The sequence below is a fragment of the Carassius carassius genome, chromosome 34 (assembly GCF_963082965.1).
Source record: "Carassius carassius chromosome 34, fCarCar2.1, whole genome shotgun sequence".
Lineage (NCBI taxonomy): Eukaryota > Metazoa > Chordata > Actinopteri > Cypriniformes > Cyprinidae > Carassius > Carassius carassius.
In genome coordinates this window covers 19,208,869-19,280,957 of record NC_081788.1, presented here as the reverse complement: position 1 = coordinate 19,280,957, position 72,089 = coordinate 19,208,869, and the positions used below count along the sequence as shown (strand labels likewise).

Sequence of the window (72,089 nt, the reverse complement as noted above, 5' to 3'; positions counted from 1 at the left end):
TGGGTGAACTAATACTTTAAAAACAAGTGACTGATGAACAGAAAGCCAGGAAAGAGACAGAAAATCAGAGAAGGATAAAGCGAAAGAGATAAGCATGGAAAGTGAGCCTGTCTGCATTTTATCTAAACACATCAGCTACAGAAATATCTTATTTCTGTTTCACACTCTTGTGCTTTTTTTCCCTCTCACTCTCCTTCTTGTCTGCTCTCTGTGCTGTCACTGATTTTGCTTCCTGTGCCCAAAATATGAATATTTTAGAGCTAAGAAGCTTAAAGGGAACAATGAAATGGCCTGAAGTTAAATCATACCCCATTTCCAGCTTTCCAGAGCAAAGAGAGTGACTGAGTGAGAGAGACTGAAGGAGAAGGAAAGAGAGGGAGGAGAATCTTTTCTGTGTATCTCACAGTAATGACAAAGCTTATCCTCTCTCATTGGCTTCTGTTTCTCATCTGTGAAATTTCTGGAGGCTGCGGGTCACGCATCATCTAGCCCAGAGGCCGTGACAACAAGACCTTTAACAGACAAGGCCGGCGACATGGATGGAGGATATTACTTTGACTTGAACAAAATGCACAAAAGATGAGAGGCTTATATGGAACATGCAAAAGTTTATTCTAAGACTCAATGTCAAAGAAAAGAAAAACATTATTTTGCATCTATTTATGTGGTTGTTGCACACTAAGGCATTTCAGTTTGGAAGATCAACTAGACATGCAAAAAAGAGAGCTGGTTAAGTCCCCTCTCTCCCGGAGTTCTGTATTTATTTCATTTTGGATTTTAGTTTGCAGGGAATAGACGTGTTCCCATTGGCATCACAAGCAGCAAATTCAGCCTCAAACTAAAATGCTTTTGATGTTTTTGATGGTGGAATCCGAACAGAGGACTTAAAAATAGAAACATTTGAATGCATTTGAATCTTCATGAAAGACTTCAATGCTTTCTAAAGAATATCACTTATTTAACTCATGGATGTGTGGGTTGGATCACAATTTCATGGTGAAAATGACAACCAATCTTCTTTGATTTCACCTCGGTTTTGATGCTGTAATTTTTTTAAGGTCACTACAAAGGCCTCTCAAATGCAAAAACATGTAGGACTCTCAGAAGTAGTACATTCACTTTCACAATACTCACGATCAACTGTCACCAATATGAACAAAAGCACTAACAATTCCACTAACAAGAGGTATAGAAGACGAAATGCGGGCCAGCAAATTGATTTTACAGAAACTGCTGTGTGTTGAATAGTCTGGTTCAGACGAGTGATTGGGAAGGTCATTTAAACCAAAAACAGGAATAATAGCAGCAAGAAGAGACAAGCTCTGGAGGGGTGAGGGTCATCTTCCCATTCAGACTCAAGAATTGAAGAGGGTTTTTTTCCCTGAAAAATAAATTGGTTTCAGGAGGTTATTTCTTTGTAGTGAGCAGATGAAATGAATACAGAGTGTGTCATTTCAGAGGTGAAATTAGCATTTATTTAACACCAGCGGGCTGATTATCACGGGAAGCATCATCATTGTTTTGTCCATTGATGAGTGACCTATTTAAATCATGCAAATTTATAAAATAATTACAATTAAAAAAAAACATGTGGACATCAAGATTTATTAACATGTCAGAACCCTTCAAAGTGCCGCAGGCATTAGTTTCTCTAATCAATAATCAATTATATTACTGTGGCAGCAAACTATACTTACAGAGTTGCAGGGGAGCATGAACAATTTACATGAAAGAGTTCTTTGTTCAGCGAGTCCTCTGTTCTTTGAAAATTATAAAACGGTCTGACTAAGCTATTGACTGCAAGATGGCAATGTGGTTGAAAGAACTCAGAGTCAAGGGTAAGTCAGAGAACAAAGACGGGCTTCCTTATATTAATTTGAATCTGCACTGTGGCTCCACCCACATAATAGACATTTAATGGCTTTCATAAAATGTACAATTAATTTTATTGGGATTTATTGACAAATGACTTGCCAAAGAGCTGGGAGTAAATAGAAAAGTATCCAGGGTGTAATCAGTGGCATAACTAAAATGATGTGTGAATGCCTAATAAACCAAGAGACAATTACTATTAACCCTTAAAGGTGCGAAGTAATGATCTCCACTAAATGTTTTACACTGAAAGAAGCTAATAGTTTAAAATGTTGCATACTCACGAAGACCTGAATACTGTGGCCATGCATAACTTGCTAAACTTGCAGGTGGCTGCCATAGCATTGCTATACCATTGCTAAAATGTGTTTAGCACATTGCTTTGTGGGTTGCTAGGTTGGAGGTGAAATTTTTTATATTCATATATCAAAACATTCTAATGTCTAAGATTTCAGATGATTATCTCTGGTACTTTTTGTTTTAGGCTTGACATGAAAACGTACTTAAATCATGAATGCAAATTTGAAAACTTCTTCCCCAATTTTTTATGAAGCTTGTCACAGGATTAAAATGTGCATTTATGCCACACAGAATGCTTGAAATCAGTATCAGGGTGTTAATAAGTCACATATCACATATAACACATTATCCCACTAAGCTCTCCATCATACACCCTGGGAAAACTGTAAGAGAGTGTTAGAAACACAGCACGACACAGAATGAATGACGTTGAAATCCATGAAATCCAGCAAATCAAAACATTGAGATGAACATTGCTTACGGCAGAGAATGAATGGCACCTATGAAAGTACCAGGAGGGAGTGAGTTAAACACTTCATCCAGTACACTCAGTAATCTGGTATATCTGTGTGGACTGTATTTTCTCAAGGACCAGGTAGTGTTCATTTTAAATACACTACACAGTGTATATGACAGAGGTAAACTGGATATAGTACAGCATAGTTTGAAATCAAGGATTTAAACTTGCTCACTTGTGAGGTCTACTGACACTGTCCACATCAAATTCACATTGTTTTACAGGCACTGGCTGTCAAAATAAAAGTCAGACTCACAACAACTTACTAGCCAACCTGAAAACCTTATCAGCCGATGCAAGTAATTAAAAATAATAATCGCACTTAGCAATGTATCAGTTGACCACTAGCATTAACAGTTACTCATTTTAAGATTTCCTAAAGATTACATATAACAGTGTTTTCAAATTATCATGAATTTTGATGAGCATTTAGTATAGTTTACACCACAACTAAGTGCTCAGAACAGATTTCACTGCACATCTTAAAAGTTTAGTAGCATTTCAGAAGGAACATACAGTCTGTGATGAAGCCGTTTATGGTGCTAATGAGCATCCCAGCATGCCTCCAGAAAGAACAGAATGAATGCAGTTATATATCAAATCTCAGGCTTTAAAAGAGATTGTGAGTGTGTGTGTGTGTGTGTGTGTGTGTGTGTGTGTGTGTGTGCCCACACTGAGAGAGTGTGCTGGATCACACTGCGATGAGTCATGCAGGAAGTGTAACAGCAGTATCATTAGCATGTTATCCACATCCACCCACTCAGCCTCTCTCGCACACACACGCACACGCAGATTTCAATTGTTGCAGATGACAAACACCTCTCATTGATGATGCTAATCACTGCCCTCTGCTAAAAAGAACATCAACAAAACACACAAATGCACAGATGGACACAAAATATACAAACGCAGGTGCCAAATACAAAAATGTTTTGCAACGTGACAAAATAGCTCAAACGTTTGAGAAAGTGTTTAGGTGGGGCAGCAGTGTATAAAGTAGTGTAAACTAAAAATTCATAAATGGTAAAGCACTATGGCAAGAGGTCTTTTCACATTTTATTATCTGAACACTGAACAGAAATCAAACATCAGCGGTAATGCAATGATAAAATCTAAGACCACCATAGCCATTTACTGAGTACTGTGCTTTGTTTACAATCTCTTTTCAGACAGTTAGATTCAATTTAGGCTTATTGTTTTCTTTTAGACCATCTTTGCATGCCATCATACCTTCTTTAAAAAAAATGGAGACATTCCATAGATAGACACACACAATACGTCTCAGGTTACGAATGTAACCATGGTTCCCTGAGAGGGAACGAGACACTGCATCCTCTGAGGGGACACTATGGGGAACACCTCGTCGTGACCTGTGTCTGAAGCATATTTGAAAAACGCCCACATGTTTGGCCGGCGAAAGCCTCTGACGTCACTACCAGCGCGACTATAAATACGCGCCCGTAGGACCCGTCACTTATCTTCTTCGTGAAGCTTGCGTCCGAAGCATGGCAGGGAGCTAGAGGACGCAGTGTCTCATTCCCTCTCAAGGAACCATGGTTACATTCATAACCTGAGACGTTCCCTGTACGGCTAAGAACCTAGCACCTTCTTCTACCAAGTCTTGCCTGTCACACAGGGTCTACTGCTAGCTTTCGCAAAAACTTGCCGAAAGAGCTGTCCCAACAGTACTCTAGTAGCGGCGCCCTGTTCTAGATAGGTATCAGAGGATACCTGGGTGGAGTGGTGCCCAAGATGAGGAAGGGCACGAAGCAGCCGCGCGAAGCCCTTACCATATAGGATTTTAGAAAGAATGCAGAGTACTAGCGTGCGAACTTACCACAGTGTGGATTTTAGAAAGTGTGCAAAGACTTCACGTGCACACTTACCATAACATGGATTTACAAATACTGTTCTAAGGAGGGGCTCTCGTGGAACTCTGATAGAGCAGCTCATAGATGGAATGGCCCGGGAGCAGAGCAATTGGAGGACGGAACGTACAGATGAAGCCTCGGCCAGACCTGTACCATGGCGTCCAGCCCCCAATGGAGCTGGATGAGTCAGAGGAAGCCAGAGGGGATAGTGCGATGCTCTCTCGAGCTGCAAAACCGATCCACCCAAGTCTGGCCAACCTCTCCAACTCTGCTTCAACACCTTGGTGTGAAGGCGCCATTCCCCGAGCCTCAGCCCCTGCCTCAGCAGTATGTCTGCTCTCACAGTGCGTCTCAAAACAGTATGTAGTACTGGAGCGCTCTGAAAGAACAGAGAATCAGTCTCCCATGAGAGGAGGACTCCGAGCTCCGAGCAGCATGCTCATAAGCGACCCTTTCAGAAAAGGGGAGCGCTGCTAAACTACCGCGAGAATTGCCCACACAGCCCCCCATGTTGAGGGGCGATGCTTGAGGTGTATAACAAATACACACCGGTTGGATGAAGCCCAAGGAACCCCGGAGCTAATCATCTCAAGAAGGGGAACGAAGCGGAGCGCGTAACCCTTACCGTACAGGATTTCAGAAAGTGCGCAGAATCTTGTGTGCACACTTACCACTTTACGTGGATTTCAGAAAGTGCGCAGAGTCTTGCGTGCACACTTACCACTTACGTGGATTTCAGACAGTGCGCAAATCGTTAACATGCACACTGACCACCATGTGGTTTTGAGAAAGTACACAGGCTTAGCGTGTGTACTGAAAGGTAACTGACAACCACAGTATGTGGGAGCTCACATTCAGAGACCTGTGAAGCCTGCTACCTGATAACCACAATATGTGGGAGTTCACCTACAGAGAGGCCTAGAGCGGCCTACTACCTGTTACCAGATAACCACCTCAAGTGGAAACTGAAAGTAATATGGAACTCGACTCCAGGGAGGCCTGGTGAGGCCTACTACCTGACAACCACCAACCGTGGGAGCTCGCTTTTTAGTGGAAACGCACAGTATGTGGGAGCTAAATCTCCAGGGAGGTCTGGTGAGGCCTACTACCTGGCAACCACAGTATGTGGGAGCTCGCCTTCAGAGAGACCTGGTGAAGCCTACTATCTGAAAACTACAATATGCTATTTAGTGAAAACGCACAGTATGTGGGAGCTGAATCTCCAGGGAGGCCTGGTGAGGCCTACTACCTGACAACCACAGAATGTGGGAGCTCACCATCAGAGAGGCCTGATGAAGCCTACTACCTGATAACCACAATATGTGGGAGTCCACCAAGCCCCTCATGTTGAGGGAAGCGATGCTTGAGGTGTATAACAAATACACACTGGTTGAATGAAGTGTTCACATGCACACTGACCACCATGTGGTTTTGAGAAAGTACACAGGCTTAGCGTGTGTACAAAAAGGTTCCTAAGCATCGCAGAGGCGCTGGATCGCACGGGAGAGGCGAGCTCCAACCCTCAAGCGAGGGGAGCATCACCTGAGGCAGTACATACAGAAGAATTCCGTAACTACCACCTCCCCGGATGCGCCAAGCGGCCAGGCGGCCTCTCAGGGTGACCTGGCCGGACATCCATGAAATTCCCCACAGTGCTGTGCCAGTTCTGATGATCAGCCAGGCTCCTCGGGAGGGGGTGTGGGATGGACAACCGCAGAGCGCTTGCCCCCCACACGAGGGTCCGACTCCGCGGTGGGTGACGCGCCCCGGGGGGGGCGGAACCCACGCGGTGCGGCCGCCTGACGAAAGCCTGTGATCTTGGCCACCTAATACCTAGAGCACTGTAAAGGAAACTCACAGAGATTGTTAGTAGACATATAACCACCAGCAACATAACACCCATAAGCAGGTAAAGCAAGGGTTACGTACTCACCCATACTCCTGTACTGGAGTCCCACTTGCGGGGCGCCCCCTTCTGGTCAGGACCGTCAGTAAGGCGGTTACTATGAACATAGAACCAACCAAAGAATCATAGGTCCAGGACAGGAGACTGTTATGTGAGAAACTTTCCACCTAATCTCGATCAGGTGGAGAGCTGGTGGCTACAGGGGAATTAGGCAGGGGAGGATAAAAACAGAAGTTAAAACAGAGGTTAAAAACATCCGGAGATACTAGGTATTGCTCTGATCTGGGCGAGGACGCTGCTTGTCTGAATCACATCCCTCAGACCCTGCTTACCTCTCCTTGACCCGCGATTCCTCTTGCCCCTGCCCTTAGGTGGGGGAGGAGCGCGAGCCGTGACACTAGCCTTCTGTGCCCGTCTCTGATCCTCCGATCGAGATGGGCCAGGACCCCTTTGTTGTTCGGACTCGGACCTGGACCTGGACCTTCGCCTGTATCCAGGTCCTTCACCAGGCCAGCCTGGTAAGCCTGAAGCACTACCATCGTGTGCAACGAAGCCACAGTCTGACCTGCTGCCGCGTATGATTTGCCATTTAAGCGGGATGTATCCTGGAGGGGCTTAGATGGCAAAGAGGGAGATTTAAGAGAGGACGTTTCCCCCACAGAGAGATAGCTAGCCAGCATCTCTTCTACAGGGGGTATTCTCTCATAGCCATTTTCATGCATGCCTTCGATATCAGCATAACTCGTATGCTGAAACCGATGGATGCGAGAGGAAAATGGCCTTTTCCATTCCTTTTCGACTTCTGCATGTAAGTCAGGCAAGAATGGAAGGCTCACCTGGGCTGGAGGGCTATGGTCAGACAAATAACGCTCATCGAGGTGACCTCGCGGCGTTACTTTTCTGGCATGCTTCCATGGCAAGACTAATTTTGCCGTGACGAGATCCATAACCTCTAACAGCTCCCCCATATGCAGGGCAGGAGGATTGAGAAGGCTCAGCCTCAGCTTCTTCGCCACTCTCAGACATCTCCTGCTCTTCCTGGGTAAAACCCAGCAGAGCACTAACTTCAGTGCCAGAATGGGTTAATGACAACGCATCTTCCTCCAGAAGTTCACTCTCGTTTGCCGCCGGAGAGTGTGAAAGGAAAAGTCCCTCTCTACACTCCTCAGCGAGATCCACCTGTGATCCCCACGAGCTCATTCTCCTCCGTGCCTCAGCAACGGTGGGTCCTGAGCCGCGGGATCCAGATGGCTGTCCCTCTTTCCTCGAAAAGAGAGACAAACGAGAGCGGAGCTTTTTCACAGAAAAACGCTCACAATGCACGCAGATTGCCCCCTCGAGGACATCACGCGCGTGCTCTTCTCCCAAACAAGAGATGCAAAGAGTGTGTGTGTCATCAGGTGTCAAATAACACTGATAAGGATGCACACACTGTTTAAACGCCTTGCTAGTGGATGCCATGACAATAATAATAGATCGCTCTTACGGTTTTGGTCGTTTCTCAGATGCACGCTTCAAACAAAACAGTCAATGAAGACGAATAAGATAAGTGACGGGTCCTACGGGCGCGTATTTATAGTCGCGCTGGTAGTGACGTCAGAGGCTGTCGCCGGCCAACACGTTGGCGTTTTTCAAAGTATGCTTCAGACACGGGTCATGAAGAGGAGTTCCCCATAGTTCGAAGTTCCCTTGACAGGGAACTAATTTTTTTACTCATTTAAATCAAATTGTAATTTAATTATTTTAATATCATATTATTTTAATAATACAATAATATCTCCTATTGCACCTTTAAGTCTGCAAAAGTATAAAATTTCATGTACATAACCAAAAAATATAAACTTACAGCGCTGGCATAAAAAGACAAGTGACAGTTCCACCGTCCTGAAACTCTCTCACTCTGACCCTGGAGAAGAAAATCATCTTTGTATTTGAATTAGGGTACCTGACTATGCCGAAGGCAAAAGCGGTACAGACCGACTCAAATGCTGAGACGGTCACAATGGCGTCCCTCGCCCTCTTGCTTGAGTCTCATCGAACCGCCATCTCCGAGGACTTCAAACAAACTTTCTCATCTCTTGAGACCAAGTTGAACGGTGTCATAACTACCGTGACAGAACACACTGAGAAACTCGAAATCCTTGAGAGTGAAGGTGACGCACGAGAGCTATGCCTGAAGGCTGCCAAGGAAGCTATCACCAAACTCCAGACAGACCACGCTAAATTAGCAACTAAAATCATCGACCTTGAATCACAGAGCCGGCGTAACAACATCAGGGTGATTGGTGTACCTGAATCCATGGAGGGGCCACAACCGACAGTTTTCTTCACTAAGATGCTTGAGGAGGTCTTTGGAGGGGTGCTAGATTCACCTGTGGAGTGTGAACGGGCTCACAGAGCCCTGGCACTCAAACCTCCACCAAACCAGCGGCCAAGACCGATCTTCATACGTCTCCTCAGGTTCCAGGTGAAGGATAAGATCATCCGCCACGCACGGACCATGATTGGTAAACTGAAATTCCGGGGCCATTCCATCCTTGTATTTGAGGACTATCCACCAGAGGTTGTGGAGCAGCGGAAAGAGTTTAAAACGGTCATGTCAGAGTTGTACGAGCGTGGATTCAAGCCGGCCTTGCTCTACCCGGCCAGGCTTTACATCAAGATGGAGTCGGGAGGTAGGAAACATCTTCCCACGGTAGCTGAGGCTGAAGCTTTCATCGTCTCCTTACCCTCGAGGAATACCTAGATCATTGTTGCCCAAATCCATGCGACGAGGGCGAAGAGACCTGCAGGACACGGCTTACTGTCGCTTAAGCTCCTATTTTTTTTCCGTTTTCCACTGACAGCGTACAGTGGTGATCTGGTTGCCTCTACTCTTGCGGATCTTGGACGACAGTCTCTCTATTATGACTTAATGTGTCTAATAAGTTAGCCTATACTCCTCTACGGGACACTTGATTCGTATTTTCTACCGGAGAGGTGAGAGACATTTTGCTTTCTATTTCTATGAGTCTATTTTTACTTTTTCTTTCTTTCTTTGCGAGATGGCGCGGATGACTGCAGCGTGGTACAAATAGTTTACTCAATGGTACTAGAATATTGTTGTGTGCGTGTGTGTTGTGTATGTGTGTGTGTTTGGTTGCTCCGAGCGTATTCGCGACTATCGCCATGGCAATGTCTTAATGTAATCCCAGAAAATTCCATGATCAATTTGTACTGTAAATACTATGGGTTCTGATGATTTCAATATTATTGGAGATTCTCAGCACTGTATTGATATGGATGGCAATACTACGTGTAATGTTTTTGACCTTGATAACTTAAAACAATTAAATGACATATATAATTATTCACTGTTACATTTAAACATCAGAAGCCTAAACAAACATCACTCTGATTTAGTTTCTCTACTATCTAACTCAAGTTGTCATTTTGATGTTATTGGATGTAGTGAAACCTGGCTCAATGATTTTTCAAATACCGATTTGCTTGACCTTGATGGATATAGTCTACACATTAAGAACAGACCAAATAGATCAGGTGGAGGGGTCTGCCTTTATGTTAAAAGTAGCTTCCAAATGAATATCTGTGATTTTTATTTGGAGGATGATCTCTGTGAGTCCTTATTCATTCAGAGATTAAAAATTATAATAAAACATTTATCGTCTGTATAATTTATCGCCCACCAGACTCTGCCCTTGACACCTTTTATTGTAAACTGGAAGATCTATTACATAAACTGAATAACCAAAAAAAGACTGTATACTTCTTGGTGACTACAACATTGATATTTCTAAGGAAGATGGGGCAAAATATGACTTCATGAACACATTGCATTCCTCCTCTTTTTTCCCCACCATTGATAGATTTACCAGAGTAACACCTACTTTAAAGTATTATTGACAATATCATTACTAATATTCAAAACATCAAGCTGGAGACAGGAGTCGTACAGGTTGACATCACAGATCATTTTCCAATTGCAATATTTTTTGGCTCTGGCAAATCAGTCTCTCCTCGACTCTCTAAAATTAAATCTAAAATCCTTAATCAGAAAACCTTACAGCATCTAACTGTTAACTTACATGCCAAGTCGTGGGCTTCTGTCTATGATAGTGCGACTCCTAATGCTGCATATGACAATCTGCTAAAGATCATTCAAGACTCTATCAAGGATACAATTCCTGAGAAGACTGTCAAATGCAGCACTACTCTCCAGAACCCTTGGATTACAAAGGGAATTTTGAAATCTATTAAATATAAGAGTAGGCTTTACAAAATCTACATGAAAAATCCTTCTAGTTTAAATAAAGAGAAATATATTTCATATAAAAATAAATTAACGCAGCTCATTAGAAAGAGTAAAAGAAATCATTACACAGAACTTCTAAAAGCTTCACAAGGGGACTGTAGGAGGTCATGGAATGTCTTAAATGAAGTTCTCAATAGGAGACATAAACCGACTGCTCTACCTGATCTTGGTGATAGTAAAGCTGACCTTGCACAGAGTTTCAATAATCATTTCGCTTCAATTGGTGTAAATCTGTCTAAAGAGATAAGTCAACCCAAGGGTGTCACTTTTAAGCAATTTCTTTCTGGTAGTTATATTCATTCTTTCTTCATGATACCGACAGACAGTACCGAACTCCTCAAGATCATTCTGGACTTGAGGAGCTCATACACTGCGGGTGTAGATGGAATATCTAGTAAGATGATGAAGGCCATTGCGAACGTCATTGTAGAGCCATTGGCTCATTGTATTAACCTTTCTTTACTTACTGGTATTGTACCTAAAATGACAAAAATCGCAAAGATTATTCCAATTTTTAAATCGGGTGATAGAAATGATATGAATAATTACCAGCCCATATCAATTCTACCCACTTTTTCTAAAGTAATGGAGAAGGTAGTATACAATAGACTTAGTGGCTATCATGATAAATTAGATATTCTTGTTTCCTCTCAATATGGTTTCAGAAAAAAGAGCACAACCTGTATGGCAATACTAGACCTAATTGAACAAATTAATGACTGCATTGAAGAGGGAAAATGTGGCATTGGTATTTTTTTGGACCTATCAAAAGCCTTTGATACCATTGATTTTGATATCTTATTGTATAAACTACAACACTATGGTATCAGAGGTTTAGCACTTGAATGGTTTAGAAGTTATCTATCTGAGAGGGAACAGTATGTCCATGTCAATGATCATAATTCTACTTGTAAGCCCATTATCTATGGGGTCCCCCAGGGCTCTATTTTAGGGCCACTCTTATTTATTTTATATATAAATGATTTTGTAAACTCATCAACATTATTTCATAAAATCATCTTTGCAGATGACACAAATCTGTTTACATCACACAATAACCCTTATTTTAAAAGATATAGTCAATTCAGAGTTAATCAAAGTTGATTCTTGGTTTAAATGTAATAAACTGTCATTAAATGTAAGCAAAACAAATTTCATTATATTCAAATCGACCAAGAAAAAAATATTTAAAACCACTGACCACTGCTTGATTAAAATTAATGACCAAATGATAAAAAGAGTGCATTCTGCTAAATTCCTGGGGGTCCTCATTGACGAATCTCTTACCTTTAAATGTCATATTGATCATCTTGTAAACAAACTGTCAAAGTATGTTGGCCTGTTTATAAGATTAGACACATTCTTCCGCTGTCTGCCCTACTCTTATTGTACAAAACTTTTTTTGAACCTCATCTTAACTGCTGTAATGTGATATGGTGCAACACCTTCACAAGTCATCTTAAAAAACTTGCATCGTTGCAAAAAAAAGCCATACGGGCTCTGTCCTGGTCAGAGATAAATTCTCCTACTCACCCTTTATTCTATCGTTTTGAGTTACTAAGATTAGCTGAGTTAAACAAATATCAAAATGCCTGCCTTATGTTTCAAATTGTCAATTGCCTGAACACTGCTCTGAGTAGTCTTGTTCCTATCTCCAGCCGCCAGCATACATACCAAACGAGAACCAAACCACTCATATTTGGAAAATATCGCCGACATGTTCGCACCAGTATGAGCGTTGTCTGTAGGGGGCCGCAGATTTGGAACAGCATTGACGATGGTCTTAAGGTGTTGCTCTCTATCTCCAACTTTAAAAGACATCTAAAAAAATATTATCTATCAACCTATATTTAATATATAAACTGTCTTCTCATGGACTACTGGGATCTATGTGTATGAATGTATGTGCATGTACTTTTATGTATTGGTGCGCTTTTGCACTTTGTTTACTTACCATCGTCTGGTGGCAGGTGGTAACTGTGTACCTTGTCTGTACCACTTTTCTTTCTTTTTTTTTTCATGAACTATGGGCCCCTACCTATAAGCTTTTTTTAGCTTCTTTGGGGGACCCATTCACTATACCAAATTCTGATTTTTGTACCCCCGCTGTATTATAGAATTTGCTGGTAATGGTATTTGTGAATAAATCTACTACTACTACTCCAGGAGGATAGCTCATCAATTCAGCGACAGCAGAGACACTAGGAACCTGTGGCAGGGGATACAGACCATTACAGACTACAAGCCACCACCACGGACCTGTGACAACAACATCTCTCTGCTGAACGAGCTGAACACCTTCTTCGCTCGCTTTGAGCAACAAAACAGCACCACTGCACAGAAGACTCCACCTCCTCCCGGCAACCAGGTGATGACGCTGACCTCAGACAGTGTGAGTAGATCCTTCAGCAGGATCAATGCTCGCAAAGCTCCGGGTCCTGACAACATCCCCGGGCGTGTACTGAAAGACTGTGCAGCAGAACTCACTGATGTCTTCACAGACATTTTCAGCATCTCACTGAGTCAGGCTGTTGTTCCCACATGCTTCAAAACTACAACCATCATTCCAGTTCCGAAGAAGCCATCTCCATCCTGCTTCAATGACTACCGTCCTGTTGCACTTACCCCCATCCTCATGAAGTGCTTTGAACGGCTAGTCATGCACCACATCAAGTCTGCCCTCCCCCCCTCCCTGGACCCCTTCCAGTTTGCATATCGGTCCAACCGGTCGACCGATGATGCCATCGCCACTGACGTCCACTCAGCACTCACCCATCTGAACAAAAAGGACTCATATGTCAGAATGCTGTTCATAGACTTCAGTTCAGCATTCAACACAATCATCCCTCAACAGCTCATCTATAAACTGATTCAGCTGGGGCTCAACACTTCGCTGTGCAACTGGCTGTTGGACTTTCTGACTGGAAGACCTCAGGCAGTACTGGTCGGCAGCAACACATCCAGCATCATCACACTGAACACTGGGGCCCCCCAAGGATGTGTGCTGAGCCCCCTCCTCTTCACTCTGCTGACCCATGACTGCACACCATCACACAACTCCAACCTCTTTATTAAGTTTGCAGGTGACACGACTGTGGTGGATCTCATTAGCAACAAAGATGAGACAAACTACAGGAGTGAGGTGAGCCGCCTGGCCAAGTGGTGCAGTGACAACAATCTGTCTCTGAACATGGAGAAGACAAAGGAGATTGTTGTAGACTTCAGGAGAGCACACACTCAGCACGTTCCTCTGACCATCAATGGTGCAACTGTAAAGGACTGAAAACATTGCAGCGCTGGCCAAGAAATCTCAACAGCGTCTCTACTTCCTCCACAAACTGAGGAGAGCCAGAGCCCCAGCCCCCATCATGTACACCTTCTACAGAGGCACCATCGAGAGCATCCTGATGAGCTGCATCACTGTGTGGTACGGCGCCTGCAACGCGTCCTGCCGAAAGACTCTGCAACGTACAGTGAGAGCAGCTGAGAAGATCATTGTTGTCTCTCTCCCCTCCCTCCAAGACATTTATGGAACACGTCTCACCCGCAAAGCCCTCTGCATCCAGGTTATCCCACTCACCCATCACACAGCTTCTTCAGCCTGCTGCCATCAGGGAGGAGACTGCGGAGTCTCCAGGCCAGGACCAGCAGACTGAAGGACAGATTCATCCATCAGGCTGTCAGGAAGCTGAACTCCCTCCCAAACTTGCCCCCCCTCCCCTCTTCTTCCCCAGGCACCACTGAACTATGACCCATCCCCCCCCACCCCCCCGCCCCTCACACACACACACACTAATTATATGATGGCATGCACAAGTCACTTTGTGCAGCATTGGTCTGCTCACTACCTCATTCGGCATGGGACTGACGTCATTCCACTACCTCATCAGTCAGTTAAATAAAATAACTGCTCTTGAGCCCTTTGTCACTTTCACTTTACTTAGACTTAATAAGGTATTTTTTAATAAGTGATTTTTTTGCACTAAAAATATTTTATCTGCACTGTTGTTCACTTCATTGATTTGCAAAGTTTATTTAACTTTATTTTTAATTTTATTATATGCCTTTTTGTTTTTACATTCCCTTATTGTATAGTTGTGTCTACATTTTATATTTGATCTAGATTTTTTTAGGCTTTAATGTTAATGTTATCTGTATGCACCGGAGTCTGAGAGTAACGCAATTTCGATTCTCTGTAGGTATGTACTGTACATGTGGAAATTGACAATAAAGCAGACTTGAACTTGAACTTGAACTTGAAACTAGCACAGAATATCTACAGAATATTAAGGATGAAACCCTGGGTTCATGCCATGGTGATCAATCCGGTTAAAAACTACAATCCCCTTATTTCCTTTTTTTGTTCCTGCCCAGATATAATACACTTCTGATGGTTGGGGGTTTCATGCATCTTTCACAGAGTGAGATGTGTTTAGAGTGTCAACAATATCCTGATGACAATACAATGAGAATCACACTCTCTAAAGGTCAACCACCCACATGAGGGCCAATTAGAGCCTGCTGTCAACTGCTATCACGAGTCAATTATCACCTCAGAACTGCAGAGAAGTGACGTCAGGCAATGAGACTGCACAGATTTTGATGAATATTCCCTCACCCAATTCTCTTTTTGTATTCTGTCACCATTGCCTCCATCCTGATAATATGATAACATAATGATAATAATAGGAATATTATAATTATTTTTCCAGTATTAGCATAATAAAAAATCAACAAATTTTAGAATCAATATGTGTGTCGGTACATAAAAATGGAAGTTATTATTGAACGATCCTGCACCTTTGGTAATGCCCTTGAACAGGAAATTAAATGTTTCACATGGACTCCAACATGACTGTCTACCATGTAACTAGGTTTACATTTCCAAAAGTAAATGCTTATAAACTTCAAAAGTACAATGTAAAATTATGCTTAGGTAAAGATTTTGAATGCTGAACATTCAGCAACTGTGTAATTATCAAGACTAAGGCTGAAATTATCTACAAAACAAAGTTCAGAGTCTCTACTATAAGCAGTTCAGGGTGAATTAATGACAGAATTTAACAACTGAGGTTAAACATTTTAAACAAACCCTGCCCAGAACTTCTGATAAATATCAATACAGAAATGCCTTTAAAGCACTATAGTAAAAGCACTTTCAAAAACTGTAATGATATTATCATAAATAAATCAAGAACAACAAAAAGAGAATCACTTCAACATGACAACAAGTGACGTCCTATGAGCTGATTTTAGCTCGGCTGAAATAGTTCCTCTGACATTCCACTGACACCGCAGGGAAAGTGACAACCTGAGCGGCTTAGGAAGCACAATTAAAATGGCCTCTTGTGTAATGTGGGTGCATAAGTCTGTCTAAGTTTTAAAGTGGTTTTAAGGAAAGAATACTTAAGGGTTTCTGATTTACACCATTAAACAGAGAAGCACAACCATGAAAGGGTGAGAAACAAAAGGTTTGTCACAAGTTGTCAAAAATGACATTTGTTATCAAATCCCACTCCTTCATTTTTTTCTCTCTCTTGTGCTTCTTCTATCTCTCTCTCTCTCTCTCTCTCCAAGTTTAAGGGATGACCAAAGCGGTGTGTCTGCAGTGTGTAAATAATTGCAAACGCATGAGTGCATCTGTCAAACATGGTTACCGGGGTCCAGGCTCCACACACACACACACACACACACACAGACTGCAGACAGCCTTCACAGATCCACACAGCCTGTAACACAACCACACTAGAATACAGAATACTGTCTTATAGAAAATACACTGTTTCCTTCCCACAATGCAAAGAATGCCTGTGAGGGGGTGAAGAAATTGCTGTAACAAGACTTGTCACTCGAGGTTGTATCTCATGGAGAGGGCACAGACCACAGCTTCAAATCAAACTAATTACTCATTTGTGCTCATTTGCTGACACGTTCCATCCAAAGCGACTTATATCATTTCTTAATTAAGCGTGACAAAGTGCCAAGTGATTTGTCTGTCAGGAAGAAATCTCTTTCAGGAGTAAATAAGTCTTTTAACAAAACTTTCAGTGTGTATTAACGTACATGTCAATCTCGTAATTCTGTACATTTTGTGTTCCAAAGAAGGAAAAAAAACATGCGGGTTTCTAAAGACATGAGGGTAAATAAATCTTTATTAATCTAGATTAATTATACATAATAGTTTTCATTGTAACTACACTACAGTTCAAAAGTTTGGGTTAGGTAAGACTTCAATGCTTTTGAAAGAAGTTTCTTATGCTCACTAAACCTGCATTTATTTGATCAAATATACAACAAAAAAAGTAATACTTTGAAAAATTATTTTATCCAGTCTTCAATATCAGATGATCTTTCAGAAATGTTTCTAATATGCTGATTTGGTGCTCAATAAACATTCCATGCAGTTTAATATTTTGGTGGATCAATTCTTTGATCAATAGAAACTTCAAAAGACACACAAGATACACATATATATACACACACATATATATATATATATATATATATATATATATATATATATATATATATATATATATATATATATATATATATATATATATATTAGTGCTGTCAATCGATTAAAAACTTTAACTAGATTAATCACACATTTTTTCTGTGATTAATCGCAATTAATCGCAATAAAAAAAGAAATGTTTTTGTACGTTTTTAATATATTTTTTTATGTAATAATTTCACAGTTAAATTTAAATACTTGTTTAAATGACATCTTTTTATGAATGAAGGCCAGTATTACTGATATTAATACAGCTACTGATTTTTTGGGATGTTTATTGTTAGTTCAAGCGCTTAAGAGAACTGGATTCTGGCGCCCTGTCTATGCATTGTGTGTGTGTGTGTGTGTGTGTGTGTGTGTGTGTGTGTGTGTGTGTGTGTGTGTGTGTACGTGTGTATGTGTCACATAAGGGCATTCACAGACAGCGCATTCTCTTTTGTCTTGCCGCGCTTGAAATGTTTAAAAGCATTTAAATGAATAAGAGCGTGATCATATAATGTAAAGCTAGCCAACGGATGGCAGAAAATACGGATGCTGCGTTAATTGCGTTAAATATTTTGACACGTTAAACCAGACAAAAATTAATCGCATGCGTTAACGCGTTAACGTTGACAGCACTAATATATATATATATATATATATATATATATATGAATATATGAACAATGCAGTGCTAATTGACATAGCATTTATTACAGTATAGAAACTATTCTGACTTATTATGTGATAAACAGTGTTTGTAGTATATAAACAAATCATTGTTATTTGTTATTGTCCAGCATTTATAGATTTCTAAGCCAATTAATGTCACGGTGTCTGGTCTGTGTTTCCTTGGGTGTCCACTAGTGGTCTCACTTCCCCATAGGCACCTCACCGCAGGCACTACAATTCCCACAAGGCCTTGTCCCTTCATGAGTGAGTGACATGACATTCAGCCAAGTATGGTGACCCATACTCAGAATTCATGCTCTGCATTTAACCCATCCAAAGTGCACACACACAGAGCAGTGAACACACACACACACTGTGAACACACACCCGGAGCAGTGGGCAGCCATTTATGCTGCGGCGCCCGGGGAGCAGTTGGGGGTTCGGTGCCTTGCTCAAGGGCACCTAAGTCGTGGTATTGCCGGCCTGAGATTCAAACCCACAACCCTAGGGTTAGGAGACAAACTCTCTAACCACTAGGCCACGACTTCCCAGAACTTTATTGAACATCCTGGATCTGTTTTTTTGCTCTTTTTTATTCTTTTTTTATGTATTATAGAAGTATCGGATCGGGACCCAAATGACTCAGACTTGGACTCGAGGTCAAAAAAACCCTTATAGAGACATCTCTAATATATATATATGGTGCTTGTGTTTTGTTTCTTATTTAGGTTTTCTTGTCTTGGTTCCTGCCTTGTCATGTGTTTCCCTGACCCTGTCATGTGATCCTACCATGGGGTCCTTTTGTTCATGTGTCTTGTTCCCACTGGTTCTTCTATGTGTCATGTGACTACAGATAAGCCGGTATCAAATTTTAATTGTGCAATTAATTGCTAATGCTTTTATCATGGTATACGGTATTATCACGATATTGAAATTTAATTTGAAAAAGTGGTAATAATACAGTATAACAGGTTTAATAACTTTTATCTTAAAACAAAAATAACTAGGCAATAAAGCAATACAGGAAAACAGATAGAGATAAAAGTTTTACACAGATAAAAGTACAAAAGAGCTATAAAGACCAATAGGTAACACTTTTTAAACCACTTTACTTTTCGGCCCATCATGGCTGCCAAGAGTCTCCAGCCATCATGGACACCACTCCAGTGTTTCCGGATGTCATGAACATCACATCTAAGGCTACAAGGGCAATTCCTAGGAATGAGAATTGGCTTCCAGTTTAAAGGGCACACCACTTGTGTCGGTGCGAGCAGCTTACATTTCTATGGTGGTACCCAGTCTGAGTTTGTTTGTTTATTAAATTTTTTTACGCCATGTTAGCATCATGGCTATTTACATGGCAAAAAAAATTCAGTATCATCCATAAAATTTACATTATATAAACCATTTCAACTTAACATAAGATCTAAAAAATCTAAAATACATACAGGTGGTACATTTTCAAATATTCCATGCAAGCATGTTTCTGAATAAAAGCGTTTTCTAGCAGCATCATAAAAAGTAAAATTCAACAAAATATGCTTAATAATCAAAGGAACTTTACATGAAAGACATAAAGGAGGAACTTTGCCTGTAAATAAAAACCCATGGGTAAGTCTTGAGTGCCCCAGTCTATACCTAGTAAAGACAACTTGATCATGCCTTGATTTTAAAAAAAAATTTAAATCCTTTAAATCCTTTTATACTAGGGTTTATTTAGGGTTTATTTCATACAGCTTATTATTTTTATTTTCAACCCATTCTTTCTGGCACTTATTATTCATATAGAAATTAATTACTGGTTTAAAATCAGAAGGTGGTATTTGACAGTCAGATATTTCCAGGTCAAGTGCATCCCTGGCAGCTGTGTACGCTCTCTATTTCCAGTAAGTCCAATGTGACTTGGAACCCAGCAAAAAAATTATATTAAAGTTATCCTTATTTAAAAGATTGAATTTGGTTAAGATTTTAACAATTATGGGATGATCAGTTTTTAGAGATTCAAGTGCTTGAAGACATGATCTTGAGTCAGAGGCAATTAAAAAGTCACGTTTTTCACCCTTCTCTATATTTTCTAGAACAAGAAGTAATGCTCGAGTCTCAGCTGTAAAAATAGAGCCTTGAGCCGGAATTCGAATGCCATATTGTTGATCTCCTATCACTGCTGCTGCTGATACACTGTTATTGGTCTTTGACCCGTGAATGCAGTTTTATGTAGTGGAAAGTGAAGACCTTAGCTCTAAGACTTTCTGTTGGTATTCAATTGGATGAGTTTCTATCTTTTTGTGCTGATTCAGAGTCCAAAAAATGGTTGGCTTTTCCAGAGTCCAGGGAGGTACAAGGAAATAATAAAGCCGTTTTATACAATCCATGATGATATTTAAGTTCTCTAGATGTGGTTTAATCCATAAACCAAAAGGTCTAATATATTTCTGGTTGGAATACTGGAAGATAAGATGGATTATTTCAATTTGCCTTGAGTTTGATTGCATATTGTAAGGACAGTTTCAAACGCCTGTTTTGGAGGGATGATTCTTCAGCTTCTATATAGATGCTTTGTATGGGAATAGTCCTGAAGGCTGTACCCAGTCTGAGAGTCTCTGAGGTTGTTCCACTGTCAGTTGCACTCCCTGTTACAGCAATGGCCATATTGTGTGTTTGGGCTACACACTGCTCTCCTGTACATGAGTCCACTCCAGATCCTGCTCCAGGCCATGAATCCACTCCAGAGCCTGCTCCAGTCCATGAGTCTGCTCCAGAGCCTGCTCAAGCCCTAATGCCCGTTCCTGTGTTGGCACCAACCAGTGAGCTCCCTGCCTGTCCTGTTTTGACCTCAGTGGTCATACAAAGACCCTCTACAAGTCCTGGCTAAAGAGGTTGTCCCTGAACTCACAGTCTGCCCTGTTACTGCCGAGGAGGCCATCCCTGAACTCACAGTCTGCCCTGTTACTGCCGAGGAGGCCGTTCCTGAAATCACAGTCTGCCCTGTTACTGCCGAGGAGGCCGTCCCTGAACTCACAGTCTGCCCTTTTACTGCCAAGGAGGCCATCTCTGAACTCACAGTCTGCCCTGTTACTGCAGAGGAAGCAGTCCCTGAACTCACAGTCTGCCCTGTTACTGCCTAGGAGGCCGTCCCTGAACTCACAGTCTGCCCTGTTACTGCCGAGGAGGCCGTCCCTGAAATCACAGTCTGCCCTGTTACTGCCGAGGAGGCCGTCCCTGAACTCACAGTCTGCCCTTTTACTGCCAAGGAGGCCATCTCTGAACTCACAGTCTGCCCTGTTACTGCAGAGGAAGCAGTCCCTGAAATCACAGTCTGCCATGTTACTGCCGAGGAGGCCGTTTCTGAACTCACAGTCTGCCCTGTTACTGCTGAGGAGGCCATTTCTGAACTCACAGTCTGCCCTGTTACTGCTGAGGAGGCCGTTTCTAAACTCACAGTCTACCCTGTCATGGCCAGGAAGGCCATTTCTGAACTAACATTCACCCCTGTCACAGCCAAGGAGGCTGTCCCTAAACTCTCTGCCTGTCCTTCCACGACCAAGAAGGTCATCCCTGAAACCCTTGCCTGTCCTGTTATGGTTTCAGAGGCGGCTCGCAAACTCTCTGCCTGTCATGCTACAGCTACTGAGGCGGTTCAAGGATTTTCTGCCTGCCAAGTTGCGGCTATGGAGGCTGCTCATGAACTCTCTTCCTGTAATGTTACAACCATTAAGTCCGTTTCAAGGATATTCTGCCTGTCATGTCGCAGCTATGGAGGCTGCTCATGAACTCTCTTCCTGTTCTGCCATGGCCTCCTGACCTGTAGTGGTCTTCTGTTTCGTAAGATTCACCTTGGACACCTAACTCCACCAGTTCTACCATGGTTGTCATCTACTCCACAGTGGGGATTCTCAGTACTGCCTGCTCCTCCCTGGTGGTCTTCAGCTCTGCCCTGGATTCCAGGTCTGCCATTGCTCCATAGTCCAGGTCCCCCATGTTATGTTAGGGTGTCTGTAGCCGCCCTTAGATTGGGGGGAGTGGCGGAGGATATGTAATGTTAATATGTATGTTTTTGTGTTTTGTTTTTTTCTTGTCTTGTTTCCTACCCTGTCATGTGTTTCACTGACCTTGTCATGATCCAACCATGCGATCCTTTTTTTGATTATGTCATTTGACCCTGTTTGTTTGATATATATAGAACTCATGTTGCCATTGTGCCTTGTCTTGATTTGTACTGTGTAAACTGCTGTTGGTGAGTTTTGTTCATGGTCATGTCAAGATCTAGTTTAGTTGATGTATGTTTTGTACCACATTTTGGTTTGTTCTGTTTTGGTTGATTAATAAAGGCTGGTTTATAAATAAAAGCTGAACATGGGTTCATCATTCATGCTTTCAGTGGGACTCTGTTACAAAATGAACAGTCTTTAATGTCACTTGATCAATGTAATGAATGCTTGCTGAATAACAGTATTCATTTTTTTTTTAATCTTACATACTCCACACATTTAAACAGTAGTGTAGTGTAGCTTTAAATGTCATGACATTAGGTCAAGGTTATGACTATTGGATCACATTTTGCGGGGTTTAAACCTACCACCTTATTACCAGCCTCAAACATTAACCACTGGGCTATATTCACCTCTCAAATCTCTTTCATCTGAAGTTTTGGAGGTCTCTATATCCTCTTTGCACTCACTTTGTTCATTTACGTCTTCACTACAGAAAAACAGGAGCAGATGGTGTTTGTGACTGTACAGATTTGTGTTAAGATTTATAATGTACATGTGAGGTTGATCAGAGAGAAACAATGCAACTCTAATATGAGAAATCTGGAACACACAATGAGTTAGTCTGCACAACAGTCTACATTCTAATACAAAATCTATCACACTGTGCCAATAAAATCAACAGTGATTTTCACTGCTGACTACTTTATCCACACTGTGTTCAGACCACATGTGCATTTGCTGAAGCACTGAAGGCAATACTCTACAAAAAAAGTAAATTTATTTGGGTTGTTTATTTCAGCATGCAAAAGATTGTACACGGGGTAATTTGTTTCAATCATCCAAATGCAACTCACTCAATCTCATTAACCACCCAATTAATGGAAATTCTGGAATAAACTAATATGTGCAAATATAGTAGTTCAACGACAGCATAAGGTTTGCTTTTGTGTTATGCTGAAGTCTGACACCGAAAGGTGTCACTAAAAAGTTAAATACACTGTTTAATCAACTGGGGAACAAACAAAATGCTAAAATATTTTAAAAACTTCAGTCTGATTACAAAAGTTTGCTGACATTTCTGCACAGATTATAAATGGACCTTAAGGACAGAAACAATTTATTAATTGTTTAACCCCGTTAAGGAGAAGTCATAGCATAACTTCTGAAAAAAAAGTACTTGCTGAATTTACATAATTGAACAGCTTAAAGGTCCCGTTCTTCGTGATCCAATGTTTCAAACTTTAGTTAGTGTGTAATGTTGTTGTTAGAGTATAAATAATATCTGTAAAATTCTAAAGCTCAAAGTTCAATGCCAAGCGAGATATTTTTTTTAACAGAATTCGCCTACAGTGAACGACCAGTTTGGACTACATCCCTCTACTTCCTTCATTAATGAAGTCACTAGAACAGTTTTTTGAGTAACCTCCGCCCACAGGAATACACAAAAAGGGGGCGTGTCCTTGTTCCGTGTTCTCACGGAGAAGAGGAAGAGTTGCGTTTGTAGAGTTTGTTTGTCACCATGTCGTCGAAACGCTGTTATTTTCATCTCGCAATCCGCAATCTCAATCAGTTTAATGCTGGATTCACACAAAGATTATTCTTGAAAGATGGAGCAGTTCCCCTTTTTGTCTGGAGAAGGCGTTGTTTATGGACCACAAATGGTAAGTGTATTTTATTATTTTAGTTGGTGCATTTAACAGTTTCTGTAACTTATTACACAAAGGGCAACGCTGTTTAGCTTTGTTATCTAGATGGTAGGGCTGTGCAAAAAATCGAATGCGATTTTCATGCGCATCTCGTCTGTGAAAGCGCTCCTGTGATTAGAAGTACATCTCCAGCACGTGCGTTCAGATCAGGATTGCCAGGTTTTCAAAACAAATCCTGCCCACTTGCTTCTCAAAACTTGTTCAAAACTAGCCCAATCGCGTTTCAAGGAGGGCAACGTGTGTTAAGCTGCTGTTGAATCACAACACAGGAACTTCTGAAGGAGGGGCTTTATCGAACAAGGAAGTCATCAGCCCGTTTATATGACAGTGAAAACAGCGGTAAACAGATAAGTAAATTGTGTGAAAAATACTATGTTTTTTTTACACGCGAAACATGAGCACATGTTATATTGCACACTGTAAACACAATCAAAGCTTCAAAAAAGCACGAAAAACGGGACCTTTAAACGTTTGGTTCGAGTGATTTAGTAGCTTACTGTATTCTGGCAGTCTCTGCTGAGCAGCTGGAGCAGGTCAGATTTGAAGACCACCATGGACGGTAAGATTGCCACATGTAGGCCCTCTAACACACACACGAAGCTCTTCAACAGACGAGGCTTCCGCAGCGCATCTGCTGCAACAGAGATGGAGTGAATATAACTTTAACTTTGTACTAATTTCCTGCATGCACAGCCAATTCCATCCAGCCATTTTATTATTGTCCTTTATATTTAATGGCTATTCATTTTTTTACAGCATTACTGCGACAAAGGATTTAATTAGACAGTAAAAATGTATTTATCAGCATGCTTCAGAATGCCAAGATCCTCTTCCTCATGGCAATGCATTCAAATATGCAGAAGAAAAACACAAAGTGCACAGGGTAACAAACTAGTGAGTGATGCACAAGAGAGCTCAATGTGTTCCAGAAGCAGGGAAAAATCCATGCAGTTGAGGCCAACGTATAAGGACCAATGATAATTTATTATTTGGAGTGTGTGTCTGGCTGCATCATCACAGGCACATTTTCTCCAGCTGAGATCTTTGGCTGGCCCCATTTCCGCTCTCAGTAGGAGTCTCACTGTGAAGCGTTTCAAACATTGTCTATCGAGAAAGTCATCTGCGTATCGAAACCATCGCACTCACTTTTCCTTTTCTTTTTGGTAAGAACAAAAAGTCGGCTCACTAACCCACATGGGTCTAAGAAACTCCATAATCAATTAAAAAATATTTTGAGTGATCTGAAAATGGTAACATCACTTGGTTGTGATTGTCAAGATTTGCCTGGTTCGCCTTGGCACATCCAAACATGCTCAACTTACAGCGACACTAACCTGCTTTCTTTGAAAAACTCATCCTTGATGTTTTATTTAGACATCTCAGACAGGTTAAGTGTATCATCCTCCATAATTTATTTAAAGATAAACATGTTATACAGCATTAACCCCTAGGCTAACTGGTTTCTGTTGTGCATTCCCTTAGTGAAAGCTGTCTATATATAATTTGTTGTTTACATGATACATGATGATTCATTTCAAAGATTTCTGAAGTGTAACCTACATGGAATGTAGGAAGAGTTATTTTGAAATATTTTGTGAGGTACACAAGCATTCAAAAGATTGGGGTTGGAAAGATTTTCGATGTTTTTCGAAAGTCTCTTATGCTCACCAAGGCTATATTTGTTTGACTCTAAAAATAGCTTAACAGTAATATTAAGAAATATTATTACAATTTAAAATAACTGTTTTCTATTAAAATACATTTTAAATTGTATTTTATTCCTGTGAATAAAAAGCTGAAACTTCATCCGCCATTACTTGGTATTAATAATATGTTGATGCCATTTTTTTTAAACGTTATCGATTTTAATAGCTTAATGTTTTTGTGGAATCCATGATACATTTTATCCAAATTGTTGATGAATATTTACTATATATTTTATATATTAATATTATAATATATATGGTTTCATAGAGTAGAGTGTTTCAATGAAAAACCACCTACATTTGGGTCAGTTTATCACAAAAAGTTATCATATAGTGTGTGTGTGTGTAATACACAAGTTGTTGTGGCAGCAGACAGCAGGCATGCTGGTTTGAATGAGTCACAACCAGGAGAGTTTCACTTTCACGGATCACTCAGCCATACACAAACACAGTCTATCACACTTTAGCTTTAACGCACTCACACAGACTGCCACAATCAAAGCCAGGCCCGGAGAACTCCAACGCACTCAGACATTTACCGTACACACAGTCTGTTACCTCAAACACACTGCACAATCACTCTGCACTCAAGCACACATACACACCAAACCAAGCTTATCTGTACAGCAGCACTGAGGCCTGACAGCCAAACAAGTGCAGCATCGTCAGGACATTACAGTATACAAAACACTCCACCACTGCAGCCCAAGAGAGATGCGCTACAGAAGCTCTGAGAGGTTACAGCTCAACAGAAGTGAACAGGGGAAATTGCCTCTTTAAACATCTTATGTCTGCGAATGTTTTTCTGTTCATTTCTCTTGTGTATCTTTAAAGTTTAGAATACTGTCTTTCTCTAATGCAGGAGTTCCTCACTGTTTAACTTCAGTTTAACCCCTACAATAAACAATATTCTTACACATCTTTAATTGGGTAGATGATGCAAAAAAATGCAATACAAGATTAAAACTATTTCTTTTACAAGTTTCTATGTTTTTATTTGGCTCTTAGCCTCTTGCAGCCCAATTAATTTGTCCTGAGGTATGACAAATTATTTTTAAATGTTTCCAGTCATGTGGCTCTTCATCAGACCTGAATGCATGTTTTGTTTTGTTTTTTGGTGAGAACAATAGTGATAAAATGTCTTGTATAATGATTAAACAAACAACTGAAAAAGTGGGTTATTTCAAGTACAGAATTTCACACGGACTCTGCTGTTACTGCTCACTTATATATTTTTATTATGGCTGTTAACATTATTACTTATTACAATTAATTATTATATGTATCCATAAAAAAATGGTAAAAACTAAATTGAATACTTTTACATTTACTTTGTTACTACTTAATTATATAGTAGACAATATACTAGGGCTGTTAACAGGTAATGACTAATTAAGAATTAATTAACTAATTAATTAATTAAATAATAAATAATAAAGTTAACACTGTTCATCATATATAATTCATATGAACCTCAGGGGAAACCCTTCTTTACAGTGCAAATACAGAACCTTCCTTATGCATTAAGCATTTACTATGTTAATCCTAGATTTTGAACGGCATTACAAACTGGTGTGTATGTGTCACAGACCTGTGATCAATTGTGTGTTAAGACTAACAAGAAAATTAAGCTTATTCTTTAGATACAATTATAGGAATAAAAACAAGAGAAGGTTGTTGGAATTTGGCTTTTAGGACACTCACTCAAGAAAAGTTTATAATCAGACAGAATATATTGCCTTTGGATTTTGGAATGAAGTGCTTTGGATCTTGTCTTATTAGCTGCATTAACAGTCGGGGGGTATCATCTCTCTTTTTCTACTTTCAGTCTATGTGGGGGCCCAGGAGGATGCAGAATATAGCACTCAAACATTTCAGATGCAGTTCAAAGACAACCCTGCTCCAGAGGAATCTAGTTCCTACATCTGCTCATCGGTTTATAATGAGAGGCAGAGTAAGGAGGAAGCGAGAAATATAGAAATAACATATAGAAATAATATAGAATAATTCTCTAATTTCCTGCGTCCCACTCTGGAACTAGACTGTGGTCATGGGTCATGCACCCTGTGAGATATTTAGGGTGGTGGAGGATTAGCCCGACATTGTGCTCAACTTCCAATCCCCTCGCCACTGTGAAACCCACCACAGTCCATTACTATTGTTCAGAAAGTCTGTCTTTACCCACCCCTGAAAGCAGCTCAGAACAGAAATCATGAGCACAGTCAGAAAAGTTGTGAAAAGCCTTTTTTTTTTTGCTTTTGCTTCAAAGTCTCGTTTATGACCTGGTTTGGTAAGAAGTGATTTTAAAGCTAATCAAGGGAATGTCCTGAGAAACAGGAAGCTCTTTATTGAGGCTTCTAGAGTTCCTTCTGCTGTCTCTATGGCAACACACATTCTCTTGTTATAGATAAGCAGTCATCCAATGCCATTTGACTGTTTTATAACTGTAATGAAAATCTAGCACATTAAAGCCTTTCTTTCACATTCAAATGATAAACTGAGAGGGGGCATTGTGGGTAATCCTACCTGTGCCAGGGATACTGTCATGTCCAGACACTAGGTTGTGGGGTGGGAGCAGGTGCATTACGGGAGTGAGAGCTGGGTGTGGCTGAATGGAGTAAAGCAGCTGAGAGCCCTCCATCACCGATAATATGACATTCACTACAGAGAGAAAGAAGACGTCGTTTACATATTCTATTAGTGCATAGCTCACTGCCACAATGCAAAGGAGCTGCTAAGTGTTTCATAAGGTGGTCTGAGTGTAAGGTGGTCTGTTCTGTTGTTGCAAGGATATTCTTGGTGGTTACTAGGTGATTACTCACTGTAATAGATACAATCAGCAATGCATCATATACTGAGGGTGTGGTTTTACATAGAGGAAAACAAATCCCTGCTACTCATTCATTCTAATAATGAAAATATCTAACAGATTTAGCCCATAAATAAATAGATACAACTACTAAACATATGCAGATAATATATACACTACTTCCAAAAGTAGTACTGATTTGATCAAAGATTAAGTAAAAACAGTAACATTTTGAATTATGACCATTTGAAATAATACACAACAATAACTTCAAAATGTATTTTATTCCTGTGATGGCGAAGCTGAATTTTCAAGTCTTCATTGTCACATGATTTTTCAGAAATCATTCTATCATAATATTCTGATTTGGTGCACAATAAACATTGCTTATTATTATAAATTTTGAAAATAGATATGCTGCTTTTTTTCAGGATATTTTGAATATAAAGTTTAAAATATAATAATATTTGAAATTTTTTACTGAACCAAAAATATAGAATTGTAGTATATATTAAAATAATAATAAAAATGTAAAAACAATGCAATATATCTTATGACCAATAAGAACATTTTGTTATTTTTCTCAATTCACTCATCATTGGCAGGCATGGAAAACAGCTTGGATTCTGATTTCAGCAAGTGGGCAGAGCCTCCTTACTGACTGAAAAACATCCTTGTCAAATCTGTGCTGTTGACTGCACACAATGAAACTTGCCATCATAAAAGATTTCTTAATATAAGAGAGATATTTTCTCAAATTGGGACAACATATGAGAGCACAAGCAGAGTGTTTTATTTCATGCTAGAGTCAACAACTATATTGTACGCTAGCAATTTTCACTATAATTTCATTTGACCACACTTTTGCCCATTCTACATGGTTTTTGAGAAAATTTTCACTGTCAGAAACTTTCATGGACAAGCTGAGTGTTTCATTTCATGCTAGAGTCAACAACTATATTGTACGCTAGCAATTTTCACTTTAATTTCATTTGACCACACTTTTGCCCATTCTACATGAATAGTTTTTTAGAAAAGTTTCACTGTCAGAAACTTTCATGGAAGAGGAAAAACACCCACCTGGACCCCATTTGAGTTTCTAAACTTTATTTATTTTTAAAACAGGCACTTTATGGCTTATGTTCTCAAGCAAAGCAACACCAGTGAGCCAAGGTAAGACTCAGATATTGAAATTTCACTAGGAAATTTCAAGGCCAGTATGTGTAAGGACTTACATAAGGCTTTTAAATTCAGGTGTGTCCACAAGGCCAAAGAACATTCTCCCATAGTGCAACTGGACATGGTTCCATATGAGTTCTGTTTTGTTGCTTATGTGCTACTCTTTGTTGTGCACATCTGTGAGAAAGAAAGAGCAGGCTGGTGTGAGCCCGCTGAAAGATGGGCCATTCACGCCAGTCTGCATCATTATATTTCAGCAATGCTTTTCATTTTTCATATAATACAGAATCATGCATCACTATCATTCAATTGGAAAAAAAATACCTGGGCAGTTCTGAATGAAACATATGTGTGTGCGCACACCTGCCTGAGTTGAGGAAATGAATGTCAGTGACACCTGCATAGGGTGGCAAGAGACACCACATATTTTCATTCACATACCAAAATGATAGGCCCAGATGGAATCTGCAAACTTTTGGGGATTTTGGGATGGATATAACATTAAATTAAATTCCAAACAAACTCCAAAAAAGATTTCCTTTTAAAGGCCTATACATATTCTGGCACAATGCCATAGCCCGAGAGCATGTGCAGTCACTTTATTAGACAAACTAATTTTTATTGTTCAGAATCGCACTTTGCTTACCCTGTGCTGCTGTGCAAATAAATCACTGAGCTGCAGTGTGTCATTCTGCTCACTGTTAATAACAGCTCTGAGTGGTGCTCTCCTAATGGTTAAGGATCAGGGCTTTTAAAAGGAAGGTCACAGGTCCAGTAACAAGTAGGGTGACAAAATTGCTGAGATTAATTATGAAATGCACAAATCTGTACATTTAGAGTACAACAAATTGGATTAAAAAACATCTACTTAGTAGCACATAAACATGCTGTTCTAATGATTACGTATTACTGGGCACAGAGAGAATCGGCACACTTTTTCTATTATCTGCACTCATTTTGGGGGTCAATTTGCAGAATGAAACTTTTCTGCAAATTTGCAGATTTTGTGTGGGCCTGCATATTTTAAGCCTGAGTAACAAAGTTCCCTATTTGCAGTGTTATTATGCAACACTATGCATATCAAATATAACCTGCTGATTTTTTTATGTATGTTTTTTCCTGTTTCACTGTGTCTGTATAAATGAGTATTACTGCAGCTACAGTACCAGTAAAAAGTTTGGGGTCGGGAAGTGTTTTTTAATATTTTGGAAGGAAGTCCATTAGGCTCATCTTTTCCAAGATGGCCGCTGAGGACAGGCATGTTTTTTTAGGCTCCACACCTATCCTTTTATTTAGCACTTTACATCAGATTGTAACAGTTTTAGCCGATACTTTTCAACAAAGATACCTCAATTCAAAGAAATGCATGCATCAAAGACGAGAATCAACCAAAAGGTACAGAGAAAATGGATGTATTTGGACAATGCTGCTTTGTATGTGGTTCCTGCTTGTTCCATCAGCTCAAGGCCTTTCTTTGGCTAGAAATCAATCAGTTGTTCCTACACATCATGTACCCTTTAATGATATATCAAGACAAATTTATTTTGGATATGGACAGCATATTGCTTATTCTATTTTCTGGCAGAAAGATCATTATACTGGAATTGCTACTAAAGACAGAAAACAATACACAAAAAGAAGCAAATGGCATGATTACAAGATTCTACTAGTCTTGCTGCTACTAAGTGGGGATATACAGTTAAATCCTGGCCCATCTGTAAATCTTAACCTAGATCTAAACAGTGATTTGTCCAAAAACTCTGTCTTCAGAAAGCAGTGTTGGTTTGGAATGATTCAACTGGAAGGAAGGAACCAACAGATATATTCCCTCTGGGACTGATGGCTACTAAACAGCAAAGGTGTATTAATGGTCTTGCTCTTCACCAACATGAACATGAACTAGTGGATGAAAGAAGCAAACTGTATGCAACCATCAGGCCAGGCCCAGGTTTCAGCAGCGGCAGATCAGCAACCACCAGGCCAGGCCTAGGCCTCAATGGCAGCAGTAGCAGCAGTCCAGTTACCATTGAGCCAGGCTTAGGCCTTAGCATCAGCAGTAACCAGGCTGTCACTGGGCCAGGCCTCCGCAACAGTAGTAGCAACAGTAGTAGCATTAGCCTAGCTACTACCAGGCCAGGCTCAGGCCTCAGCAGCCCAGCTACCATCAGTCCAGGCTCAGGCCTCAGCAGCAGGAGTCCAGCTACCACCAGGCCAGGCTCAGGCTCAGGCCTCAGCAGCAGCAGTCCAGCTACCACCAGAATTGTAGTAATCTGTTTCAGTCTAAAATCAATCAAGTAATGTTAAATTTTACCAAAAGAGGAAGCCATAATAAGAGAAAAGGGAAGTTGTTACCTTGGTTAAATGATGAGTGTAGGAAATTAATGAAGGAGAGGGATGTGCAAGTTAAAAAATCATTAAAATCAGGTCTTACAATAGATAAAAATAAAGTCACTAACTATATGCGAAAGGCAAAAGCAAAATTCTTCATGGATATTATCACTGATGCAAAAGGGAATGGCAAAAAGATCTGGCAAAATCTCAACAAATTACTTGGTAGACAAAAGAAAGAATCAATTGAAGACTTAGAACTCAAAATTAACAACGCTGTAGTAAATAACCCAAATTCACTATCGAATGAATTTAACCAATATTTTTCTAAATCTGTTAGGGAGATAACTGAACTGTTTGAGCCACCTGAGAAAATAACTAGACCCATTGATCCTTCCAAGCCTGTGTTCATTTTGTTTGAAATAACAGAGCAGGAGGTAGACAACATCATTGGATCGCTTAAGAGTTCTAAAGCAAAGGATGCTTATGGGTTCGATTCACATTCTCTAAAATTATGTAAAGACTCCTTAATTGCTCCAATAACATATATGATCAATTTATCATTCAAGCAGAGAATTGTTCCATCTTTCTGGAAAATGGCCTTAGTCACCCCAATCTTTAAATATGGTGATAAATTAAATGTAGCCAATTACCGACCAATCAGTATCCTTCCAGTGGTCTCCAAAGTCGCTGAGAGGTGGGTTGCTAAAATTATAAATGAGCATCTAAATAAAGGCCACTCCCCCTTGCATCCGATGCAATTTGGGTTCCGCACCAATCATGCAACTGAATTTGCCAACAGTTTGTTTGTAGAAAAAGTAAAAAGTAAATTGGACAATAGTGCTTGTGTCGGTGCTGTGTTTTTAGATTTAAAAAAAGCATTTGACACTGTTAATCATGAGATTTTATTATCTAAATTGACATATTTTAACTTTTCCTCAAATGCCATTCAATGGATTAAATCGTATTTGGACTCAAGAAAACAGTGTGTTAACATTAACAGTGTCGAATCGTCTTTCCTAGATGTCCCTGTTGGTGTGCCTCAAGGGTCAATACTCGGTCCCTTATTTTTTTCTTTATATATAAATGACCTTCAAAACACTTGTGTTGATGTTGAATTTCAAATGTATGCTGATGACGCAGTCATCTACACAAGTGCAAAAAGTGTTCAAGAGGCTTCTGCCATCCTGACCTCTGCTTTGGTCCCTGTAAATGAATGGCTTTTTAAATCCTGTCTGTTACTCAATACTAAAAAGACAGTTTGTATGATGTTCACTAAACAGTCCCGCGACATTAAACAATCTGGTGTATTTTTAAGAGGAGAAGAATTAGAAATCGTCTCGGAATTCAAATACCTTGGTGTGACCCTTGATTCCACATTAAGTTTTTAAAAACATGTAAAAAGAATATCGAGTACAGTAAAATTAAATCTACGAAATTTTAAACAAATCCGTCAATTTATACCATTTGGGGCTGCTAAGGTGTTTCTACATTCTATGATTTTATCACATATTGAATATTGTTGTACAAGTTGGACATTGACTGGTATGAACACACTCAAATCAATAGAATCACTCTATAAAAATGCCTTAAAAGTCTTTGATAAAAAACCAATTTCTTTCCATATTTGTAATATATTACAAACACATAATCTATTAAGTCTAGAGAATTTTAAACATTTTAAATATGCCTGTTTTGTTTACAAAGTGTTAAATGGATTAGCCCCATCTCCCATGTCGGACTTCTTTAAATTAAAGACTCACAGTGGTGCCAGGACACAGGCTTCCACTAGAGGTGACTGTGAGGTGCCTTTCAGAAGAACAGCCTTTGGACAAAATGCTCTGTCTGTGAAGGCTTGTAAGTTATGGAACAGTATCCCCATCACTGTAAGGGAATGTTCCACATTTCCTATATTTAAAATCAAACTCAAAGTGTGGCTTAAAGCAAACCAGTTTTGTGACCATTAAGTGACTTTTATTTTACTTTGCTTGAACTTATTCATTTTTGTATGTTATAAGTTCTGTATTTCTGTAATTTGCCAATTAAGGGACTACGGATGTAAATTAGCCCTGTGGCTATAATCTGGCATGTTTACGTCTGTTTTTGTTGTTTCAATGCAGATGTTCATTAATGTGCATTGTCCCTATCAAATAAATAAATAAATCATCAAGGTTCCTAAAAAATGTAAAATAAAAATAGTATTGTTGTGAAATATTTTTAGAATTGACTTCAATATATTTTAAAATTTTATTTCTTTCTGTAACGGTAAAGCTGAATTTTCAGCAGCCATTACTCCAGTCTTCAGTCACATGATCCTTCAGAAATCATTATAATATGGTGATTTGGTTCAATATAGATTATGGTGAAATGGATACATTTCTTAATATTATCAATACTGAAACAGTTGCTTAATAGTTTTGTCAAAACCATGATGCATTTGTTTTCAGGATTCTTTAATCAATCTAAAGTTCAAAAGAACACAATTTTTAAAAACAGTAAATACATTTATAATGTTACAAATGATTTATATATTTGATTCAATGTAATCCATCCTTCCTAAATAAAAGTATTAAAATAAATCTTACTAACCCCAAACTTTTGGATGGTAGCGTGTGTGTCTATTTATTTATTTATTAACAAAGAAAGCAGAAAAAAGACAGATGTGCATCTCTTATACAAACACCAAGGTTCAGCATATGTGAAGCACATATGCATATGGTATAAACCAGGACATGGCTCAAAAAACAGCAGTAAAATTATTACCAAATACCAAATAATTTAACATTAAATATAGCAAAAATTTGCATTTCTCTCCAAGTGTATGACATCACTTGCTATACAACCAAATAAAATTGATGGGTATTTTGGAACAAAATCTGTCAGAAATGAGGTTAAAGCCAATATGTGCAGGTTACATGGAGCCCTAAAAAACATCATGATCCTTAAAAAAAGCTAAAAACTACAGATGGTAACACTTCCTGCAATTTCAGACAGGAACCACTTTGGCAAGTTTACTTGAGTTTATTGAACACAATTTATCTTTGGCGGTATGGTTCCTTATGGGGGTTCTTGCTCCCAAAATAATTGAACATACAAGAGCTTTAACATTAACCCCCCGGAACCATCAGCTTAGAAATACATGACAATTAAGACTCTTAGTAATGTCTTTAAAGCAAACAGTAATAATCATGTAGACGTGGCAGTGGGACGTCTATCCTGTAGCCTGGTTATGAAGATGAGTGTCTCTCAGCAGTGAGGTCCATGCCAGCTAAGATTTGAAAGCCTTAGTGATCTGAAACAAAGAAGACGACAGCCAGAAGGTGCACAGTAATATGCTCATGCTTATAATGGGGAGGGAGTGAGGGTTGCGAGCCGTTGAGCATACTGACCGAGCAGTGGTGCCATGTATATATGTCTCATGTCTAATAGGAGAGTGGTAATGATTGGAGCGATTTGACAGCTGACCGCATCAGCTGGTCACAGCCTATGCCTCCATGGCCTGACTGAACTAACGCTGCGCTCGATTTCAGACAGGAACCACTTTGGCAAGTTTATTTGAGTTTATTGAACACAATTTATCTTTGGCGGTATGGTTCCCTATGGGGGTTCTTGCTTCCAGAATAATTGAACATACATGAGCTTTAACATTAACTCCCAAAAATTTATGAGAGGTATCACTGCCTGAAGAAGAACCCCCCAAAACCAACCTTGTTCCAATCCTGCAAAGAGAAAAAACAGTGTTATTGAGATATCCTTAATGTAGCCTACTGGCTAGTGAAGGGGTATTCTCCTCTCTAATGAGGCAGAGAGTAGTGGGCCTCTCTTTAATTAAAGTAGCTGGTAATAGCAGCGAAGGGTATTCTCTCCAGCGGGAGAACCGCAAGACAAGCAGTATGTCCCTGAGCTTGGTATGAGCGTTAGGAGAGAAGTTTGAAGACCCCCCCCCCCCCCCCCCCCCCCCCCGAAATTTTCCTTGTTCCATTCCTGCAAAAGAGAAAGATAATGTTATTGAGATGTCCTTAATGCAGCCTATTCTAGGAGAGGGGTATTCTCCCCTCTAGGCGCAAGTCCCCTCTTGATTTAAGTAGCAGGGATGTTGAGCCCCTGCTGAAGGATGAACAGCAGTCCTCTGCAGCTATAGTAGCAAAGGGTGTTCACTCCAGCCGGAACTTGAACAGCGGTCCCCTACAGGTATCGTGACAAAGGGTGATCTCCCTAGAGGGAGAAAACAGCAGTCCCTTTAGTTTTTTTGTTGTTGTTTTTTCACATAGCAGCAAGGGTGTTCTCTCCAGCTGGAGAAAACAGCAGTCCCTTTCTTCTACGGGGTGTTCGTCCCTTACTTGAGGGATAGAACAGCGGTCCCCTACAGGTATCACGGCAAAGGGTGATCTCCCTAGAGGGAGAAAACAGCAGTCCCTTTTTTTTTTTTTTGAGGGATGTTCGCCCCTCGCTTGAGGGATAGAACAGCAGTCCCCTGAGTTATAGCAGCAAGGGTGTTCTCTCCAGCTGAAGAAAACAGCAATCCCTTTTCCCTTTTGAGGGGTGTTTGTCCCTCGCTTGAGGGATAGAACAGCAGTCCCCTGTAGTTAAAGCAGCAAGGGTTAAAATTTTTATTTTTTTTTATTCTCCTCGTTCAACTTCTCCTTCTTCTCCATCTCCATCTTCTACATCTCCTTCTTATTCTCCCTCTCCGTCTTCTACATCTTCTCCATCTTCTCATTCAACTTCTCCTTCTTCTCCACCTCCATCTTCTAGATCTCCTTCTTATTCTCCCTCTCCATCTTCTACATCTTCTCCATCTCCTTCTCATTCTTCATCTCCTTCTTCTCCTTCTCCATTTCTTTCTCATCCCCCATTCTCATTCTTCTCATCCTCCTCCTCATTCTTCTCATCCTCTTCCTCATCCTTCTCATCCTCCTCCTCATTTTTCTCATCCTCCTCCTCATTCTTCTCATTCTCCATCTCCTTCTCCATTTCCTTCTCCTCATCCTCCTTTTTTCTTCCTCCTCTTCATTCTTCTCATCCTCCTCCTCATTCTCCTCCTTCTCCTTGCGGTCAGTGTCGTATAATCTATATTTATTTATTTATTAAATGTATGTTGTACGAAATATCCACAGGTTATAACCAACACTTCTATATATAGCTGTAGATCATGCTGTAGACCATTACTCTGCCTCAGAAGCCTGTCCAAAATGGGTTCATGAAGAGAAAACAGACATGTCAACCGGACACTCTGCTCCAGTTAATGGCACTCACACGGTGCTCGCATACTTATCACAGATGAAGTAAATAAAAAAGTAAATAAAATGCAGAATTGTCAAATACGCAGGCGTTTCACAACGTTTCGTGAGCACAGATACTTTATACTGCTTAATACGGCGCCATATAGTTCAAGAATAAAGTTCAAAATGATCATATGCTGTTTAAATGCTAATACAGAGGGGTGTATACGCTTGATCTGTGTAGTATGATGAACGTGACCGAATACATCAGGGGACTACATTAAAGGCTTTTACCATTCTAAAACTCAGATTGTGGCTCAGTACTCACTAATAGGAGAGTGGTAGTGATTGGAACGATTTGACAGCTGACTGCATCAGCTGTTTACAGCCTATGCCTCCGTGGCCTGACTGAACCAACGCTACGCTCGGTTACAAATTCCATCCACTGTTGTCCTCTCACATCAAAATCAACTGTTTACAAGACATTAATTAATGGACTGGTGTCATGTGGATTACTTGTAGATTATTGTGATGTTTTTATCAGCTGTTTGAACTCTCATTCTGATGGCACCCATTCACTGCAGAGGATCCATTGGTGAGTGGTGTAATGCTAAATTTCTCCAAATCTGTTCAAATTAAGAAGCAAACTCATCTATATCATGGATGGCCTGGGGGTGAGTACATTTTTATCAAATTTTCATTTTTTAGTGAACTATTTCTTTAAAAAGATTTTCCAAATCACTGTTGCATTTGGTTCGATCACTATTCTTTCTACAGCTGCTTTAGATAAATATGTAAGAAATCCAAACTAAACTGAATTACACTGAATGGAACCGAACCAAATTAAGCTGCATTCATTTGAGTTAATTAAATGTAACTGAACTGAACTAACTTCAATGAAATCAAAATAAACTTACTAAATCAAGTTTAAACTGATTTAAAACAAAATGATTCAAACTGAACTAGATTCAACTTAAACTGAAGCAAAAAAAAACTGATCAAACTTAACTGTTTTGAACAGAACTGAACTGGGTTTGGTAGCGAATCAGGTCACACTTGATGTTTTGCAAAGGATTCTGAAGAAAATCCAGTGGAGAAGCACTGCTCTAGGTCTCGTCTTCACACTTTCCCAATGTTTGCACCATCCAGGAGGTGGCTTCAATAATATTAATGAGCAGACAATGGCTGCATATGTGTGCACTGCTATATACAGTAAGTCATACAAAAGAATGTTTGCACCTATGCTTGTATATGTTTGACAGCAAGTTTATCTTTGATCTGAAAGGCCCTAGCAGGCTCAGACTCTCAGAGAGACAGCGGGACATCTCCTCCCTCCAGCATGGAGAGGCATAATTGAGACAGAATGGCAGGTAGCACAGAGACACACAGCTAGAAGGAAAGGTTGGATTCAGAGAGAATTTTAGATCAGCGTTGCTCCCTCTCCACTCCAACAGCTGGACACCCTGCAGATACACTTCATCCATGAACCATTCTCATATGGTGCCCTCAGTGTCGAGATTAACACATCTACTAAGCAAGCAGTATGATGGGACAACAACAAACTACATAACTCTCGTTATAAACAAAATTAAATTATTAGTTTTGTCATTCGCGGTTACATAAACATCATTGTTTAGAAAGTCAAATATCCAAGGGAAAAAAAATCTGTCTTCTATGGTATTAACTTATCCCTTGCAAAAAGAAGTGTGCTTAATTGCACACTTGTAGTGTACTTCAAATTATTATAAGTATATTTTATATTATATATTTATAACACTTTTAAAAAGGACCCGTTGTAATAATGTCAAATTAAAAAAAAAACTTTAAAATACTTTTTTTACATAATCTTCTGTGCTTTAAAGTAAACACATTTTAATGTGTTGACTAAAATACTAAACCACAAGTACTTCATTGGAATTCTAACTGTAAATGTGATATTAAAAAAATCATTTAAAAAGTCAATATATTTTAAATGTACTAAATTGCAACTTCATCACTACAAATATGTAAATATATATATATATATATATATAATAAAATGCATGACATACAAGTTTCAATAAAATAAATGGCAAAAAGTGAAACATATTCATTAAGACATAAAAGGATAAAAACATAGAAGAAAGGAATCTGAACGCTATTCTCAAACATAAAACACTAAAAGGTCAAAACCAAATAATGCACCTTCCAGAGTATAAAAACTCTGCCAAACACAACAACAAAAAAGGTCAACATTAAAGAATAGTCTTCAATTAAGGTTACTTTCTGAAATCTGTTTCAAGAATCTCTTCAATTATAGGCGAGTTCTAACTATTTCCTTTAATTTACACATTTCAGATTCTCCTTCAAAAGAAGCAACCTTTCAGCATTAGGAATGATAGGAAAACTGAAATCATCTGAAATGATCATGATAGGATAGAGATTGTTTTCTTACAACAGCAATGCAAGAAATAGTCCTTATTCAATTTGCTTTCAAGTGGAAATGAATTGAAATGGTAAAGTCAAGGCAGATAGAATATCGAAAGCATTTGAAAAAAGAGGCAAACACACACACATATGCAAAGAGTTTCTCATCACTAGTGTCAGAAAGCATAAAGTGCTGTTTATCAACTATGTATTAATAAGCTCTTGCTGTTGTCTCTACCTCAGTTTGACTCCTTTGAGAAATCAGGCCGGTTCAGTCAAGCCTTCAAATACCTGCTGCGCTGCTGGGGTAATCACATCAATGAAACATCTATCTACTGTACCCACCTAAAAAAAATCATAGAGAATTGCCTAGAAGAAAACTATGATCTCGTTATTTCAAAATCACATTCACTGACTGAATACTTCAGCTTTAAAAGACTACATGAAACACAATTCACAACCTATTTCATGCAATGTGACAGATTTACGTGTCACTCAGCATTTTCAATGTGAAAAAAGTAGGGTGGGATTTGATTGGATAATCACAACAGTCACAGTGTGTTGAATATCAGAACAGAGTCACATCCGAATGCCTCCTGAAATGCATCTGGAACCCACTTATGCAGAGTATTTTTGACTTGGTTATGAAGTCGGCTACCTTGAAAGCTTGTTTTCAAGGACATCTCAATACATCACAATGGTATCACTTCTTTTTCAAATATATCATAATTTACTGTAATTGCCAAATGTAATAAATCAGCATTAACATGTATTGAATTAAGAAAATAAGAGTACAAATTATGATTTCATATTGACTTGAGCTGCTAAAGGTGTGGACTATGAACTATTGACTGAATGTAAAGCTCGGGGTTGCACTCACACTGCAGAGGGTCTTTCAGCGTTGGGTGCAGGAGGGCTCTAGGGGTCCCATTGAACAGACTCAACCTGAAAAAGATATGGTAATAGTAATAAGTTAAAATACTTATATTCAACATTAATAATAAGAAACATTTCTTGAGTGGCAAATCAGCATATTAGAATGATTTCTCAAGGCTCACGTGACACTAAAACAAATAATGTTTTTTTTTTAATTGTAATAACATTTCAATACAATTACTGTATTTTGAATAAAATAAATGTTGTACAGTAATTTTTCTTTTTTAGTGTGACAGAGAACATGAAATTACAGAGCTATTAAAAGAGTTATGAGAGGCATGCATTCAGGTCGTTCTTCTGCTGAATAGCGGGCCAATTATAATAAGCCCACTTTATCCACTCATTACAGGTTACAGGATTTGCTGCATAGTCAATAAGACAGTGTGCTTTTTCTCATTTATGGAAATGGCCATTCTGGACTGCTCTGAGGTGACCGTTACCTGCCCTCTCCCTGAGATAAACTGGAGTCTGCACGACCTGTGAAGAGCTGGAGAAGACCAAACCATGACCCCACTGCATCCTGGGAACCGTCTGCCCTGGTAGACAAAGACACCAACTCCACCACTACCACCACAGAACTCAGGCACAGAGAAGTGTGAAAGTACACCACCTACAATAAAGAGACAGACAGAGAAAATCATAGTTTAACTTTTTTTGACACTGTAAGCAGTGTTTGCTCATGCAAAATTCAAAGTCGAGTAAAATGTATTTGCATGGTGCTTTTCAAAATACACAGTGTTTCAAAGCAGCTTTACAGAAAATCATGACATTAATGTTATACTATATTATATAAACCCAGTGGTTTGCAGAGGTGGGTAGTAACGAGTTACATTTACTTCGTTACATTTACTAGAGTAATTTTTTGGGGTAACTAATACTTCTCGGAGTATATTTAAAGATGGGTACTTTATACTCTTACTTGAGTAAATTTTGGGGGGAAAATCTGTACTTTTACTTCGTTACTGTGGGCGACGCTCCTCTCGTTACTTTATCTTAATGCAATAAATGTTATAAATGCTTCAGTTTATTCCAAACGCACCGTCTACTTTTGTCTGGACAATGAGCGATTCCCATTCGCGAATGATTCATTCTTTTGAGTCAATTCTGTTCAAAGGCTTGATCAAACCAATTGGCAAACGAGTGAATCATGAATCAGTTTGAATGATTCGTTCAGTTCCCTGCCGCACGCGCTGAGCATCTGAAGCGGTTCACTCGGAGTTGTAACGTTTAACATCAGCAGCGTTAAAAACGTGGCTATGGAACTGCACTGAATAGAAAGCAAATCTGCAAAGGCTATTATTTGCTAGCGATGGAGATCCTTATTAGATGAACACCACGTGTGCTGTCTACTGTTCAACAGGTAATAACTTGGGCTACATTCGATTACAGTACACGATACCACTGTGACATTAGTTTGTTGTAGGTGTGTGGCTTATAACAGAGGGGAGTCAAGTTGAATGCAGCTTCCAAAAGACAAAAAATATTTAGATTTTATTAATTTTAATACAATCACACCGGTGCGAGTACGTTCAGCAAGTCATGAGCCAGAGATAGATGTGTTTTTACAGCACTGCGCATTATAACCAATCACACATTATTCTTTTGAGCTTATTAAAGCATTGGCCAATCAGAGGCGTTCAGATGAGTCATCGCTAAATGCCGGTGCTTCCTTCACTCGCTTACTGACTGAATACCTCTTTCTGGCGAATTCTCTCTTCAGAAACAACAAAGTGCAGATGTGTGTACGAATTTTTAATTAAGATATTGATTTCACAGTGTTAACAGTTTCAGTGATTTTAATGGGAGTTTCTGAGAGTGATTGAAATCTAGACTGTCAGTGAAAATGATCTTTAATAATGTAAATGTTATTTGCTCTCTTTCTGAACAATGAAAGATTAGTAGCAATATTTATATCACATTAACTTTCAATGTTAAATTCACATTTAATATAAAGTCAGTCGTATTAAAAATATGTTATGACATGACACCTATATCTGTTACTTAAGTAAACAGACAGGGTTTTATAATAAATTACATAAATTGGAGTAAAGGCTGATGAAATATATATATTTATACACGCACACATACATTACATTTTATATATCTAAATAAAAATAGGCTCAGTATATATGACCCAAAGTAACTAGTAACTAACTACTTGAGTAGATTTTTTATCCGATACTCTTTTACTCTTACTCAAGTAACTATTCAAGATTAGTACTTTTACTTTTACTTGAGTAAATATTTCTAGAAGTACTTTTACTTTTACTTGATTACAGTTTTTGGGTACTCTACCCACCTCTGGTGGTTTGTTGAGAAAGCACCTAAAGAGGATGTCTGGAAATAATGATTTGTTTTAAAAAAGTGCATGCAGAGTCTGACATCCTGTGGCTCTTGAAAGAATCTCGCTGAGGATGCCTAAGAAAGTGCAGGCCATCTGACGCTGTTTTCACAGAACATAACTATTTCTCTCTCTCACACTGAAAGTTGAATGTGTGGCCCAACTAAATATTCATTTCCCAGAATAACAAAATTTTCTCACTTAAAGATTTGAAGCCAAATGAGAAATGGAAGCTCCCATTTAAGTCTAGCAACCACTGAACTAGTTGAACAATTACAAGAAACACCTACTTACACCACAACAATCAATAGCAGCAGCAGCTCTGATTATGCAGAAAAAAGAAAAAAAAACTCAATCTACACAAACATCAAAGCAAAGAGTTCTGTGAAATCAGCTGAAGAAGAGCAGGGCACAATCAATGCTAGCACCCTGCACACACAGCACAGCAAGTCATATTTACTTAGGTCATTTGTATGCATAATCCGAACAAGATTTCACATTTGAAAACTAATAAGACAATTCTTTCCTTCTCAGTGTAATGCAATTATAAGGCAGGCAGCTATGTTCACATAGCCTGATTATTAGTGACATTTACCCTATTTTTGTGGCACAGGCTACTGTTTATGATATTATACGCTTCCGAAACAAATGTTTATGTGCATTTTGTGCCTATACAATATTTGAACAATAAAACCCATTAATATTTGTAAAAAAAAAAAAAAACAAGAGCATTGATGTATATGAATTGCAAAAAATGTATGCATTATGTAAATGTTTCATATTAACAGTTCTTATACTTTAAAAGACATTATAAATGTAATATATGAATGAGCAATAATAATAAAAATTGAGAGATGCTTGCGTTAACAAGCACAACTTCTAATAGAAACAAAACAATTACACACATTTCAGTTGTGTTTGGGCATTCAAGTGACGGATCTTCAGTGAACATTTCTGCCAAAAATAATGTTCTGTCCTGTAGCACTCACTGTATTTCTATTCTTGAGTATTCAGATCATGAATCTTTTCAGGAGCCTATAGTTTTTTAAATGTTGCTAACTCAAGCTCCTAGAACACCAAACTACAAAATTTAAATGTGTCCGTTCACAAGCGATTCAACATTATGCAGATGTGATCTGGCTGATTTTTTGGGGTATGTGGGTCGATGGTGCGTAAATCCTAAAATCAGATCACAAGAGCTCCTGCTAAGTTTGGGTTGTGTGGGTTAAACTTGAGGCTAGTTTAAATACAGAGCAGAGGTTGTGCCATTGATTCAATTCACACTACTTACTGGCAATTAAATAAGCATAAAATAAAGTACAGATTCACATGGATAAGATTTCAAACAAAAGAAATGAAATAGAACCATGAAAGAAGAGCTTCCAGGGTGCATTGATTTAGTTTTTCATACCACAGATGAACAACATCTGAAATGTTCAACCATTAGAGACCAAAGCACTGATGATAATTGCATAATTTCATCCTTCTTTCATTATTGAAAGCATTTTTATTAATCCACTGGTTATGAAAACATTCTATCACAACATTTTGAGAATTTAGAAAAATTTTAGATTCAAAAATAAATAAGAAAATGGTTCACCAGAAAAAAAAATCATTTAATGGAATAGCTGGTCCAAAAGTAATAAATAAATAAAATTTACTCTCATCAAACAGTTGCTGGTCCCCATTGACTTCCATAGTAAAATACTATGTGTTCAGCAGAAATTTTAAGTGTCTGGATGATAGAAGAGTAGACCTAATATTAGAATTCTGAATAATATTGAGAATTATACAGATAATTGTTTACATGTTATAAAACCTAATCAGTCAACAATAAAATTCCATAGTATTTGTATAAATAAATTAAAAACAAAACACTAAAACCTATAATAAAAATAACATTATAATGTACAATGAAAATACATATATTCATAATATTCAGATATGCATTTTGAGATCTAAAGAATACATTCAACAGTGTTATTAAATGATTAATGATTTTAAAAATTAACAGCAACTAAGCATTAGATAAAGGTAAATGTATTCTAAATATACAAATAGGAGTAAATATCAAAAAAAAAATACTACAAAAAAGCTCATGTGATATAATATCAGCACACTCTTAAGGTCAGTTTCCAAACCCACACATATTCAAAATATGGGTCACAGGACTGAAATTTTTTGAACACATCCAATTTTCTGCACCTCTGACTCTCATTAGTAGCTAATAATCTGTAAACTGTGAATCCATCTGAAACTCTGAATCCAAGACTGGACAGGCTGGCATTTCAAAACACTCACGACACAATCAAGACTCATAATTCTTTGCCAACCCCACAAACCCTCAAAAAATAAATGGGCTTCAGAAATTCAGCAGAGGAGATGCTGAGATTATCATTACACAGATCTCCCCTCTCGCGCTCTTCACAAGTCAATCAGCAGAGAGAGGGTACGGCTTCTGATCCACTCTGCCAGAAATAGTTTGCACTCGTTCAGGCGCCCCCAAAAACACAGTCAACAAATCATTAGTCAGGATGAGTTGTGAAATATCCCTGTAAAATTCACAAGGGCACCAAGTCCTAGTAAAGTAGCATTATAATATGACTCAGTGCAGGCAGGGAGCAGGTTTCAGACTGTCAGGCACAGCGAGAGGGATTATTCCTAGGCTATTCTGTCATTATGGGCTCATTAACAAAAAATGGGACCTTTTGAAGTATTGAGTTCAAGACTCTGTGAAAATGTTGCATTACAACTGTGCAAGTCACCTAGTTAGTGTGTGTGTGTGTGTGTGTGTGTGTGTGTGTGTGTATAAGAGAGAGAGAGAGAATATAACATGTATAAGCAGCAGAAAGCAGATAACAAACACAGACCCTAGGGACTCTAACTAACCTTGTGAAAGTGAATCATAGAGCACAGGGCTCTTGCCAAGAGGCTTCTGCTATCTACTGCTGCAGTCCAGCAGATGAGAAGCAAGAAGCCTGTTAATGTCTGTACACGGCATTGTCACTGCTCACTGACAAGAAAAACAGGTACTAAGAGCACCAAAGGGTAATATGCTAACTCCTGAGATCAATTACGTTTAGTTTAACTAACATTGCTGTTAATTAAACTATATTTAACTAAACAGTGCTGACTTAACTCAACACATATGGCTTTAAATGGCTTTTATTCCATTTTACCCTTGTTATTAAGACTGGTATTTGGACACTTAGGTCAAATATATAAATGTCACTGCATTGGATAATAATAATAATAATAAATGAATAAATTTTTTATCTAACATTTATAAAGAAATGTTTACATTTTATATGAAACCTTGTTTTTTTGTTTTTTTATAGATTAATATATAATTTATAGAGAATGTATAAAATACATTTTTGGGGTCAGTAGATTTGTTCATACATTAATACTTTTATTCAAGGTTAATACAATTTATAGTAAATACTTTTTTACAAAAACTTTCTATTTATTAAAAAATCCTAGCTTTGCCACCACATTAATAATATGAATTTTAAAAAGTTATTTTAAATTGTAATAAGATATCACAATATAATTGTGTTTTTGATCCAAAACAAATGTGGCTTTGATGAAAAAAATGTAAAATTAAAATAAAAAATTCTTATTGACCCCAAACTTTTAAAGTATACATAAATACTTATATATAGTATTCAAAAAATAGACAAGATAAGCAATGCATATTTTAAGCAAACATTACACCAAAAAGTTCTAAATTATGGAAAATAAAGCAACAGATATGAGGGATCCAAGACTGACACTAAAAGCAACCATTTTTCCAGGCTTGGTGACTAAATGATGTCAACTACAAAATTGTTCCATTCTGTTATTATGTGCTGCAGCATTCTGATACATAAACAGCAAACACTCCAAAAGTGGGCTGAAACAGCGCTACCCAACTCAACCGCATAGTGCAATCCAATTATCTGCTGGCCCAATGAACAGCACAGTGCAAACCAGTTTCAAAACCAGGCCAATTTGTACAAAGCTGAACAAATCAGTAGGAAAGCGCAGCATGAGTTGTGCAACCCATTTAAATTAGACACAAAAATGATGTGTAATATACCCATAGGGAACCAGAAATGGTTGAATGGTAAAGCTAGTGGACATTCTAAACAGCACTGAAGAGGAAAGTGAATACTGTAACATCTGTTAGAGTCACAGATTAGTAAATATTACACAACAGCTCGATGAATTGTGCCAGGTATCAGAGCTCATGGACACTGATACTACAGACATTTGTCAGTTAAAACTAAGTTTAAGCATACAATCAATTTTGTATTGACTGAAGTTGTGTATTGACAAAATGTGTGAGCAATGCTACAATTAACAAAACCCCTGTTCGTGTTTGTTGCAAACACAGGTTTCTCTCCCTCTGGAGATTTAGGTTGAATATTTCTGCATGGCATTCACTGTAAATGTATTTTGCTGCAATAGCTAACAATGGATACTCAATTTGCAATACAACAGATTTTATGCTATTTAAATTTTTACATTGTAAAAACAATGCATTGCTACACTCTTAGAAGAAAAGGTTCGAAAATGAACCTTTTGAGGTTCCTGGAGATTGCAACTGTGGGGGAACCTTAAAGGTTCATTTTTGAACCTTTTTGGAAAGGTTCTAATTGGAACCTTCACTTAAAGGTGCATTAATGACCCTCATTGGTTCCTTTTTGAACCTTCTTCTAGATAGCAATAACATTAGTATTATTGTTGTTGTTATTATTATTATACATTACTAATCTAATTTCACTATAAAGACAGAACACCATGGTTGTCCATAAACTGTTTAAATATGCATTACAAACAAACACATAAATAAACAAACATAAATATCATGTATTTATATACATATACATAAATTTTATTTAAAAAAATATAGAATTGGCCATTGTGGGTGGCATATTGGTTTTGGCATTATGATACATTAAACAGTTTTCAGTAAATGTCAGGGTGTCTCTCAACTTTAAAGCATATTCAGTGTTGAAAATTAAGTATATAGAGATGTGTTCACATCGCCTACTTCACAGACCTACTCCTCCACTTCTATCATTATTTCTAAAAGAATTTAAAGAAATTATCATGAAGATATTCCTAATGTTACAATAGAAATCTATAAAAAAAAATGTTCTTTTGAACTTTCTACTCATCAGTGAAACCTGAAAAGCATCACATTAAAATATTAAGCAGCACAAGTATTCTAAAGGATAATTTGCCGTAAAAGGAGCTTTGCCAAAACAAATTTTGAAATATACTAAAATGTAAAAAATAATAATAATAATTACAAAAACCTTTGAGTATAGCTTCAACTGACCACTAACTACTTTTTCCAAAAAAAAGCAAAAAAACAGCTTGACTGTAGTTCCTATATACAGTAAATTATAAGCAGCTTGCCAGGCTACAGTTACAAAGTATGTGAATCATCCGTTGAAATGGCACCAGCGGTGCTTTACTTGGCCATGTTCAGTCATAACAACAAATCAGCCTTCATCTTTGCGCTCTGTGGTGTTTTACATTTACACTAAGAATGAAAAGGCTTTTAAGCCAGCTATCAATACATGATGCCTCGATGGGACACGAGCATCCCAAACACACCGAAGGTGTAACAAATCAATACAAACAACTCAATTAAGTTGAGCAGGATGTGCAAAAGGCGTCTGAGTGACAGGGGGCAGATGATTCAGTTTAAGGGACATCTGTACCCTGCAGGTAAACTTCAATGACCTCGCCGATCAATACTGCGGTGCTGACGGGATAACCTGGGTTAACCTCCTCTGATCAACCACCACTACATTCTTTCGCTAACACGTGTTGGAATTTACACAGTACGGTGCCTATGGAGCCAGCAGGGAGACAAGTCGACCTTATCATTTTATAGTGGATTAATATGATCCAGGTGTTACAGAATTGATTTATTAAAATTCTGTAGCTCTGAGAGACTAGTCAAGTACAATGAGTGGAGAACGGTTCCTTTAGAAACATTAAAAGGAAATCAGGGCTTATTAGGGTGATGCATAGAGGCTTCTTAAATGTAAAGAGGAGTTGAGAACAGAATAGAACATGATGACAAAACTGTACATTTTAAAAACCGATTGTCAAAATGGATAAATGAAACAAACCATCCGAACAAACCAAATCAATACATTGAATCTAATCCATTACCTACTCTAGTCTCTCATTATTCTATGAAATACAACTCCATATTGAAAATACAATAAGGATCAGTATGCAGAATACATATGAGAGTTTCAAATGTTTTTTGTTTGGTTGTTTTTTTTGGTATGGTAGTGCGTGTGAGAGGAAGTTTATGCATGTCAGTATGCAGAGTGATTTGATGGAGCCGAGTCTGTTAGGTCTGTGAGCTGCTTTGTTTGACTGCTGGAGGACTCTATTTACTTTGGCTGTGTTGTTTCTGCAGCTCTGCCCTCAGGCGTGATGCCCAGGTCACGGTTTGTTTATTTTGGTGGGAATTGGAGAAGCTCTGCTCACAGCGCCCAAATTAAAAACCAAGGCTTCGATGTCCCGGGGAGGACGGCGATCAGATTCTTCTTGTCGTGTAAAACACACAAACAAGTCACGCAAACTCAATAACAAACAGAGAGGATGTTTGACGAGTATTTTAATGAGCACTGACACGATAAGTAAAAGGCAAATACTAAACTTAGCATTAACCTTGAGACACTGAGAAGACGTTTAAAATCACCTAGAATTAATTCTTAGGTGAGCCAATCAGTGGTCAGATGAGACAGAAGAAGACTTGGATATACTGTAGCAGAGAAGCTGTAACCAGGGTCAATGGTGGCCTGTGATGACCTTTGATTTGGCCCACTATATGCATGTAATAAGGGTGGGAAACCCTTTTTTTCTTTTTTTTTTTTTTGTTATTGTTGCTTAGTTGCTTAGTAAACGGTTACTATTGATTCAAAATATGTACGTAATACAATTTTTCATCAGACAGTTATTTACTTTGAAGGTCGCAAACAACCTGTACAACTGAATATCCTTGATGTAGAGCCAAATTGCTAAAATAACTTCTAAAAGTTAGGCTATTTCTTGAATTTACATTTACATTACAGCTGAACAATAATTCCCGCTTTAAAAAAGAAAAACATCTAAAAATAAAAAAATAAAAATTTATTATTATATTAAAATATAATAAATCTGTAATAAACAGAAAAAAATGTTAATAAACTTTTTTGTTCATTTTTATTTAAAAACAGTTTTTGCATTCACAATATACTTTTGAGTTCAATTGCATGAACCAGTGTCATCAATTCAGTGAAAAATAAACATCATTATTTCAGTCTGTGGTTTCAAAAACTATTTCAACTGAAACCAATCATCTTTTCTTTTTTTTTCGTTTTTTGCAATTTTGGCAAATATTTTTAGTTGCATCACTATTTAGCAATATCCTCTTGTTATCAACTCAATCAAAAACAATGCCATAACAAATGTTCTTACTGCAATCTATGGTTCACCTTCACATTCGAAGAAAACTATTTTTCCATTCTTCTACCTTTCAGAACTTCTGATTCATAGACAGGGTCATTTTTAAGCAGAGCAAATTGATATGATCATTACTTGCATCGTTACCTGCATTTTCTACGTAATAATCTGTGGGCTATTATACATTGTAAAATAGCACCAATCTGCATTTCCACCAAAAGATCATGATGAAGCCCTACTTTAATGATTTGGAAAATCTGCTGACACTCTGCACTCACCACAGGAATAAAGCGAGAGCTATGCCAGTGCTTCTGAGAATGTACATGCACATATGCACACGCACATCAGCTCCTTCCTCTGTGAAGAAAAGGGCATTCGACTCTGTCAGCTCGCTAAATACACAAAATCTCTCAAAACTTTGGCATAAGTGCTATTGGAGTTGCAGCAATTTCAATGTTTCTAGCAAAACACGGGCCACATTAAAAGAGTCTCTCTAAAAGCCTACTGGGAGTGGATGGCAAGGATGTAATGTCACAGTTGTGCTGTGGATAGATCTGCTGTTTGCACTCGCTCACAGATGCGAGACCTTCGGGCTCAGAGCTCTCCTTGAGCAGAGACGCAATAAAACTTGATAAAGTTGTTTCTTTGTAGCATTTCAATGGGAAACATCACTGTAGAGGCCGCTATCAATCCAGCCGTCTCTTGTCTGTGTTCAAGAGCTCGAAAACTAGATTGACTCATTCCTCACCTTCAAAAGAAACTATATACACACAAAAGTTAACAAAAAAGAGGTTTTACAGACCAGCTGCTCTCAAGGCTGAAAGCAAGGAACAAGATTCAACAATGTCAAAAGACTAACCCAACAAAAGCATAAATATACAGTTAATAGCTTTGGCATATAGAAAAATGTCCACTCACAGTACATTCTTCTAACAGTGTTCAAAGTATAGTCACTGTCTCCAAGAGGTAGCACTTCCTATGACACTTGCATAACTTAAAGCATAACTTTCTGATATGTAGTCTACATACAGTGCCACTTGAAGGTTTGTGAACCCTTTGCAGAATCTGTGAAAATGTGAGTAATTTTAACTAAATAAAAGATATCATACAAAATGCATCTTATTTTTTATTAAGTACTGTCCTGAGTAAGATATTTTACATATTTTACATAAAAGATGTTTACATTTAGTACCACTAGAAAAAAAAAAAAAGCTGAAATTATTAAAATAACCCCATTCAAAAGTATGTGAACCCTTGCTTCTTAATACTTAATAGTTTTTTACTTGTGAACCAAATCAGCATGTCAGAATGATTTCTGAAGGATCATGTGACACTGAAGACTGAAGAGATATTGGCTGCAGAAAATTCAGCTTTGTCATCACAGGAATTAAATATTTCCACCATGTAAGTACTTTAAAGGTGATAAAATAAAAACAATGTTTTTATTTTAGATGAACTAATCCTTATTATATCTCAAAGATGAGCTCAAACACAAGCATAACAACTGACTGATGGACCGAGAACTCTCTATCCTCCTAATGACATTGTCGTGTAAAACACAATTGCTCTGCCTTCCCATTCATTCACCTTAGTCGATATCCGTCAGTGCCCTGTATATTCCTGTGAATCTACTGTAAAACACGCAAGGTGTAAGTGAAGTACGGCTGCTAAAATGAGTTATGACCATGTAGAGCTGTGAGCGTATGCAACAGTCAGTCATATAATTCCTTTAAATCCATAATGTTAAACTTCTAAAGACTCTTTCTCTGCATGGTGCTCTTAGCTAAAAAAAAAGTTCCAGTTCTTGGACTTAAGAGAGAGAACAATGCACCGCAAAGACACAAGCTGCTCTTAAGATTTTGAGCAGACAGAGAAGAAAAGAATAAAGAGGAGGAGTGGAGATGTTAGATTGAGAAAAAGTGCAGCAGATGAAACCATGGGGAGTGCTAATTGCAGAATTATTTTCACACCACACACGAAACCATTCTTCTCGACCTCTGTTCTTTCTGTTCATCACATTCATATTCTTAAAAGACATATTTTTGTTCGCCGCCTCTCATTTGATGAGTACCTGCACTCCTCGTCACTCTGTTCCTCTGCTCAAATTCCTTCTTTTTCAACAGGAATTGAGAATGGCGAGAACAACGCGGAGGTCATGGGTTTGATTCATAATGTTTAAATGTATATGTTCAGTCCATTCAAAAAAGCTAAACTAATGTTTTGCACTCAATAACCGCTACAGTAGCACGGAAGAGTGGAACAGAAGCTTTTCAAAGTTTTATTTCTTTGACCTTTACACAACATTTTAAAGAGAGAGCACTCATGGCAGGAGGAATCAAAAACATTCACAAAAAGGACACAAAACACTGATAAAACAGGGAGACATACTGCAACAGTTAAAGACATCTAGAGCTTTTACTTGCATGGATGGCAAAAAACAAAACAAAACGTGAACGCTTTATAAAATCATCCGCCAACAGTATTGTTCTTGTTACCTAAAACAAATTTTTCGAAGTTCTCAGTTATTATTACTAGAAATAAGGCGGAAATATTTTTTATAAGTATAAATATTAAATAAATTAAATTATTAGATAAATTAGAAATATTGCTTTGGCAACTAACAGAAATAAAAATGAAGGGAACTAAATAAAAATTAACTAAAATTACTTACTAGTAAACTGTTTTCTGTGTTTGCAAAGCTGAATTTTTACCATGATTATTCTGGTCTACAGTGTCACATAATCCTTCAGAAATCATTGTAATATGCTGATTTTCTGATCAGTTATTAATAATGGCTCTTATTATTGTCAATGTTGAAAACCTGTATACATTTTTCAGGATTCTTTTATGAATAGAAAGTTCAATGAACAGAATTTTTTACATATAATATTTGTAACATTGTAAATGTCTTTACTGTCACATTTGTTCAATTTATCCATTCTTGCTGAATAAAATTAATGAATTTAAAGAAACGTTTCTTGAGCATATTCTGATTTCTGAAGGATCATATGACACTGAAGACTGGAGTGATGACTGCTGAAAATTCAGGAATAGATTACTTTTTCAGAACCAGAATCACTGCAGGTATGTTCACAGATACGCACAAGTTGTTTTGGTGACAGAAGCTTCCATAGCACAAACAGATTGGGGCAGCTGTGGCCTAAAGGTTAGAGGATGGACCTGTAACCCGAAGGTTTTTTCAAGATGATTTGAGCTTTGTGACATGGTGCATTATTCTGCTGGAAGTAGCCATCAGAAGATGGGTACACTGTACACATGGACATGGTCAGCAACAATACTCAGGTAGGCTGTGGCGCTTAAACGAGGCTCAATTGGTAATAAAGGGCTCAAAGTGTGCCAAGAAATTATCCCCCACACCATTACACCACCACCAGCAGCCTGAACTGTTGAGAAAAGGCAGGATGGATCCATGCTTTCATGTTCTTCACACCATATTCTGACCCTACCGTGTTGTGCGTTCAGAGATGTTATTCTGCATACTTTGGTTGTAACAAGTGGTTATTTGAGTTACTGTTGCCTTTCTATCATCTCTAACTAGACTGCCCATTCTCCTCTGACCTCTGACATCAACAAAGCATTTCCATCCACACAACTGCCGCTCACTGGATATTTTCTCTTTTTTGGACCATTCTTTGTAAACCCTAGAGATGGTTGTGCATAAAAATCCCAGTAGATCACCAGTTTTTGAAATACTCAGACCGGCTCGTCTGGCATCATTCCACATTCAAAGTCACTTAAATCCCCTTTCTTCCCCATTCTGATGCTGGGATTGAACTTCAGCAAGTCGTCTTCATCACATCTAGATGCCTAAATGCATCGAGTTGCTGCCATGTGATTGGCCGATTAGCAGTTTGTGTTACCTAGCAATTGAATAGGTGTACCTAATAAAGTGGCCAATGAGTGTGTGTACATATGTACATATTATGTTTATAATATATATATATATATATATATATATATATATATATATATATGTATATATATATATATATATATATATATATATATATATATATATATATATATATATATATATATATATATATGTGCATGTACAGTTCTCTCTCCACCTTCAATACCACGACTTAGGTGCCCTTGAGCAAGGCATTGAACCCCCAACTGCTCCCCGGGCGCCGCAGCATAAATGGCTGCCCACTGCTCCGGGTGTGTGCTCACAGTGTGTGTGTGTGTTCACTGCTCTGTGTGTGTGCATTTCGGATGGGTTAAATGCAGAGCACAAATTCTGAGTATGGGACACCATACTTGGCTGAATGTCACTTCACTTTCTTTTTTTTCTTTCACTTTCAATACATGGTATTTGTGTGTACAGGTGTGTTATGTACAAATGCAAGGAAATGTAAAAAGAGACATATGTGTTCAATAAATAAATGTATAAGTAGTGTTGTGCATTACACATTTATAGCCAAGTTAACAGTGTTGATGAGATGGATTGCCTGAGGGAAGAAACTATTGTAATGCCTGGCCATTCTGGTGCTCTTTAGCGCCGACCAGATGGCAACAGTTCAAAGTGGAAATGGCCTGGACATGAGGGGTCCAGAATGATTTTACCAGCCCTTTTACTCACTCTGGATGAACACATTTACAGATCTGTTTGCTCTGTAAACTACAAACTGCACTTGAACAGCACCGATGCTCCACCAACTACAATGTTCAGCAAAACATCAGAGTAATCAAAAATCGGTAGAAGCCTGTGTGGTGTAGATTGTGTACTGCCGAATGTTCAGCAGTTCATCTCTGGTAAAACGTATTGTGTTTGAAAAACAACAGACCAACAAGGAAAAACTAACAATACCATTAAAACTACTGGAGAGCTCCTCACCGAGGCAGCCATAAGTGACGCCATCTTGATTCATTACATTTTTAAAACAGAAAACAATTTAAATTGTAATAACATTTTACAATACTTCTGTTGTTAATGTATTTTTGATCAAATAAATGCAACTAAAACATGCATAAAATGTCAAATAATAATAATAATAATCCTTACAATCCATCAAAATCCATCTCCATCCAAAACTGCCCTGTTCTTCTTAAGGGTGTGAGTGCCTTTAAGGACCGGCTGCTCTCAGGGATGTTTGCTTCTCCATGAACTGAAATATTGATCATTTCCTGGATGGCTGGTGAGCCACATATATAATTGAAATGAATCTCTAGGCTTGTGTCAGAACGGGTGGAAGAGTTAAAAGGGGTATTGAAACATCCGTGAGGCTCTCAGAGTCAGAGAACATGAATCACGCTGGAAGAGGGAGATCCTTGGACCTTACGGTCTAGCCTATTGAATGCTATGAAAGTTGAAGAGATGAAGCACCTGACAGCACTGGCTACATGCTTGCTGAGAGTCTCTTGTGGAGGAAACCAGACCAACCCAGAGGAATGATTGGACATCCCAGAAGGCCAGAGCTCTACATCACACCGCATTTAAAATCACTGTTCTCTCTCAATTAATTACAGCATTTAATGAACTCTTGGCTATCCATAAAGGAATTCTAATTTAGAGTCCAAAATATGGGCATGGCAAACTGAATCAGCACTAATAAGAGCTAATAGGTCTCTATAGAGTGGAGTCGCATAGAGTAATGATTCATCACAACGACTGGGATCCATTTGCAGCTTTATTTGAAAACATGGTCGTACGAGCAGTGGTCAATGCACAGGTAAGGCAGTAGAGCAGGAGAGACAGAATCATAAACAGCTACCAGGCGTGAGGTCAGGGCAGGCAGCAATTAAACAACAACGATAATCCAATACGATATAAACAGTCCAAGGGGAAGGCAGCAAAAGATTGGTAACGAAGGCAGGCAGGGTAATAACAATAGGCAGTCCAAAAATACAAGAAAAACAAACAGTCAGAAATGTTCTCCAAGCCAAAACAAGACTTCGCAAAGAGCCTGACCGTGGGCCTGCTATAAATAGCTGAGAAAATGAGGTTCAGGTGTCAGAGATGATCAGTGCCAGGTACGGGGCTTATGGGAAATGTAGTGCAGGGAAAATTATCAAAACTCCATTGATGGAGCCCTCTGATGGCCCGAAGAGGGAGTTACAGTAACGCTCTCTGTGACACATGCCATAAAATGTTGGACTAATTGGTTGAACAGATACATCACCGGCTCCTAAGATCAATTCATTGTAAATCAGTGGTGGCTGGTAGGGCACCACATCCAAGAATTTTAGCATACATCCTGGTATGATCTATCCCAGTATAACAAAAGGAGTAATATTAATATTTGAAACATTTTAAATAAAAATAATTTTTACCAAGTTTAGAATTGGGGACGATTCCACAAAACTATATTTTCTGAAAGCTTTTTTCAACAAAAATTAAATTATTTTTTCATTTTTCTAATTTATGTATACAGTGCAACAGCAAAAACAGAAACAAAAACATTTTGCATTTGTTTAGAGCATTTTCTTTACCTACAAGTCAAGCTGCAATATCAAACAGAACCACACAGTGATGCCAATAACAGAGCACTAAACCAGTTGCCTTAACCCAACTGTATGTATATATTTACAGATCCATTCAGAATTATTAAACAGCGCAAAACACAAATTAAAAAAAAAAACATTAGTCTAATAGTGTACGATTGCTGTATGTCACAGTAATTATGTTTATTTCCCTTACAATCATCTTCCATCTAAACTTTACTGGTAAGATACAGGTTAGATTTATTCAGCGCAAACAGACTAGTCCTCACTTCATATTTCTCATTAATAGAGGTATGTGTGTTCCAACTGATCGCTGCACAAATTAAGATTACGTATGATGACGAAAGCACATTATTGCTAGCCCTCCCGGAACTCTTAAAGATTACATTGCAGTGCATGCAGTTTCGAAAAAAAAGTCTGCGCAATTCTCAGCCAGCGTGAAATTGCCCAAAAAGGGGCGGTACTCCGGAGAATGTGACTTGACGATGATTGCACTTTATATCCAGAGATAGACAGAACAAACAGTCTAGATAGAACAGTGACAGTAAACAGTGGTTGAATGTGATAGAAAAATAAATCTGTGACGTCCTATCACCCTAATGAAGAAACCACCCCGGTGCAAATTTGGCCTTCAGCTTTGTTTAAATGTTGTTTTGGTGTTTAAATGACCTAGTCTAGAGGCATTTTCTCAAAAAGCTAACAAAAATTTTAGAATAATACAAAAAATGTTAATTAAAAAATAACAAAAACAAAAGAAACAAAATAAAAAGAAAATCAAATATTTATGCAGCGTGTTTTTAACATGTTTTTTTATATCATTATTTAGTCCACAAAAGTAATTAGAACAGGATCTTATTCCAGTAATGACATTTACGTTATTTAACTACTTATTCGTTTAGTTATTTACTGTATTTCAGAATTAAGAATTTAAGGATAAAATTAGCTTAACTGTCCTGACAATAAACAAGTCTAAAAATCTTAAATGGGGAAAAAGCAAGCTGAATTAAACTTAATAAATAAATAAGAATAAATAAAAACAAATAATAACAAATGTATGCACAAATAAGCATGCAATGTTTTCATATTCCAGTAATGAGAATTACATGATTTAATTATTTATTCATTTAGTTATTTATTTACTGCATTTCAGTAATAAGAATTTGGGGGTAAAATATGTTTAATTGTCCTGAAAATGATATCACAAGGCACAAAAACTTAATGGTCCTAATAACAGCCTTCATTTTGTTCTTGCAAAATATAATTTCTTATTTGTTCTCCTTTTGAATTAGGAAAGAAATATGACCTGAACATTTCTTTGAGATATTTACCAATAAATCTATGACTATATAGTTTGCCCAGCTGCCCACTGACACTGCTGTTTTGCACTTTACCCACATACAGCCAGTGAGGTAAGACAGTTTAACATCACACAAGGGGAGATGATGGACTCTTCTGAACCACAAGCCAATAACACTTCCATTTAACTGTGTGGCAGCACTGCCCTCTACAGGCCGAAGAGCTGTAACATGGAATAACCCATGTTGCCCAGATACAACCTGTGGTTTTTAGGAATAATCACAAGAGGTTGGACCTTTACAAACAGAGGTCTGGTGTGACACTCCAACATCCTTAGCAAAAGAAAACATCTGATTAGGTGCACAACAAAAATGGGACTTTAGGCCTTCGTTATGAAACTAAGCATAATCTCATACTGTATTGCTGATAGTGATTCGCAATTGAAAATTCACAATAACTTAATCCAACAATCGGCTTCCTTTCACCTAAATCAACACAGGCTTCAAATCTTTACCCCTCAAAATAAAGGTTGCTGAGATCTATTGATTCCTGTGTCTCCACACAAAACATTGGATTTTTGTCCTAACACCCCTCTATACAGTCGGACCAGAGGGAGTCCTGCTTTAATTCTATCGTCATATAATCACTCCCACTATTTGGAGTCTTTCTCTGAGGCGTATATTAAAACAAATCCATCATGTCTGACAGACCTCATGTGATCTCACAGTCCCTCTTCTGTGCTGATGCTTCTGCTCCTGGGGTTTCACAGAAGAGCAGACGTTTTATTCGGCTTCAACTCTGATAATGGTTGAAACTAGCACATCACATAAACAAGAACCTCTCACTCTGTGTTAGACAGCAGAAAATTAATTAGCCAGGCTAATTAGTGAATAACAATGGGGTACAAGCAAGATCAAAAATGAACTCTTCTCAAGCACAGAATGCAAGTAACATCTGGATTTGGGAAGTAAACAATCAAGTAACTCGCTAGTGGTAGATGTCTTTATGAGGACTACAAGATAATAAATGGTTCAAGCCCTAATTATAAGAATTCTGTGCCGCGCTGATGCAAGAGATTTGGAACAAAATATATTTAAATAGTCTACAAATGAAACATTGGTCACAACATAAGCACTTTTTTTTTGCTCCCCAGAAGGGCATTCTGCCATACATACAGATACCCGTTCAAAAGTTTTGGGTTGTTAAGATTTTTTTTTGCCTATTTTTTTTAAGAAACGTTTTAGGATTAGTTTGATTGAATTAACTTTACAGTTGGTGAATAAAATGTTACTAATAAATAGTCATGAAAAATCATAGACATCTCTAAGTTAATTTATGCTCTAAATATTGCATTTAATATTTTATATTGTGCATAAAACTGTTGTGCAGAGCAAAACTTTCTTTCTTACCACAGAAATGTTGGTTTATTAGCAAATTATCTTGAGCCAGGTCTTTTCAATGAACCAGTCACAAAATGTTTGTGAAGTAGATCACAAAACGAATTCATTACCAAATCAGTTAGAATCAAAATGATTTTTAAAAAGCTTTTCCAGTAATCACAAATGACTGGAAAAATCTTTACAATTTATGCATCAAACAGGGTTGGTACCCTGAATTTAACCCCTTGAATAAACACAATGCAAAATACAGTTTCATGGTGTGTAAATTCTCTTAATTGCTTGCCACGGGCAGCTGTGGCAAAAACAGGGCATTGCAACCATGAACCGACAATTAGATAACAAAATGCAAATGGATAACAGGAAGACAATTTTCAATACGATATGCAAAGCCTCACAGCTGTTGGGGGAGAACATGTAATAAAACACAAAGGCACAGCGAGTAGCTGGAAATGGAGCGTTCTGCAGACATTAACCACGGTCTCCACGGTCTGTGACTCAGAGTGGACATTTTCAAGATCTTTTATTTCCCCTTGGTGGATCTAAGAGCCCATAATGGGAGATTTACATAAATAACTGTGGTGCCATGCATGCAGACCAAAGTGTGTGTGTGTGTGTGTGTGTGTGTGTGTGTCAGAGGCCAGAAACACGTCTATCATCTATATTGTTTAAATGACATACTGGAAATAATGGGTTTATTTGTAAGTGCAACCAAAAATATACACTGAAATACGGCTGAGTTAAACAGATTTTATTAAGTGGGGAGGATTTTTTTTCGATGACTGTTTCTGCAAGGTACATCGATTCACCAGTAGGTGGCGACAAGTGACTGTCATCAGTGAGTGAGTCATTCCCTCAAACTCTTCCTTCAAAAACACTGACTTATTCAGGAACTAACAAACAGGGTTATTATAATTAATTAAAACTAAAACCATAAAAAAATTAATAAAATAAACATTAAAAACATTAAAAAACATAAAAAAATTATTTCAAATGCAACATTTCTTTGAAATACTGAAATAACTAAAACTTAATGAAAACGACATACTTATAATAAGGACACACAAAAAAATATGACAAAATAACTAAAATTACATTTAAAAAAACAACTGAAAATATAAAAATCAAGGTCACAATAATAACAAAAATATGATAGTATTTCAATAATACTAAAATAACATTGCTAAAAGTCTTTCTGAGTCACTGAATCACTTACTAGAGGGATTTCATTGGTGGAGTCAAAACAGGTTGGCAAAACTGTCTAAAATACTGAACAAGTTTATTGATTTTTTTTTTTTTTTTTTGTGCTTAAATATGTCAGAAATCTAGTAAAGCAATCCAGTTGGCTTATACGAGCATTTACTGAAATTGCAAGAATGACTTGTTTATATATTCTCATATTTTATTTTTCTAATATATATTGTATTTATTTTTTCTTAACATGTAACATTTTTTATAAATTTTTGTTAAGCCCTGGATGTGTTAGACTTACAGTACTGACCTCTGTTCCCATAAATACTCCATCTAGACAACAAAACTGACACTGGACAAAAGCTGAACAGGGCCCAAGTTGTCACGCATGAAGATAAGACGACTTCTGAATGGATAGCACCCTTAGTCAAGCATGAAAAGGTGTTGCAAATAACACTAAATATCATCAGTCAGTGAGAAATGAGTCACACTACCTCACTGAAGAGCACTCGACCGCTCTGACCCTGCGTGCCACTGACAAAGTGTGTGCCACCCTTTCATGTGCGCCCGAAGAAGTGCTGGTGACCCGAGTCAAAGAGGGTCACATGCAGCTGATACTGGAGTGATGGCGGTGACTCTGACTGTTGTCATGCCAACCACAGGAAGAAAAGTGATTACAAAAAATGTAATCTCTGTAGTTGTGGGTATCTTAGTTGACATAAGATTTCAAGCAGTGACAGTGTGCTGCACTGTGACACGGTATAATTCTTCTAAAACTTAACATTATAAAAATTTTATGACGTATTTTTATACTATACACACACACACACACACACAAATATATATATATATATATATATATATATATATATATATATATATATATATATATATATATATATATATATTTGTGTGTGTGTGTGTGTGTGTGTGTGTGTGTGTGTGTGTGTGTGTGTGTGTGTGTGTGAGTGTGTTTGCTGATATATATATAACAAATATATTAATATATTACAAATTAATAAATATTTTATAGTTTAGAATTTCATTATGTATACTTGATTATATATAAAATTATATGTTAATATATATTATTTGTTGTTAAATAATAGAAATATGTGTGTCATATTTATTACTATGAAATATTTATTTTATATTCTAGAATTCCGTTATAAAAACATATTATATGCTATTATATTTATATTATCCTATTGTGTTCAATGGATGGGTGGGTGGGTGCTTGGATAGATAATGTAGATGTAAAATGTAAAAAATGTGAAATTATGACTAGTGACATGATCTAACAATACATTTAAATTTGTTTAAACCTGTTTTATGTGAAGTCCATCGATCTGTTTGAAGAGCAGCTGCAGACCTTGAGAAGATCCTGAAGCTCGTCTGGCTGTTTGACTGTGAGGCGGGATCACGCAGTTTCTCAAGAAAGCGTTCTTCCAGTCAGACGTGCGCGAGCTTTCTTCGCTACTATCAATCTTACAGGCGGTCGGTCAGTGAGCGTACATGTTCCCTGGCAAACATCCCTGAAAACGTCTAAAAGCTTTCCAGGTTGTTAAATCATTCCCGCAGGCGAAGTGAAGCGCGTGTTACTTAATTAAAATCAAATACGGAATATTGACAAAATAAGACACTAAGTTACGCAGATACTTTTGTAGGCTGCTCATTTATTTCAGTCTCTGTAACTTAGTCAATAGCAGTTTGATTCTTTCTTTTCTCCCATCTTGAACACCAAAGCGAAATGCCTGAGGAAGCCAAAATGCTGATTCTCGGGATTTTGGAATACAAAATAAACCACTCTATTACATTATCGTTTTTAGCATGAAATAATTAAAACATATTACGATTATGCTTTCTATTTTTTAATTGTATTCTTTGTTTTATTACATAACCGTGTTATTTTCATTTTCATCCGCGAGGTGGCAACGCGCGTCTTGTTGTTGTTTTGAACGCTCGTGCACACGGCGAAAGTGAAACAAAATATGCACAAAATGACAAAACCCAAGCTGTTTAAGATCAGAAGTACTAACCAGGCCAAAAAATACGGAATTGCAGCTGTTACTCTGAAGGAGCTGCTTAAAAAATCATGTCATTTACTAAAGGTATAATAAAATGCATTTTCACGTGTTTTTATTATTATTATTAGTATGGAGAGAGTTGCTTTTCTGTGCAAGGCGTTTGGATATAGCTGCTTTCAGCCGTTCATAATTCACATTTTATCCACAGGTATCCAGCTCCGGAGGTCAGGTCTGTTTATACGAGGACGGGACAATAGTTACCGAAGAGTATTTTCAAAATCTTCCCGATAACACGGAACTTGTTCTTCTGCCGGAGGGACAGAGCTGGATTGGACGTGAGTGAATTCATTGACTGACAGTTAATCCGAAACTGGAAAACACTGCCTGAATGTAATAAACAATAATATTGTGATCAGTTATAAATAATGGAACTAATCAGATTGCTTTGGCTTTTCAATTTCTACAGTTGTTCATGAAATAAATCAGGTCCTGGGTTTGGTTAGAGACGCAGACTCTGATCAGTGCAGCAAAGGATCTTCTGGCAGATGAACATTCACCCAAGCGGCGCAGAATACTGGGAGACCTTCTGAGGGACAATTCAGAGGTGGAGAACAGAGAAGATGACAAAGACTGGTTTGAAGGTAATGAGGGGAAAGAACATGATATGCAGACATTTACTGTATGTATACTGTAATTGATTATTCTGAGGCAACAATACATTTACACATAAAATAAAATCCATACATACTTAAAGATGTGTTGTTGTTTTAAGCATGATTGGTATGTTTTTTGCTATGTGTTATGTGTCTTATTATATACAAATTTAATATTGACAAAAATGTACTGTAATTTTTATAGATAACATTAGGCTGTATTATTGCCTTTTTTATTATTTAATATTATATCTCACCAAGAAAATGTCACCTAGAATTGTATGGGAAGTGTTAAAATTTTTATAAATTAATTTATTCTTATGTTACTTTATTAATGCTAAAAAAAAAACTTATATATATATTTAATTATACTTTTATATTTTAAATATTAATTTAAATAGCAGAATATAAATATGAAAATATGACCATATACAGTATTTCATATATTGATATGCAATGTGTTGCATATATGCATGTTTTCTCAATTTTCTCATGTCTGTATGTCAGGTATTGATGCCCGGTTTAAAACCAAGTCTGCTTACATGAAGTATAACTGTGAGAGCAGAATCCGAGGATATTTGAAAGAGGTGTGACAAACAGCACTCAGTTCTGCTTTAGATGTTAGTTTTTGAAATATTGAAGATGTTTATTAAGTTTAGTGGAGTTCATCATTCATTTCATGCAACACAGGAGACCTGTCGTTATTCTGAAGGAGATATATTGTTCGCTGTCTGTAGGTTGATGGATTTACACAGTCTATTCCAAAGGCCAAGACAAAAAGTGAATATAAAAAGGTGGTGGAGATCCTGACAGAGAAACTGAAGGCTGCACAGTATAATGGCACCTATTTTGACAGATCGGAGAGGGACGTCCACAGGCTCTGCACTGAAGGGGGCTGGTTCTCCTGCCAGGTGCTTTCATTTATTCATTTCTGATGAGTCTCATTAGTTCAGTCTATTGTCATTTTTCTTTGAAGTAAAATAATGAAACATACAAATTTAAAATATCTCTCATTAACTGCTTTGTCACAGTGCTACAGTTATTAAGACTATAAAAGACTTTTGTGCTAACAGGATGCCTTTGATGAGACCAACTGTACATTTCTTCACTCAATAAACCCGTATGGGAACCACGAAAGCAGAATTCTCTTCAGCACCTGGAATCTGGACCACCTGTGAGTAGTAAAGCTTAAGTGTAAATTATTATTTTTTTTAAACATTTAAGTGCACTTAAATCTTGATGTACATTTTAATGTCTAAATATCAGCATTTAGCACCTCTGATAAGGAATGACTTTCTGACATTTAAATGTTTTTTAGGATAGAAAAGAAGAGGGCCATCATCCCCACACTCGGGCACTGAAGGGCAATAAGAGCGGCGATATAAATGTGGATTATTTCTACAAACTGTTGTTCACAAAGGAGAATCTCAAGCTGGTTCACATCGTCTGCCATAAGAAAGGAGCCCATGAGCTCAGCTGTGACTCCCGAAAAACTTACAAACGCGTCAGGACTGTGAAATGAAATAATCGTCTTATGAATTATGCAGCTTATCGCGAGACAGTTTCAATTTTGGTGAATCATAAATACTGATGCAAGTTCTGTGATGCTCAGGGCCATTTTTCTTATTGTGGGGTTATAGTGTTTTAGGTATATACCTTTTTAATGGTAACTTTTAGTTTGTTATACACCAGATTCTGTACCAAAACATTTGGTTAAATTATGTGAATAACATTTTTATGGGATTTTACAACCGTGACTGATTTAATATTTTATATTTCCATTTTTACTGGTTTATTTAAAGACCTAAATGTCTTTGAAAACTATTTTATCATGAAACATTTGTGGGAACAGGATATCCTGTACAGTTAATGTTTGTAGTACTTTCAACAAACAATAGCCATGTTTATTGCACAAAATGTACTCAAGCCTTCTGTGACAAAAAATAATGTCTTCATTATTTTGTTCATTGCATGACAAACATACATATAAAACACAAAAGTCATTTTCCAACACTGTTAATGAGCTTTATTTTCTCTGGACGGAGTATTTTAACTTTCATTTGATGATTCACAGAAGATTTGATATTAAATAATTTTGTCATGTAGATACAAAGCATTTGGTAGCTAAACAAAATCAGCACTTGGTTTATCATTTCAATAGAAAAATATAACCTTCAAAAAAAAAAAAAAAAAAAAAAAAAAACCACACTTGCTACAATTTTTACCTTATACAATTTGTACATAGTAGCAAAGAAACAACATTTTAAAATGCTACATCTTTGAGCCACTTGTGAAGTTAGTGCAAATCCTGTCAAATAAGTGCAAATCCTGTCATATAAGATACAAAATCATATACAGACAAATCAAATTCTTGGTGAAGCCACATGCATAATACGGGTTGAAATTGTGGTTTTAAAATCTTACAATAAAACCCTCTTAATTTGAGATACTAACCTTTATATAAAAACAACTTTTACATCATAAGTCTATCAAAGAACATAAAAAGGTCAAAACAGCTACATGCTTTCATTTCCTTTTCATTATACAGCACCAAATCTGAAGTATTAAGTGTTCTTTTTTTTCCCAAAACATCTCTACATTCTCAACGGAGAAGGTTTAAAATTGACAGATTCTGAATGTCCAAGCTAAATGTTTAAATTTCTTTCAAAGTCTGAACAGCAAATTTGAGGCACTTGACTGATAAAACAATATTTGCTGATTTCGGTTGATTAGTAAGGACAAGTGGTAGTAAACCCAGTGTACAGAAAGTTATTAAAAAAAAAAAAAAAACGACAACAGAAACCCAAATCACATGATGGTTTTAGCCTGAAGTATAGCACAAACCCCTCTTACTGTACATTCCTTTAGTGTAGCATATATAGTAAGTTTATAATCAGGGATGCACCAAAATTTTTGCCGTTGTTCAGTTTGCAGAAGACAAAAAGTGAGTGAGTCTGAAAGGAATTGTGTCCTCATAGCTGCTCGTCTTCACTGTCCTCTTTGGCATAGTAATGCATGCTCCTGTACTTTCTCCGACTCATTCTCTTGCTTCCTGGGGTTCTGCGTGGGTAGTCCTACAGCAAATCAGGTCAGAATTTTTTTTAAAACAAAGTCACACTAAGACATTAAAATTGCATTAATGACAGTCTGTTGAGCGCATGCATCATGAAATCAGCCAGACACCTGCAGCATTCTGACACCCTACTGAGCATTAACAGACCTTCACTCCAATAATCCTACATGGTCTTGTATTAACCTCAATATTTTAGGATTACTGTGTGGAAACAAAGCCATCTGGCTGCATGTTATTCATCTGCAAAGCTCAACTTAGATCAGGGTTATGTTACTGGGGCAAAGAGCCATGAAAGTTCACATCCTGCATGGCCCGTCAACTTATATTAAACAATAATAAATTAACATTTCTTATTTTTAATTATGCAACTACTTTGAAATCTACAATGTTATATACTTTTTCCCGTTTATTAACATTATTGTACACACACACACACCATATAGATGGATACTTACCTTTTAACAATTGTATCCCCCCCCCCCCCCCATTTATATACTAAACTGGGCAAAACGTTTCTTAACTGACATGTATTATAATAGTGATTTGAGACTTTTATATATTTATAAAACTAATTGTACTCCATGTACCGATTTAATGTCGCAGACAAACAGATCATGTGACCATTTTCAACAGGCGTAAAAAAATAAAAATAAATAAATGCTCGCATGAAATCAACACCGTTTGAATTTAAAATTATAGTTGCAAAACATCTTTTTTTTTTTATTCTGAAAGTCAGATAAAAATGCTGGTCGAACATGTTAGCTCTGAATTAAATTCAAAACAGCGCTATTTTGCTGCATTTCTGCCTTAATACCCGATCATAATACATCAGGGGTTCAAATCACTTGACCTGCCAGGTGAAGGCTGGCAGGTCACGTGGCTGCCGTTTTTTCCTCTTTTTTTGTACATCTGTTCATATGACTTATTTTTTAGATCATTCACGTTTTATGGAGGGACATGTAAAACATTAAATTTGGCTAAAAGTGACAGGAGTGGCAGGAGTAACCCAACAGTCGGGATCACGGCCATTTGTATCAAAATGAAAAACCAAATGACTTCCAAATAGGTAACGTATTCGGTTTTCAAACAGGCTGGAGTGGCAGACCAGCTGACCCGCCAGTGGATGGTGGCAGGTCACGTGACCAGTCCCAGCCAACTGAAGACTGAACCCCCACTCACAACGTGTTCTGAATCGGTTTAGCTTACTAACCTGAACAACATCTATGTTCCCAAAGAACTGCTCTACTGGGAAAATGTGATTGCTGTCCTCGTCGAAGAAAATGCTCGGGTCCTCTCGCGTTTGGGGGCTGTGAATGACGGTCTGGTCCATCTTTGCCTCTGCATAGCCGCCTGTCAAAGCAGTACACTTGGCGGCAGAGTTTTCTTTACCGCGCCGTTCACCCGAAGTCTTTTTATCGGACTGAATTTTGACGTTTTCATTCATGGTCGCGCTAGATTTCTCCTCTACTCCGCGGCGAAACGGTCTCTTTGGACGACGTTTGGCCTCCCCGCCGTCGCCAGCCATCTGCTGCTGCGCTGCGCTCGCGAGATCAGACGCCGATCTCTGCACCAAACCGCGCAGAACACACCTCCGCACAGCCTTCTGTGGATAAAAGACCAGTAATAAGTGTAAACAAAATATCAGCGCGGTTTTAGACGTGGCTGATACATCGTGAGAAACCTTGTTGTTACTGTAGCCGACAGACAACAGTAAAGGAAACTGCGGGGATGAGATGGATGAGTAGACACTAACACTGACCTTGACTGAACTTTTTACACCAGGCGTGTTTAAAGAGACAGTGCCGCGCACTCGCAGTCTGTGGCTCCCAACGACAATCTGAAACAAGAGAGCACCAATTCTTATTAGGGACATTGTATGATCAATAATACATACGTTTCTCCGTCACAAACTACCGAGTGAAATTTCAATTTCGTGAAGCGAGGCTCACTCTATACGCGAAAACTGTGAAGCAATCCGTAATAAACTATATTTCACAGTGAATGCTTTGTAAATTGTCCAAAATAGTCTATGTAAACTCGAAACTGATCGTGCATGTTCATGCTAGCAGAAATAATCGACGACTTCTCAAAAGTAAAAGCTCAGAATCTAGTTATCTTACCTGCTTCGCCCTCATTGGAAGTTTCGGCGTCGAAAACTGTCTGAGTGTGGAGTCCTGCCAGTGTTTATCTCCAGTGACCGCTGAAGTCCCGCCCATATCCAATAATCTGCGCCACACACAATCACGAGATGGGAGTTGAAAACTTTACCAGGCTTTTCTGAGGCGGTGACTGATACCCATCAATTAGTAGCCTACTAGTCCGTTTCATAACCGTTATAACCAGTGGTATACGCGATTAAATTACATGAAATGGCAAGTTATTCATCGTAGAAATATGTCAAATGAGTCATATACTGTGTTGTGACGTGAATATGATGTACTGGGTCCAGTCTCTACTGATGATGATATCCGTAAAATTATTAATGCGCTCAGTTTGCTAAAAAAAAAAAATAAGAAAGAAAAAAACAAGGGGTTTTGTCATTGTAAACATTATTTCATTTCGCTAGCAGTGGTTATTATAATCAAGCTTCAACGTTTAACTTATCTCACATCATGGAAAATCCACTGGCAAATGAGAAGCATTTATAATCGTGAAACCCTGCTAGAAAATGCAGCTAACAATAGTTTATGATAATTGTGTTCTCAGGAGCAAATTAGTCATTTATGGTTAGAAACCAAATGCAACTCAGTTGTCCTACCAGAGAGTAGGACCACATAACCAGCTAGGCAGACCATCAGTAAAGCTGGATGGGGCTGATTAAAGTAGAAACATTTTAGTACACAGATCAAACATTAAAGTGCTATTAAAACATACTAGTACTTTTTATAGTGCGGAAAACTGATGTTAATGACTAATAATATCAATAAAATATGCTTACATTTGGTAGGACAATCTATATCTATAATATGCAATACTGCAGTGGGGTTCTCAACCCTTAACAGGAAGTGCCCCCAATACTGCACATTTTGTATGTCTCCCTAATATCTGACACACCCACTTCAGGTCTTGCGGTCTCCACTAATGAGCTGATGAGTTGAATCATGTGTGATAGATGAGAGATATTCAAAATGTGCAGGGCTGGGGGGTACTCCAGGACAGGTTTGAGAATCGCTTCAATACTGCGAATGCTGACAATCATTGAGTGACGCTACCACTATGAACCCCACGGGGGCGCTACATACTAAGATTATGAGTTTAGTGCTAATCAGCTCCTTGGCGTCTTCTAGCATCTTCTTGAGTGTGCTTGTGGAAGAGACGTGAAAAGTGGGCTACAAACCTCTAAAAAGACCAGAGGTTTACTGAACTCCAATATTTACATACAGTGAATACGTCGCCTAAGTAGTTCTCATTCAGACTTTTCTTGGGGACCCCCAATTATTAGGCTTGCACAGCTGTCGTGTATAATCAGAGAGCCTGTAGCAGGTAGGTGCCGTGAAGGTGGAGGAGAGAGGAGGGCAGGCGGCCGATTGATTTACAGGATGACTGCCTCCTATTTTCAGCAGTTCAGCGACGGAACTTGAAGCGAGAAGAATCTGTTGCGACAATATATGACGGGACAACGGACTTAAACTTCGTCTGCCAGGAAGAAAGTGAAGAAGACGAATTTTCAGCTTTATCACAATGCTTGTTTATGGACTATTCGCTCATTTTTATGTTTTCATAACACTTGGAAAATTAATTAGAGCGGACCCAGCTGACTTTTCATGACAAATCCGCTACTACTCTCTAAAGGAGCGCGTGCACAATGGAACTCTTCTCTCGGAAGAAAAAGAATCTAAGAACCGCGGTCAGCCTGACTTTGGTTTTTGCCACTATACTGATGCTTAATAAGTTAATAAGGGTGGACACGAATTTTAAAGATTCCAAAGTCGACGTGAAACGCAAATGGTGTGGCCCCACATGTAAAAGCATAAAGGCCCTTGAAATTTCACCTCAATCACGCGTGAATGGGTTGGCGCCGGTGGGGAAACCAATTCCAAAAAAATGGGACATGAAAAGTATAGAATGCCATGAAAATTCCACGATGAAGACCCAAGCCTGGTTTCGTCGCTTGAACCCCAGGTTCCACGAATTTGTCTTGCACAGACATTGCAGATACTTCCCAATGTTGCTGAATCACCCGGAGAAGTGTAGCGGTGACGTGGATGTTCTGCTCGTGGTCAAATCGGTTATTGAAGAACATGACCGGCGAGAAGCCGTGCGGCAGACGTGGGGAAAGGAGCAAGAAATCCAGGGCTTGAAAATCAAAACACTATTTCTTTTAGGCACTCCAGCCACTGGCAAAGACACACGAAATTTACAAGCCCTGGTCCAATATGAAGACCGAACCTACGGAGACATCTTACAGTGGGACTTTTTGGACACTTTCTTCAACCTCACCTTGAAGGAGGTGAACTTTCTGAGATGGTTCAACATCTACTGCAGTGGAGTTCCCTTCGTCTTCAAAGGGGACGATGACGTTTTTGTCCATACCAAGAACTTAGTGGAACTAATTGGCTTTCGGGTGGAGGAGAACAAAGTGGAAAACCTCATTGTAGGAGACACCATTTTAGGAGCCAGACCGATCAGAAACCGCCAGAGTAAATATTTCATTCCCAAAGAGTTGTATGATAAACGCTATCCACCTTATTTGGGTGGGGGAGGATTTCTCATGTCCTCTCAGGTGGCCCGCAGGCTCTTCGCGGTTTCTGAGAGCGTGGAGCTATACCCCATTGACGATGTGTTTTTGGGCATGTGTCTTCAGAAGCTGAAGATCGTCCCCGAACTTCACCTGGCCTTCAGGACATTTGGGATCATTAAGCGTAAAGTGACTCGTCTGAACCGGGAGCCGTGCTTCTTTCGCAACCTCATCGTGGTCCACAAACTCTTTCCGCGGGAGCTGCTGCAAATGTGGACGCTTGTTCAAAACGAGGACTTGAACTGCGCCAGACAAGTCGTTATGTGAAACGATGCGTATCGATAAAGACACTGGGAAGATATATTTTCAAATGAATTGTTTTTGTAATTTCCATCATCCTTTATTTTTTTTTGTAAGGAAGGCTGATGACTAGCCTACTTGTGTTATCAACTGCCAGATGTAGGCTAATAAATCACAACTCTTTCAGTTATAGTCTTATAATGCAGGGGACAAATGCATCCCAAATCGATACATTTTGTCTATTATATTAGCCTGCCCAGGGCGAGCTGGTCCAATGATTCCTCCAGTGAGGCATTAGGGCTATATTTTAAACACATACCTTAAAGACTTAACCTAAAAATGTGAAACCCACTGAAAAGTGAATAAATAAATGGAAAAAGATACATTTTGCAGATTAAGGTGGACCTCTCTGACAACATGCTAAAAAAGCGGAATATTTTATGACTACAATCACGAAACAATTCACCAAATAGCAATAGGCTAATGTACAAGGTAAGACACAAATATGTAACACCTGATGAAATTAATAAATTGAAAAAGGAAATAATTCACACGATGTTTAGAATTTAAGGTGTTTAGAATAACACATTTGTATTTTGACTTCTGACCAAAAAGAAAAAAAAACATAAGCTAATCTAATAAGAAAAATACATATAAAATTTACTTTTATGATAATTATGATGCACTAAATACTACAAGAAATTATAGAAGAAATTTCCTAATGACTCTTAGAATGGAGATTGTAGCTTTTAAGC

General features: G+C 38.2%; 2 protein-coding genes and 2 pseudogenes across 2 annotated transcripts; 2 read left to right on the top strand and 2 right to left on the bottom strand.

Moving 5' to 3' along the window:
* Positions 1 to 39,775: 39,775 nt before the first annotated feature.
* LOC132115018 (nephrocystin-4-like) lies at positions 39,776 to 62,105 on the bottom strand (annotated as a pseudogene).
* Positions 62,106 to 62,829: 724 nt separating this feature from the next.
* LOC132115017 (DNA fragmentation factor subunit beta-like) lies at positions 62,830 to 65,216 on the top strand (annotated as a pseudogene).
* A 1,011-nt stretch (positions 65,217 to 66,227) lies between these two features.
* LOC132115199 (UPF0688 protein C1orf174 homolog) lies at positions 66,228 to 68,633 on the bottom strand. The gene is made up of 4 exons (XM_059523594.1): positions 68,477 to 68,633; positions 68,116 to 68,193; positions 67,567 to 67,959; positions 66,228 to 66,357 (listed from the first exon to the last, which is right to left on the bottom strand). Exons 1-4 carry the CDS (start codon positions 68,570 to 68,572, stop codon positions 66,256 to 66,258), a joined length of 669 nt encoding a protein of 222 aa, XP_059379577.1. The 5' UTR covers positions 68,573 to 68,633; the 3' UTR covers positions 66,228 to 66,255.
* Positions 68,634 to 69,502: 869 nt separating this feature from the next.
* LOC132115198 (UDP-GlcNAc:betaGal beta-1,3-N-acetylglucosaminyltransferase 7-like) lies at positions 69,503 to 71,520 on the top strand. Its single transcript, XM_059523593.1, has one exon. It carries the CDS (start codon positions 70,162 to 70,164, stop codon positions 71,359 to 71,361), a length of 1,200 nt encoding a protein of 399 aa, XP_059379576.1. The 5' UTR covers positions 69,503 to 70,161; the 3' UTR covers positions 71,362 to 71,520.
* The last annotated feature ends 569 nt before the right edge of the window (positions 71,521 to 72,089 follow it).

Excerpts from the sequence above, each read along its gene's own strand:
- LOC132115199 (XM_059523594.1), bottom strand. The coding sequence starts at position 68,572 with ATGGGCGGGACTTCAGCGGTCACTGGAGATAAACACTGGCAGGACTCC. Across the intron at positions 68,194-68,476 it reads TTCCAATGAGGGCGAAGCAG|ATTGTCGTTGGGAGCCACAG; the intron begins GTAAGATAACTA and ends CTCTTGTTTCAG. Across the intron at positions 66,358-67,566 it reads GGAACATAGATGTTGTTCAG|GACTACCCACGCAGAACCCC; the intron begins GTTAGTAAGCTA and ends GATTTGCTGTAG.
- LOC132115198 (XM_059523593.1), top strand. The coding sequence starts at position 70,162 with ATGGAACTCTTCTCTCGGAAGAAAAAGAATCTAAGAACCGCGGTCAGC.